Genomic DNA, 72,089 nt, shown 5'->3' with positions numbered 1-72,089 from the left:
GGAGTAGGACAACATGTATAAAAAGTATCATGTGATCAAAATACTCATTTGCCTAATAATTCTGCACACAGTGTATTTGCACAGTCAGTGTTTGCAACGTTTTGGAAGTAGCGTGTTTGTTTGCATACAGAATGCTGCGTTCTACAGTACAAGCACAGTGGATGGATTTATAGAAATCTCTTGCCCACGATGCTTCTTTTCTCTGCTCCGTAAACTTACATGTGGCGCGGCTTTCCAAGCTGCAGCATGTCAATTTATTTTCCTGTGGCCAGAATGAGAGAAAAAAGCAAAAGTAGGTAGCACACTGAACCCTGATAGTAGGCGCGGACTGCTGCATTCTCCTGCAGAGCACACTCACATTTCCACAGGCGGGCTGACACTGCGTCAGCTGCTGTACATGCAACCTAAGAGCTTACTTTTTAGTCTTCCATATCACTTAGTCTATGTGAAAAAAAATAATGTGAACACTTTCAAATCTAGTACCACTAATATACTAATCGCATACTGATAGATGACAGACTGAACATGAGTCAACAGTGTGATGCAGCAGCAAAAAAGACAAGCACAATTGTGCAATGTATTAACAGAAGCACAGATAATAATAAGTTTTATTTCTATAGCGCCAACATATTCCACAGCGCTTTACAATTCAGAGGGGACATGTACAGACAATATGAGAATACAAAATAACAAAATTAAGATACCAGGAGGAGTGAGGGCCCTGCTCGTAAGCTTACAGTCTATGAGGAAATAGGGGAGGCACAAAAGGTGAATGGGGGAGAAAAGCTTGTCATATATGGTCCAGCCATCGATCACGTGAAGTAATTATCACCCTCTACTCCTCTTTGGTCAGACCTCATCTGCAATTCTGAGCACCATGTCTTAAAAAAAGACCGCAACAAATTGGAGCAAGTTCAGAGAAGAGCAGCCAGAATGGTGACTGGTCTATAAACTGTCCGATGAGGAACGGTTACAGGATTTGGGAATGTTTAGCTTGAAAAAAAGAAAACTGAGAGGAATCTTAATAGCCGTCTGCAAATATCTCAAAGGCTGTCGAACTAGGGTTGACAAGGACAAGGACAAGGAAAGAATAGAAGCAATGGAATGAAACTGATTGGGAAGCGTCACAGATTAGATTTTGGAATAAAAACCTTTTGACAGTGAGTGATCAATGACTGGAACCACAAGAGGTAATGAGTTCCCCTTCAATGGAAGACGTAAAAAGGAGACTGGACAGACACCTGTGTGGGATGATATAGTGAATCTTGCTTTGAGCAGGGAGTTGGACCTGATGACCCTGGAGGTCCCATCCAACTATAACATTCTATGATTCTACTGCAGATAATCTACAGATACAGTAGAATAAATCCCAATTGGCATGATGACATGGTTTTTAGCCAAGTGTGTCCATTTTAAAAACGCCCCTAGGGACCTGGTCCTTTAGCCCACTAGAGTTTAGCATTTTCATAGCGAGCAGGCTAAAACCCAGTGGGCAGAAGGACCTGGTCCATTAGATCACTAAGTCTTGTATTAAAACAGTTATTGGGACCTGGTCCTTTAGCCCACTAGGATTTAGCTTTCGCATAGAGAGCAGGCTAAATCCCAGTGGGCAGAAGGACCCAGTCCTTTTTCCCACTAAGAATTGTATTAAAACACTCATTAGGACCTGATCCTTTAGCCCACTAGGAATTAGCTTTCTCATAGAGAGCAGGCTAAATCCCAGTGGGCAGAAGAACCTGGTCCTTTTTTCCCCACTAAGAGTTGTATTAAAACACTCATTAGGACCTTAGGACCTGGTCCTTTAGCCCACTAGGATTTAGCTTTCTAATAGAGAGCAGGCTAAATCCCAGTGGGCAGAAGGACCTGGTCCCTCTGCCCACTGACAAATAGCTGGCTCTGGATAGAGAAAGCTAAATCCCAGTGGAAGGATCCATTAGATCACTAAGTCTTGTATTAAAACAGTTCTTGGGACCTGGTCCTTTAGCCCACTAGGATTTAGCTTTCTCATAGAGAGCAGGCTAAATCCCAGTGGGCAGAAGGACCTGGTCCTTTTGTCCCCACTAAGAATTGTATTAAAACACTCATTAGGACCTGGTCCTTTAGCCCACTAGGAATTAGCTTTCTCAAAGAGAGCAGGCTAAATCCCAGTGGCCAGAAGGACCTGGTCCTTTTTCCCACTAAGAATTGTATTATAACACTTATTGGGACCTGGTCCTTTAGCCCACTAGGATTTAGATTTCTCATAGAAAACAGGCTAAATCCCAGTGGCCAGAAGGACCTGGTCCTTTTTCCCACTAAGAATTGTATTAAAACACTCATTGGAACCTGGTCCTTTAGCCCACTAGGATTTAGCTTTCTCATACAGAGCAGGCTAAATCCCAGTGGCCAGAAGGACCTGGTCCTTTTTCCCACTAAGAATTGTATTAAAACACTCATTGGAACCTGGTCCTTTAGCCCACTAGGATTTAGCTTTCTCATACAGAGCAGGCTAAATCTCAGTGGCCAGAAGGACCCAGTCCTTTTCCCCACTAAGAATTGTATTAAAACACTCATTAGGACCTGGTCCTTTAGCCCACTAGGATTTAGATTTCTCATAGAAAACAGGCTAAATCCCAGTGGCCAGAAGGACCTGGTCCTTTTTCCCACTAAGAATTGTATTAAAACACTCATTGGAACCTGGTCCTTTAGCCCACTAGGATTTAGCTTTCTCATAGAGAGCAGGCTAAATCCCAGTGGGCAGAAGGACCTGGTCCTTTTGTCCCCACTAAGAATTGTATTAAAACACTCATTAGGACCTGGTCCTTTAGCCCACTAGGAATTAGCTTTCTCAAAGAGAGCAGGCTAAATCCCAGTGGCCAGAAGGACCTGGTCCTTTTTCCCACTAAGAATTGTATTATAACACTTATTGGGACCTGGTCCTTTAGCCCACTAGGATTTAGATTTCTCATAGAAAACAGGCTAAATCCCAGTGGCCAGAAGGACCTGGTCCTTTTTCCCACTAAGAATTGTATTAAAACACTCATTGGAACCTGGTCCTTTAGCCCACTAGGATTTAGCTTTCTCATACAGAGCAGGCTAAATCCCAGTGGCCAGAAGGACCTGGTCCTTTTTCCCACTAAGAATTGTATTAAAACACTCATTGGAACCTGGTCCTTTAGCCCACTAGGATTTAGCTTTCTCATACAGAGCAGGCTAAATCTCAGTGGCCAGAAGGACCCAGTCCTTTTCCCCACTAAGAATTGTATTAAAACACTCATTAGGACCTGGTCCTTTAGCCCACTAGGATTTAGATTTCTCATAGAAAACAGGCTAAATCCCAGTGGCCAGAAGGACCTGGTCCTTTTTCCCACTAAGAATTGTATTAAAACACTCATTGGAACCTGGTCCTTTAGCCCACTAGGATTTAGCTTTCTCATACAGAGCAGGCTAAATCCCAGTGGCCAGAAGGACCCAGTCCTTTTCCCCACTAAGAATTGTATTAAAACACTCATTGGAACCTGGTCCTTTAGCCCACTAGGATTTAGCTTTTTCATACAGAGCAGGCTAAATCCCAGTGGCCAGAAGGACAAAGTCCTTTTCCCCACTAAGAATTGTATTAAAACACTCATTAGGACCTGGTCCTTTAGCCCACTAGGACTTAGATTTCTCATAGAAAACAGGCTAAATCCCAGTGGCCAGAAGGACCTGGTCCTTTTTCCCACTAAGAATTGTATTAAAACACTTATTGGGACCTGGTCCTTTAGCCCACTAGGAATTAGCTTTCTCAAATAGAGCAGGCTAAATCCCAGTGGCCAGAAGGACCTGGTCCTTTTTCCCACTAAGAATTGTATTATAACACTTATTGGGACCTGGTTCTTTAGCCCACTAGGATTTAGATTTCTCATAGAAAACAGGCTAAATCCCAGTGGCCAGAAGGACCTGGTCCTTTTTCCCACTAAGAATTGTATTAAAACACTTATTGGGACCTGGTCCTTTAGCCCACTAGGATTTAGCTTTCTTATGTAGAACAGGCTAAATACCAGTGGCCAGAAGGACCTGGTCCTTTTTCCCACTAAGAATTGTATTAAAACACTCATTAGGACCTGGTCCTTTAGCCCACTAGGATTTAGCTTTCTTATGTAGAACAGGCTAAATACCAGTGGGCAGAAGGACCTGGTCCTTTTTCCCACTAAGAATTGTATTAAAACACTCATTAGGACCTGGTCCTTTAGCCCACTAGGATTTAGATTTCTCATAGAAAACAGGCTAAATCCCAGTGGCCAGAAGGACCTGGTCCTTTTTCCCACTAAGAATTGTATTAAAACACTCATTGGAACCTGGTCCTTTAGCCCACTAGGATTTAGCTTTCTCATACAGAGCAGGCTAAATCCCAGTGGCCAGAAGGACCCAGTCCTTTTCCCCACTAAGAATTGTATTAAAACACTCATTGGAACCTGGTCCTTTAGCCCACTAGGACTTAGATTTCTCATAGAAAACAGGCTAAATCCCAGTGGCCAGAAGGACCTGGTCCTTTTTCCCACTAAGAATTGTATTAAAACACTTATTGGGACCTGGTCCTTTAGCCCACTAGGATTTAGCTTTCTTATGTAGAACAGGCTAAATCCCAGTGGCTAGGAGGACCTGGTCCCTCTGCCCACTGGGAAATAGCCGGCTCTGGATAGAGAAAGCTAAATCCCAGTGGAAGGAGGGACCTGGTCCTTTAGCCCACTGGGATTTAGCTTTCTCTCTATAGAGTCGGCTATTTCCCAGTGGGCAGAGGGACCAGGTCCTTCTAGCCACTGGGATTTAGCCACGACCCTGCAGGTGGAGGTAGGTGCAGGGTATTATATATCTAGTGTGCGGCTCTGCAGGTGGAGGTAGGTGCAGGGTATTATATATCTAGTGTGCGGCTCTGCAGGTGGAGGTAGGTGCAGGGTATTATATATCTAGTGTGCGGCTCTGCAGGTGGAGGTAGGTGCAGGTTATTATATATCTAGTGTGCGGCTCTGCAGGTGGAGGTAGGTGCAGGGTATTATATATCTAGTGCGCGGCTCTGCAGGGGGAGGTAGGTGCAGGGTATTATATATCTAGTGTGCGGCTCTGCAGGCGGAGGTAGGTGCAGGGTATTGTATATCTAGTGTGCGGCTCTGCAGGTGGAGGTAGGTGCAGGGTATTATATATCTAGTGTGCGGCTCTGCAGGTGGAGGTAGGTGCAGGGTATTATATATCTAGTGTGCGGCTCTGCAGGTGGAGGTAGGTGCAGGGTATTATATATCTAGTGTGCGGCTCTGCAGGTGGAGGTAGGTGCAGGGTATTATATATCTAGTGTGCGGCTCTGCAGGAGGAGGTAGGTGCAGGGTATTATATATCTAGTGTGCGGCTCTGCAGGTGGAGGTAGGTGCAGGGTATTATATATCTAGTGTGCGGCTCTGCAGGTGGAGGTAGGTGCAGGGTATTATATCTAGTGTGCGGCTCTGCAGGAGGAGGTAGGTGCAGGGTATTATATATCTAGTGTGCGGCTCTGCAGGTGGAGGTAGGTGCAGGGTATTATATATCTAGTGTGCGGCTCTGCAGGTGGAGGTAGGTGCAGGGTATTATATATCTAGTGTGCGGCTCTGCAGGTGGAGGTAGGTGCAGGGTATTATATATCTAGTGTGCGGCTCTGCAGGTGGAGGTAGGTGCAGGGTATTATATATCTAGTGTGCGGCTCTGCAGGTGGAGGTAGGTGCAGGGTATTATATATCTAGTGTGCGGCTCTGCAGGTGGAGGTAGGTGCAGGGTATTATATATCTAGTGTGCGGCTCTGCAGGTGGAGGTAGGTGCAGGGTATTATATATCTAGTGTGCGGCTCTGCAGGTGGAGGTAGGTGCAGGGTATTATATATCTAGTGTGCGGCTCTGCAGGTGGAGGTAGGTGCAGGGTGTCTATTATTTTGAGGTAATCATCATTATCATTAACCCCTTCATGTCTCGGCTATTTTCAACTTTAACCAGTTCAGGACCAGTTTCCCGCTATTCCTGACTCTTTTTCATTCTGTTTTTGGTTTGTACATTCAGTTTAACCCCTTAGGCTAACTTCACACTTCCGTTGTTTTGCATCAGTCACAATCCGTCGCCTTGAGGAATTACGGTATCCTGCAAAATATTTTGCAGGAATCCTGTTTTTCCCCATAGACTTCTATTAGTGACGGATTCCGACTGATGATGCTGCGTTGCATCCGCTGCGTCGCGGTCAGTCGTTTTTTAACTGACTGCCGGGTGGGAGCAACGCAGCCTGTAACGTTTTTTGAGCAGCGCAATCCGTAGGAATTTGCTGCACATGCTCTCTCTGGCTCCTTGCCCTGTAACCAGGATAAACATCAGGTAACCAAGCAATGCGCTTTGGTTAGTTACCCGATATTTACAGTGGTTACAAGTGCAGGGAGCCCGCGCTAAGCTGGTAACCAAGATAAATATCGGGTAACCAAGCAAAAAGTGCTTTGATTTTAGTTACCCGATATTTACCCTGGATACAGTGTGCAAGGAGGCCGACACTTCACCACTCGGCTCCGCCCCCTCCCGCACTCCGCATGTGTACACTCACACACACTCACACACTCACTTGTCCCCAGCCCTGCAGTCCCCGCGGCACTGACGTCCTCCGCTCCATGGCCCCGCTCGGCTCCGCCCCTTCATACTCCGCCCCCTCCCGTACTCCGCATGTAGACACACACACACATTCACTCACCTGTCCCCAGCCATGCAGACCGCAGCACTGACGTCCTCAGCTCTGCCCCCGAACTCCGCCCCCCGAACTCCGCCCCCCCACACACAACGGAGTCCGACAATGAAATTCTTTTCTTTGTCATTCGTTGTACAACGCATCAGTCACATGCGTCAAGCAACGCATGTGACTGATGCAAAACAACGGAAATGTGAACTTAGCCTTAGGGATGAAGCCAGTTTTGTACTTCATGACTTGGCCAGTTTTTGCAATTCTGACCACTGTCACTTTGACACCAAAAACTGGACCTTACGATTTGTTCCCCACTTTCTCCTGAGCGCGGTGATCCCTCACATGTGGTCAGAAACCTCTGTTTGGACAAATGGGAGGGCTCAGAATGGAAGCAGCACCACTTGAATATTGGGAAAGTTGAAATAATGCAGATACCATGTCACATGTGCAAGGCTCCTAAGGTACCTACAGTATACAGCAGAAATCCCCCACCAGTGACCCCATTTTGGACACTACATCACTCACAGATTTTATTCAGGGATATAGTGAGCAGGTAGTTCACAAAAATGTTGCTTTAGTGCCAAATTTCTCACTTTTAGGCTGTGCCCATGATCCGGTGAGGATGCAGTGTCAGCCTTCTGCGCAGATACCAGTGTTGTCCACACGAGAATGCAGCTGCCCGTGCCCACAATCCAGGTTCAGGCCGCTGCGGACTTTATTCCCCCTGCGAAGAACACTCTCATCTCCACTGCATAAACTGACATCCTGCGTCTCAGGAAGCCGCGCCGCTGGTCAGTTTATGCTGCAGAGAAAAGAAGCACAGTGGGGATGAGATTTCTAAACATCCCGCTATTGCGCTTGTACTGCACAACATCGCAGTCAAAACACTCTGCGTCCAAACCGCTGCAAATCCTGATCATGGGCACACAGCCTAGAAAGCTAGGATAGATGGATGGATAGATGGCTAGATAAATAGACGTCAAACACATATAAATGTCCCACCCCCCTGCATAGTCTAAGCTGGCACCCTTTAGTAACTTTCATGGGGCACTAAAGGGTGTTAAACCTTGTATATAGCCCTAAAAAATAAATAAAAAAAAAAAAAAACAACAAAACTAGAGTAAAGCAGACGGCTGCAGACCACAGATGGCAGCTTCACCTTAGCTGGTAATCTAAAATGGAGGTCTCTCCATGCTGGTTTTTTTTTAATTATTTATAAATAATTAAGAAAAAAAGTGGGGTCCCCCCCAAAATAGATTTCCAGCACAGGTAAAGTGAACAGCTGTGGCATGGTATTCTCAGGGTGGGAGGAACCATGGTTATTTGGCCCTTCTCAGCCTAAAAATAGCAGGCCACAGCCACCCATAAGTGGCGCATCCATTAAATGCACTAATCCTCGCGATTCACCCCGGCTCTTCCCGTTGCCCGGGTGCGGTGGCAAACTGGGTAGTTGATGGGGTTGGGGTTAATGATGTCACGGCGTCTATCAGATACCTGCCATCACTAACCTATTCAGTAAGAAAAAATAAAAAAGGCAAAAAAAAAACATTTGAAAAAACACTCCCTAACACATTTCCTCTTTCACCAATATGTTAAAAAGAAAAAAAATCTGATCCACCGTAATTCATTTTAGAGGAGGTCCAATGACGACTCTGGACCTTCCACAATATGGGGGGCATGCTCAGAAAACGTATCCCCCATTTTCTGGAGGTGCAGACCCTCCATGTAAGGATTGTGGATACAGTGATACTGCACTCACACTACATGGGTCCACAGCACGACAGTGTAAGCTACAGTAAGCTCAGTGTCACTACTAGGAGGGAGCCAGCTAAGAGCCGCTCTGCGAATGCGGACAGGATCTTTTGAGAAGGAAGAGGGGGGATCATGTGGGATCATCGCTGCAGGATGTAACAGAAGACCGGGGATTGACAGGGGGTGACCTGGCAGGACATGGGGAGCACTTTGATGTCACATCTGACATGTCAGATGCGACAGAAGTTAGAGGAGGAGGATGAGCGCAGCGTGCCTGCCGGCCATTTTAGATGATCGGGTGGGGCGTGGGACTGGGGGGGGGGCACTTTGGCCACATCGGGGGACCGGGGTAGGAGATGTATCTCCCATCTGACACGATTGATTATGCCAGGTGGGAGATAAATTATTTTTTTCGGCCCAAATTGTGATCTCCAGGGTCTGAGCTACCCTCGGTGTCTGAAACCCCAGAGATTTTCCAATGCTGGGGGTCGGTATACACTTTATTTCTTGCCGCTGTTTAAAACGGCAGATCAGAATAAGTACCTTTTTCTGCCACCATTTTATTCTGTAAGGCTGTCATAAAGGGGTTAAAGATCTGTGAAAATCTTTTTCCTTGTTCGGACATTCAAGTAAATTTTGCATCTTTTCTCGTGATTTCCTCGGCTTCATTTTCATGTTCCTGTCGTCGTCTTTATTGTTTTTGCTTTCATGATGAGGCTGAAGTCGGTTTCTTACTTGGAAATCTTTTTTTTTTTTTTAATGTTTTTTAGGAACAAAAATAAAAAATGACAACAATATAATCCCCTGCAGTGCGGAGCCCGGATGTGAATACACTGAAAGCAGCAAAAAAATGATAAAACTGGCACAAAAATAGGCATCAAAGTGGCTCCGAAGGGCGTTGTGGAAAGGGTTAAATGGCCTTTTGATCACTGATCTATATAGGTAAAGCCATAATAATGTGAGAATAGACTGAAATCAGAGAACAATGGCGGCTTTCCCTTTGTGATTACTAATTAATGCCAGAAACCCATTTACATCAGCCGGAAGAGAACTTTACAGAACACCAGTTACTTATTCACATCTGGGTGAATTGGCTATTTGCTCACTTTGCTGCCAGTTCTGATGCCCAGAACCCATTTGGGCCGGGCTTGGCCCTGGATTTGATGCGAGACATCACTATATAATGGTGGTGTCAGATTAGTGACCCAAGGTCATTTAACCCTTTCCAAAACGCCCTTTGCTGCCCATTTTTGTGCCAGTTTTCTAATTTTTGTAGCTGCTTTTAAGTGTATTCACATCCGGGCTCCTCGCTGTATTGTATTATATTATGATTATTTTTTACGTTTCTTGTTAAACCTGTAAAAAGAAAAATAGAAAAAAAATCCAAATAATAAACCATCTTCAGCCCCGAATAGGAAACTGGACCAATAAGAAACCAACTTCAATATCGAGTTTTTATTGCTGATGTCGAGCGATACTGGGGGGAAAATAAGGGAAATGTCTGTTATCACCACATATATACCCTGCCCCCCGCAGTGACTGACAGACGCTCAGCATTAGAACCTGCTGTCAGTTAGGCTGCTTTCACACATCCGTTTTTTGCCATCAGGCACACTCCAGTTTGTGCCTGATGCAACAGATCCGTCGCAGATTGTGTTAAAACTGATGCGATGGATCCAGTAAAATACTGATCCGTTTTTGTTTTTTTTTCTTTTTCATGTCAAAGGGGGAGAGAGAGAGACTTCATCATCACCACACACCCCGGCACTACCGCTCCCTTCATCACCACACACCCTGGCACTACCGCTCCCTTCATCACCGCACACCCCGGCACTACGACCCCATCATCACCACACACCCCAGCACTACTGCCCCCATCATCACCACACACCCCGGCACTACCGCTCCCTTCATCACCACACACCCTGGCACTACCACCCCTATCATCACCACACACCCCGGCACTACGACCCCATCATCACCACACACCCCAGCACTACCGCTCCCATCATCACCACACACCCTGGCACTACCGCTCCCTTCATCACCGCACACCCCGGCACTACGACCCCATCATCACCACACACCCCAGCACTACTGCCCCCATCATCACCACACACCCCGGCACTACCGCTCCCTTCATCACCACACACCCTGGCACTACCACCCCTATCATCACCACACACCCCGGCACTACGACCCCATCATCACCACACACCCCAGCACTACCGCTCCCATCATCACCACACACCCCGACACTACCGCCCCCATCATCACTGCACACCCCGGCACTACCACCCCCATCATCACTGCACACCCCGGCACTACCACCCCCATCATCACTGCACACCCCGGCACTACCGCCCCCATCATCACCGCACAGCCCGGCACTACCGCCCCCATCATCACCACACACCCCGACACTACCGCCCCCATCATCACCACACACCCCGGCACTACCGCTCCCATCATCACCGCACACTCCTGCACTACCGCCCCCATCATCACCGCACACCCCGGCACTACCGCCCCCATCATCACCGCACACCCCGGCTCCACCGCTCCCATCATCACCGCACACCCCGGCACTATCGCTCCCATCATCACCGCACACCCCGACACTACCGCCCCCATCATCACCGCACACCCCGACACTACCGCTCCCTTCATCACCGCACACACGCAGGCATTACAGCTCCCGTCATCATCGCACACACGCAGGCACTACCGCACCTATCATCACCACACACACGCAGGCACTTTGCCCCCATCATCACCACACACACGCAGGCACTACCGTCCCCATCATCACCGCACACCCCGGCACCACGACTCCCATCATCACCGCACACCCCGGCACTAGCGCTCCCATCATCACCGCACACCCCGACACTACCGCCCCCATCATCACCACACACCCCGGCACTATCGCTCCCTTCATCACCGCACACCCGGCACTACCGCCTCCATCATCACCGCACACACGCAGGCATTACAGCTCCCATCATCATCGCACACACGCAGGCACTACCGCACCTATCATCACCACACACACGCAGGCACTTTGCCCCCATCATCACCACACACACGCAGGCACTACCGTCCCCATCATCACCGCACACCCCGGCACCACGACTCCCATCATCACCGCACACCCCGGCACTAGCGCTCCCATCATCACCGCACACCCCGACACTACCGCCCCAATCATCACCACACACCCCGGCACTATCGCTCCCTTCATCACCGCACACCCGGCACTACCGCCCCCATCATCACCGCACACACGCAGGCATTACAGCTCCCATCATCATCGCACACACGCAGGCACTACCGCACCTATCATCACCACACACACGCAGGCACTTTGCCCCCATCATCACCACACACACGCAGGCACTACCGTCCCCATCATCACCGCACACACATCGGCACTACTGCCCCCATCATCACCGCACACACGCAGGCATTACAGCTCCCATCATCATCGCACACACGCAGGCACTACCGCCCCATTCATCATCACACACATGCAGGCACTACCATACCCATCATCACCGCACACACACAGGCACTACTGCACTTATCATCACCGCACACACGCAGGCACTACCGTACCCATCATCACCACACACACGCAGGCACTACCATCCCCATCATCACCACACACATGCAGGCACTACCGCACCCATCATCACCGCACTCACCGGCACTACCTGAGTGATGCCACCGCTGACAGCACGACTCACTTCAGTTGCTACGTGGAGCTGACAGAGAGCGGTCACGGTCTGTGGCCACTCTCTGTCAGCTTCCAATGTAGCAGTGCTGAAAACGTCGTGGGACCTCTGTGGATTACGTTGGACCTGGAGGGGTATTTGGGGATTTTAATAAAGTGGTGAAAGAGGGTGTTTTTTTGTCTTTTATTTCAAATAAAGGATTTTTTCAGGGGTATGTGTTTATTTACGTTCGCTTACAGGTTAATAATTGGGGGTGTCTCATAGATGCCTGCCATGTTTAACCTAGGACTTAGTGGCAGCTATGGGCTGCCATTAACTCCTTATTACCCCGATTGTCACCGCACCAGGGCATTTCGGGATGAGCCGGGTAGAGTCCCGGGACACTCGCATCTAATGGATGCGGCAATTCTGGGCGGCTGCTTACTGATATTTTTAGGCTGGGGGGCTCCCCATAACGTGGGGCTCCCCATCCTGAGAATACCAGCCTTCAGCCGTGTGGCTTTATCTTGGCTAGTATCAAAATTGGGGGGTGGGGACCACACGCTGTTTTTTTAAAAATTATTTACTTATTTATTGTACTGCACTACATAGACCCGCCCACCGGCGGCTGTGATTGGTTGCAGTGAGACAGCTGTCACTCAGCGTGGGGGCGCATCTGAATGCAACCAATCATAGGTGCCAGTGGGCGGAGAAAGTAGGGAATACGAGATGAAATAATGAGCGGCCGGCATTTTCAAAAGTATGAGAAGGCGCCAGAGCAATGTGACAGCTGTGCAGCGCCGTGCCCGGTATCGGTGAGTATGAAAGAGAGGTTGAGAGGGAGAGACCGACAGAGAGGGATAGAGACCGACAGAGAGAGGCCAGAAATGAATTCACATCTCATCTGAGCATGCTCAGATTAAAAAAATGGATCCATCACTGGAATGCGTTTTTTTCCGGACGACGCCGGCGATGATCCGGCGCCCATAGGCTTCTATAACAACATGCCGGATGGTGCCGGATCCATCGTGGTCCGTTTTTTTTTGCCGGAGACAAAAAACGCTGCATGCTGCGTCCTTTCCGGCAGCCGGACCAAGAAATTTCGCTGGATTTGGTGGACGCCGCATGCAACACAAGGCCATCCGACACAATCCGGCGCTAATACAAGTCATTGGGGAATAAAACGGATCCGGCGCCGGATCCGTTTTAATCGTTTTTCAACGGATTGTGTCTGACAGCAAAAATTGGATGTGTGAAAGCAGCCTTAATCCTGCTGTACACGAGACGACCGATCGTGCGATGCATCGTCGGGGGTCACGGTTTTCGTGACGCACATCCGGCATCGTACACTGTCGTCTCGTGTGACACCTCCTAGTGACGCAGTATCGCTCACATATCGTGAGTCGTGTACTCGTCGCTAGGTTTCATAAAATTGTTTAATTAAAATGGCGCCGGTTGTTCATCGTTTCCGTGGCATCACACGTTACTCCGTGTGACACCACGGGAATGATGAACACCGCTTACCTGCGTCCCGCGGCACCCGCCAGCTATGTGGAAGGAGGGAGGTGGGCGGGATGTTTTCATCCCGCTCATCTCCGCCCCTCCGCTTCTATTGGCCGGCTGCCGCGTGACGTCGCGGTGACGCTGAACGTCTCTCCCACTTCAGGAAGTGGACTTTCGTCGCTCACAGCAAGGTCGTCCGGAAGGTAAGTACGTGTGACGGGGGTTAAACGAGTTTGTGCGACACGGGCAGCGATTTGCCCGTGACGCACAAACGACGGGGGCGGGTACGATCGATTGTGAAATCGCACGATCGGTCGTCTCGTGTAAAGCAGGCTTTAGTGCTGAGAGCGCGTATACAACCACTGATCACTGTATATTGAGCAATAACTAAAACCTCATCGGGGCCATCCCTATGACTGAAAGCTGGACACTGTCATATTATATGTTTATAAGCAAAACAAGAATGCCGCGGAGACACCATCACATGTTTCTCAACGCTGGCCGGAAACTAGCCAGGTCTTTCACTGGGAAGGAACAACCACGGGAAGGGCAGTCTCCAGTCAAGGAAACCGCCTATACCAAAACATGGTATCCATCCACAGACAGCTGTTTCGGGGTATTTGCCCCTCATCAGTGTGGAGTAAAAAACTGGCTAGTGGGAGCATTGCCTAGTAGAAGACTACATACCGTGTTTCCCCGATAGTAAGACACCCCCGATAGTAAGACATAGTGGGGGTTTTGAGGGGGTCGGCTAATGTAAGACATACCCCGAAAGTAAGACGTAGTAAAAATTTATTTATTTTTTTTTTTCATCTTTACAGTACAGTTACAGCGGCCGAGCGCTCAGCTGAGCGCCCTGACATGCCGGCGGCAGAGCGCTCAGCTGACAGCTGTCACATGCCGGCGGTCGGGCGCTCAGCTGAGTTCCCTGACTTGCCGGCGGCAAAGCGCTCAGCTGAGCGCCCTGACTTGCTGGCGGCAAAGCGCTCAGCTGAGCGCCCTGACATGCCGGCGGCAGAGCGCTCAGCTGAGAGCTGTCACATGCCGGCGGCAGAGCGCTCAGCTGAGAGCTGTCATATGCCGGCGGTCAGGCGCTCAGCTGAGCGCCCTGACATGCCGGCGGCTTAGCGATCAGCTGAGAGCTGACACATGCAGGCGGTCTGGCGCTCAGCTGAGCGCCCTGACTTGCCGGCGGCAGAGCGCTCAGCTGAGAGCTGTCACATGCCGGCGGCAGAGCGCTCAGCTGAGAGCTGTCATATGCCGGCGGTCAGGCGCTCAGCTGAGCGCCCTGACATGCCGGCGGCTTAGCGATCAGCTGAGAGCTGACACATGCAGGCGGTCTGGCGCTCAGCTGAGCGCCCTGACTTGCCGGCGGCCGAGCGCTCAGCTGAGCGTCCTGACATGCCGGCGGCCGAGCGCTCAGCTGAGCGCCCTGACATGCTGGCGGCAGAGCGCTCAGCTGAGAGCTGTCACATGCCGGCGGTCGGGCGCTCAGCTGAGCGCCCTGACATGCCGGCGGCTTAGCGATCAGCTGAGAGCTGACACATGCCGGCGGTCTGGCGCTCAGCTGAGTGCCCTGACATGCCGGCGGCTGAGCGCTCAGCTGAGTGCCCTGACATGCCGGCGGCTTAGCGCTCAGCTGAGCGCCCTGACATGCCGGAGAAATGTTGAAATGTTGCAGTAATGTTGTCCGTGGTCCATCAGGACCATGGACAACATACAAAAACACGCAGCCTCAGTGCCCTCATGTGCAGCCGCTGGTGGTTAAGTTTCCTTAACTTGCGGTACACTTAGGGCGCAATCGCGGCAAGTCCCCATACGGTACATTGCATGGAGACTTGCTGCGATTGCTGTGGGATTTTTTCTAATATAAGACATACCCCGAAAGTAAGACATAGTGGGACTTTTGGGGGTAAAAAAGAATGTAAGACACTGTCTTACTTTCGGGGAAACACGGTAGGTAGGGATGGTTGACCTTGGGGAGATCAACATCCAACACCGCTGAGACACCATCACGTCTTTCTCAACGCAGTGACACTAGAACAAGGCCCCCTGGGAAAATAAGCAAAACAAGAATGCCGCGGAGACACCATCACATATTTCTCAACGCTGGCAGGAAACTAGCCAGGTCTTTCACCGGGAAGGAACAACCACGAGAAGGGCAGTCTCCAGTCAAGGAAACACCTATACCAAAACATGGTATCCATCCACAGACAGCTGTTTCGGGGTATTTGCCCCTCTTCAGTGTGGAGTAGGAAACTGGCTAGTGGGGGCAATGCCTAGTAGAAGACTACATAGGTAAGGCATTGCTCCCACTAGCCAGTTTCCTACTCCACACTGATGAGAGGCAAATACCTCGAAACAGCTGTCTGTGGATGGATACCATGTTTTGGTATAGGTGGTTTCCTTGACTGGAGACTGCCCTTCCCGTGGTTGTTCCTTCCCAGTTATAGACCTGGCTAGTTTCCTGCCAACCTTGAGAAACATGTGATGGTGTCTCTGCGTCATTCTTGTTTTGCATATTTTCCCAGGGGGCCTTGTTCTAGTGTCACTGCGTTGAGAAACACGTGATGGTGTCTCCGCGGTGTTGGATGTTGATCTCCCCGAGGTCAAGCATCCTTACCTATATATTATATGTTTAGAACCACATGTAAATATTTCTTAGCTATTTTGTAACACATTATTTTGTATATATGGCGGATTTTTACCTGGTCGGGGCTGTCAGATTGGGCTAAATCAGATCATTTAGATATATTGGATGGTATCCAAACTGGATGGTAAGACTGCAGTCCGAATGCAATTGACGCAGAGTCAATAATGAGCCTGGGTAAAAATGCAAATACCATAAGTTTATGGAACAAATCACTCTCATATTTATACACAGGTAGGTGTGTAGACGTGTATGTGTGGACGTGTTAGCCAAAGTCCATTATGATCTAATAAGTATGATCTAATATTACGCGTGACATCTGCAGGTTCTGATCAATATGCTGAATGTAGCAATAATTGTGCTTAGCAGCTTGTTTATTAGTAATAAAATCATAGTTGTGCCCGGTACAAGCTGGTACTTGTGTAAAAGTCACGGGAGAGTCTGCAGGTCATCGTGACAAATCAAACTGTATTAAGCATTATTCTATAGTGGTTTCTGGAAAAGGGGTCTTACTGCCCTATCAGGGCTAATAACGGAGGTTTGGATTCACAGTGGTATTTTCCTATATTTCACATATTCAAGGAAGAGGGGGGCAGGGGGGGTCAGGTCCGTATTTAAGTATTTTTAATTTACTTCTTAGCAGTGACCACATGGCCTCTGTGTATGGGGAGGAAGCACAGTCAGCTCTTTCCACCTTGAAAATAAGATCTACCCGGAAAATAAGACCTAGTAGTATTTTTTTAGGGCTTTTTTGACTATACTGTTATTAAAATATAAGCCGTACTCTAAAAATAAGCTTTGGTTGCGTTTCCATAGGGAAGTGTCCAAGCATCTAAAAAAGTTAAAGAATACAGCAGGACTCTTCGTCAAAGAAAGCAGACACCCCCAAAAGAAAGCAGACCCACCCCCCAAAAGAATAATCGAACTTACCAGACCCCAAACAATTACAGTTGGCAAGTACCGATGGTGGATGGGCTCTCACACAGAGATCAATGTCTCTGTCAGGTCCCTCACATTCCAGCTGCATTGCACCGCAGAGCTGTGTATACAGTGACAGAGAAGGCAGAGGCAGTAATAAACCGTCTCTGCCTTATGTAGAGATGGACGGATTTCCTCTCCATTGCTACATGTTTGTGTATAGATGCACTGTTATGTAATGACATTGTAGAACATCACTGCAGAGTAGAAGTCAGATGGCCCGGATGTTTAACCCCTTCACCCCTGGACAATTTTTCAGGGGGTTTTGTTTTTTTTCGCTCCCCTTCTTCTGAGAGCTGTAACTTTTTTATTTTTCAGTCAATTTTGCCATGTGGGGCTTGTTTTTTGTGGAACAAGTTGTACTTTTCAATGAAACCATGAGTTTTATCATATAGTGCACTGGAAAACAGCAAAAAAATTCCAAATGCAGAAAAATTGCAAACAAAGCGTGATTGCACGATTTGTTTTTCAGATATTTTATTCTCTGTGTTTACTATATAGAAAAACTGATGTGTTGCTGTAATGTCTGAGGTCGGTACAAGTTCGTAGACATCAAACATGAATAGGTTTACTTTTATCTAAGGGGCTAATAAAAGAGAAGTTTTTCCAACAAAGTGGTGCACATTTTGCGCATCCCGTAGCGTTCTCATGATCTATGGCTCAGTGACGGCTTACTTTTTCTGTCTCAAGCTGAAGATTTTAATGGTACCGTTTTTGCGCACATACTACGCATTTTGCTCAAAATTTACGGCGACCAAAAAACATAATTTTGGCATTTTTTTGCCGCTATATAGTTTATCAATCAGATAAATTGGTTTCATATTTTGATAGATCAGGCCTTTCTGAACGCGGCGATACCAAATATGTGTGTATATTTTTATTTTTTTTAACTCTTTCATTGTCAATGGGGTGAAAGGAGCGTGATTTGAACTTTTTTTTTTTAAATTTTGAAAACTTTTTTTTTTACTTATTTTTATTTTACTAGTTCCCCTAGGGGGCTATAAGGATCAGCAGTCTGATCACTTATTCATGTCTTCCAATCAGAGCAGCATCGGTCAGATCGGGAAAAATACTCATCTCCTGTAACCTGCAGTACTTGGCTGCTTGTTACAGGACCTAAGTCATGTGAGCTACAGGAGTCATCATATGACCCTGTACTACCATCACAACCATCGGATCCACGTGATCAGGACACGTGACTTCCGGTGGAGGCCTATGAGTAAAGTTTTATGGTGATTGCGATTATACTGGGGCTCTCACAATTTGACAGTGCCATTTAAGAGGTTAACAGCCCCAGGCAGATCGCGGATCTGCTCGTATTTGCTAGGCACACATCTCAGCTGTACAAATCAGCTGAGGTGTGCACCTATCTCCGCCAGCTGCCGGCAGCAGCGGGAGGGAATTAACACTATGACAGCTAGGACATAATTTTACTGCCCTCGGTCGTGAAGGGGTTAAAATCTACGAGCTCCAAAACCAGTTTAGAATATCTAAACTTTGTTATTTACCTAATTTTTCTAGTTTAGGAGTGAAATATAATGTGGGCACATTTTGTAATTGGGATAATATTCATTATTTTGCTGCCTTCATACAAGAAATGGGTGGTAAATTGTGCGTCAGCGAGTGCACAGATCCGTACGCCATGTGTGGCCCCTCTTCTTCCGTTAGCGACAAGAATACATCGAATCCTAATTCCATTGCCCTGTTCTTAACCGAAAAACTGGGAAATGTTTTGTTTTTGCTCTTTCGTACCTCCCTACTCTTATTTCGGGAGCAATTACTCTTTTATTTTTCCGTTCACATTGCCGTATAAAGGATTGTGGGATTTTTTATAAAGATAATGTGCTATTTTTATCGGTCGGTTTTACTACTTACATAGGACATTTCATGTTTAATTTTTTTTCCTACTCAAATGATATCTTGCCTCCCTTATCTCCATTAATTTTACATATCGGTTCATCTCCTTCCCATTCAGGTCCCTACAATATCGGATCCTCTCAGTGGAGATCTTCTATAGAAGAGAAGTCTCCTGATTGCCCCGTGAAGGATGGATATGGACAGGGACAAGATGGCGGAGAGGATATTACACCTCACCCTAGAGATCCTCTTCCGGCTTACTGGAGAGGTGAGAGATTCTGATGACGTCACATTACATCATTCTTATCTATGGGAATAACAGATGGACAGAACTGGAGAGGTGAGGACTCTGGAAATGTCTGGAGTGAGATTTATTACTGTGTCTCTCCATAACCAGGATTACACAGTAGTGAAGAAGACCTCTAGTGAACACTGTCAGGCCCCTGTGTCTGAGGGATGGGGAAGACCCCTGAGCCCAATCACGGGGCCTCCACCTCACCCCCCGATACATGAGGACATCAATGACCAGAAGATCCTAGAACTCACCTACAAGATGATTGAGCTGCTGACTGGAGAGGTGACACTGCTGGGAATGCTGGGACATTATACAGTAATGCTATGAAGGGATCGGGGGGTGATGGTATCATTGTATGTGTCAGGTTCCTATAAGGTGTCAGGAGGTCACCGTCTATTTCTCCATGGAGGAGTGGGAGTATTTAGAAGGACACAAAGATCTATACAAGGACGTCATGATGGAGGTTCCCCAGCCCCTCACATCACCAGGTAATAGACAGGACTAAATACACACGGCCTATAATTATCTGTATGTAAGGAATGAATTCAGTCCCTGTATGTGTCTCCTCCAGGTCTATCCAGTAAGAGGACAACACCAGAGAGATGTCCCCGTCCTCTTCTCCCACAGGACTGTAAACAAGAAGATCCCGATGTTCCTCAGGATGTGTTTCCTCCAGCTCTATCCAGTAAGAGATATCTACTCATGTACTTTCTGCACTAATTTTGTGTTTACATTTTTAGACTTTCTGCTCTGTTTTTTTTTCAGCTGTATTTTCTTTGCTTCTGCTTCTTCTGCTGTTTGTTTCTAATGTCTTCTCTATGTTGTTATGAAGGCAACTCAAAGACCTGCAGAGGGTTCATGAATACCCTGTTTCCCTGAAAAGATGACCTACACCGAAAATAAGACCTAGCATGATTTTATGGGATTTTTGGAGAATGCTTGAAATATAAGCCCTACTCCAAAAATAAGCCCTAGTTACAGTCAGGGCCAACGTTGGGAGGTGTCAAACTGCGCAATTTCACTGGAACCCCACTCTCTTAGTGACCCCATCAGTTGTATTCTAAGGTTGTTTAAGGACCTTTGATGATTTCAAAGTCATGTGACATGATCTAACCAAAGGTCTCTTAATTGCAGGAGTCTAAAAGAACTGAACAAAAGACAGGCTGGCATGCAGGACTGGCATTAGAGGAAAGGGAGGGCAAACTGGACAATTTCATAGGGCCCCCATTCTCCTAAGGGCCCCAGTGTTTATATGTCGATTTTAGGACTGCTTAAGGACGTTTTTGACAACATGTCATGTGACCAAAGATCTCTTAATTACAGAAGTCTAAAGCTGAAAAGGCGACAGGCTGGTGTCTATGTGTGTTCACGCCAGTTTTAACCAGCTTTGCCAAAATAGGCAGAGCATGACCAGAAGAAGGGTGTGATGCCATGGCTTCTTTAATTCGTAACAAACTGTGGCATTCGCTATGCCAGAAATCTTACTCTAGTCCCTAACATCATTTTTCAGTGTCCATCTCTGGTCTTGATGAACTGGAGCCCTAATGGTTATCTGCACAGCTCGCAAGACCCTGCTACCTGCTTTTACGTCGAACCACAGGCTTGGGGAGGCTAGCAAGAGTTATTCTCCAGACATACTGGTGGTTGTTGTGTATTATTGCTGTGAGCTGTTGTGGTGTTAACCCTTTTTGTCTTTTTGTTGCTGCCTTCCTGCTCTTGCTTTTCTCCTTAGTCCCTCACTGTTTATTTCTGTGAGTTTGCAATGTGTCCCATCTGTCTTAATCTATGTTTCCATCATATTCCTGCCCCTTCCTTCCCCAGGGCTATAACGTATTTGATCTGTTCAGGGGAGTAGTAAGGCATGGGACTCCGCCATCTCCAACTTCAGTGGTAATCCAGAGGTTAGGAATAGCTTAAGGTCTCCTAGCATGAGGGACAGTATAGGAGCCACCTGTCCCTGATAATCCTGCAGTCACATTGTGATAATCCATAACATTATTTACTGCAGCACATTCCAGAGAACTGGTGCTAGGAATGGGAGATCCGAATTAACGAAGATGTAGCTCTTAGATGTTGAAATTGGAAAACAGATTCAGAATACATTTTTTCCTCATTTTAATTTCTGATGTTATGGTTTAAAAAAATAAATGTACTTTCGAGATAATATCATTCAAAATAATAACATTGTGTTTATTTTTAGCAGATGACTGTATTGGGGGTTCAGATGGAAATCTAATATCTTCAGAATTTATAACAGATGATGACAGTATCAGACATGATACATATGAAGAGCATGATGCTGTCCCAGATATACCACCAGTCCTTCCTCGGAAAGCTTTATCACATGATCTTTTCAAACAAGTCCAAAATTCCGATTTATCACAGAATTGTAAGCAAAATAAAAGTTACAGAAGTGATATGGTACATGAAACCGCTCCTACAAGGGAGAAACCGTTTTCATGCCCAGAATGTGAGAAATGTTTTGCTCGAAAATCAAACCTTATTTATCATCAAAAATATCACACAGGGGAGAAGCCATTTTCTTGTTCAGAGTGTGAGAAATCTTTTGTTCAGAAATCAGAACTTGTTAGACATCAGAAAAATCACACAGGGGAGAAGCCATTTTCATGTTCAGAGTGTGGGAAATGTTTTATTCAGAAATCAGAACTTGTTAGGCATCAGAAAAATCACACAGGGGCGAAGCCATTTTCATGTTCAGAATGTGGGAAATGTTTTAACCATAAATCAGAACTTGTTAGGCATCAAAGAATTCACACAGGGGAGAAGCCATTTTTATGTTCAGAATGTGGGAAATATTTTTACCAGAAATCAGAACTTGTTAGGCATCAAAGATCTCACACAGGGGAGAAGCCATTTTCATGTTCAGAATGTGGGAAATGTTTTATTCTAAAATCAAATCTTGTTACGCATCAAAGATCTCACACAGGGGAAAAGCCATTTTCATGCCTGGAATGTGGTAAATGTTTTACTAGGAAATCATCTCTTTTTGACCATGAAAAGGTTCACACAGGAGATAAACCATTTTTATGTTCTGAATGTGGGAAATGTTTTTCTCAGAAATCAGATCTTGTTAAACATGTGAAGAGGCTGCACAGGAAAGAAACCTTTTTCATGTTGTGAATAATTTAAATGTTTAACTGGTAAATCAATTCTTGTCGACTATGAGAAAACCCACACAGTAGAGGAGCCATTTTTGTATTCAGAATTTTGCATATATTTTTATCAATAATCAGGTCCTGTTGTGAGATGAGTCACATAGGAGAAATCATCATGATGTACCGTGATTCAATGGGTTTTATCCAAAAATCAATTGCTCCACTAAGAATTGGTTAGGGAAAGCACCATTTTCTTTCTTTTTAAACTTACTGTATTATTATGACCATAAGCCGCACCTAGGTTTTAGTGGAGGAAAATAGGGAAAAATATTGTAGGAAAAAATGTAGTCATTACGCACTTATGGGGGAAAATGTGCTGCTAACACTGTTATGGGGGCAATATCCCCCAATTCTGTATTAGTGTCCCCCATCCTGGGCCCCTTTCAGTTATATATGTCGATCATTCTGGTGTATATGTCATTCTTCCTGGTAAATATGTTCCCTATATTTGTCCTATCCTGTTGTATATGGCTCGCATCCTGGTATATATGGCCCTCATCCTGGGCTCATCCTGGTATATATGATCCCTATCCTGGTATATATGGCAATCATCATGGTATACATGGCCTTCATCCTGGGCTCATCCTGGTGTATATGATCCCCATCCTGGGCCCATTCTGGAATATATCTTTTATCCTCGTATATATGTTCCTCATCTTGGTATTTACAGGTTAAAATGGGCCCCCTTACTTCTTGGGATGCAGGTTGCACCAATGATGTGTCTGCTTCTGCCGTCATCCTGGTATATATATCCCTCATCACGCTGCAGACATAAAAAAAATGATTATACTCATCATCCCTCTGCTCCCCCAGTGTGCGGTCTCGTCTTTGACGGCAAGTGAATTCAGTGTGGAAGCGGCGCATCGCATGACGTCACTGCCATGCACCTGCAGTTACACGCGTACATCAGCTCCCGAAATATTCACTGCTCCCCATACCTGGGATTATGGACTTGGGGAGTAGTGAATATTCATTCTCTAATAGCAGACACGCATGATCACTCAGCTGCAGCATTAAGTTGGCGGCTGGGTGATCATGTGTGCATGCTATTAAAGAGGATGAATATTCACTGCTCCCCACACACAATTCTACCCCCCCCGTCGATGCCGGCTTCAGTGCCGGGAGGTAGACGCGATTATGGGAGTGAGGAGCAGTGAATATTGAAGAGTGAGTATTGAAGTAAATCACATTGTATATAATTGCATTTCAAAACTTGTTGTTTTGTTAATAAATACTTATAAATTATATATTCTTCATGCCTGGCTTTCTGTTGTTTAGATGTGATGATTTTGCCTCAGAACCTCTGGAGTTGAGGCAGAGCTGTAGACATTTGACACAAAAATAGTGAGGGGAGAATTGAATCACACTGTATCTTAGTGTCACGCTAGGTACGGGGAAGTACCAAGCGCACGGAGGAAGGGAATGGAAGGGAAACCCTGTGTCTAGGAAGATGATGACCCCTGACTAAACCTACTGCTGGTCCCTGAGGTCCCTCATTACCCGAAATAGGTTTTGCACCTATGTGCCAAGCCGGATACCTGACCCTAGGTATCCCTAATGCTGGGCCCTAAATAGGGAACAGATGGGATGCGCTCTTTATCAATCCCACTAAACAACTATAGAGAGACACAGGGGGGACACGAGGAAATGCATGATCTACTTATCATTAATGTCTCAGGAAGGAGTTCAGCAGAGCTTTCAGCAACAACACCACAGAGGAGAACAAGCCATCTGCTTGCAACCTCGGTTGGAAAGAACTGAAAATATCACCAGCACAATCCAAAGGAAGGAATGGGAATTTAAACACAAAGGGAATACTGATAATTAACAGGTGGGTGGAAGTCGAGCTCCTGCTGGGTCCAAAAGGGAGAGAGATAAATCCAGCAGGAATGCATTCTGTACGGACGCTGTGAGCATTGATGGCAAGAAACCACATGACTGTCTGTCACCCGTGACACCTAGCTATGTGGAAGATATTAAGACATTCCGGTCCCAATTCATCACACTTTTATACCAAGAAAGGTCACACAAACTTTGAAAAGTCTCACATACTTGGCTTAACTCAGAGTCGGTGAAGAGCAAGTAACATGTATGATACCTATGCTGGGGTTTTCGGAATTAATGGGGTTCTGTCACTAAGTGTTTAACTCATAATTAAACGGCAGAATAATATAAAGACAGGGACTCTGATTCCAATGATGTGTCACTTACTGGGCTGCTTGCTGTAGTTTTGATAAAACACTGTATTACCGCTAGGGAATTATCACTAGAGAACTAGTAAACCTGCTGCCATGAAAACAGAGAAGATCCGGCACTCGTGTTCAATATATATAAAACTTGACTTTTATTTATATTCCATTAAAAATCCAATGTCAATCACATCCAGGATATAAAATCCCCATGAATGATGAGATGTGGTGATGGTACGCGTTTCGAGCTGACACGCTCTTAATCTCAATCCAAGTAAACCTGCTGCCATGTATTCTCGTTCTCCATAAGCTCTGTATGACCCCACCCCACCCCTGATTGGCAGCTTTCTGTCTATGCTTATTGTACACAGCTGCCAATCAGTGGTGTGGGAGGGTTATACACGAGCATTTCAAGAACTGGTAGATCTTAAGCAGATAAAACTGATTTTTATCAAAACTTCAGCAAGCAGCCAAGTGACACATCGCTGGAATCAGGGTCTCTGCTTATACAGGTCGATTGGACACACGTTACAAGTAGCTTTGTTCCTCTTAATCTATAAATCACATCCTGAAGCCATACACTATTAATTTTATATATTTAATCTGAAAAGTAAGCAGTGTTTACCTCAGAAGTGAGGAACCTCAGGCCTGCGGGAAGCATGCGGCCCGCCATGACCTTTTCTGAGGCCCCTGGGCAGATTGCGGGGGACAGCAGTGTTCAAGCCGCCACTGCTGTCTAGCAGGCCACCGGCCCTTTAAATCTCCACATGCTCTGCTTCTGCATACCAGTGGGTTCTCCCGCTGTCCAGTGCCAGCTTGCTCAGGATTTATTTTGTGGGCAGGTTTAGCGCTCTGCGCTTCCATCCCACAGCAGCTTCATAGCTTCCAGCGGCGTGTGCCCGCCCTCTGGTGGCGTGCCTCCTCTCCGGTGCTGTGAGTCTGGCGCTGCTGTGTGTCCAGCGTCTGCCCTCTGGTGCTGTGTGCCCCGTCCAGTGCTTTGTGTCCCGCCCCCCCAAGTTCTGTGTACCATCCTCCCCTCAGAGTTGCGTGCAACCCTCAATGCTGTGTATCCTCCCCAGGTTTGTGTCCCCCCAGTGATGTCAGGGCTCCTCAAGAGCTGTGTGCAGCCCCCCAGTGATGTCTGTGCTCCCCCCAGTAATGTCTGTGCTCTCCCCAGTGATGTCTGTGCTCCCCAGTGATGTTTGTGCTCCCCCCAGTGATGTCTGTGCTCCCCAGTGATGTCTGTGCTCCCCAGTGATTTCTGTGCCTTCCCCCCCAGTGATGTCTGTGCCCTGCAGTGATGTCTGTGCCATTCCCAGTGATTTCAAATATATAGGTGTACGGCACTCCTGGGGTTATGATTGGTGCTCAGATAGGGTCCAACTCCGTATTCATATAGAAAGAAGAATCCGGCACTCAATATTGTAGCGGAAAAAAGATGATCCCTTTAATTGGTATAATGTCAATATCATCGACGTTTCGGTCTATATGACCTTCCTCATGTATACACTGTCAAAACGTGCTGGACACAAAGAAGACAGATAATCAGCTGTGAAATGCTGTGTACATCAGGTGAGGGATCTGAGATGAGAAAGAGGCACAATAGTGAATACATTATGTTAAAAAGTATAAGCCAACCATGAATAATCAGGAGTCACTGGAGGGAAAACACCTGACCAGGTGGAGAAAGTGAATACTGCACGCCTGCGGATAGCGGTGTCGCTGTGGTGAATGGCGTGACTGAGCTGTGATTGGGCGGGCTTTTTAAACCTCCAAGTGAGCGGTGATAGGTGCCGCGGGACCGGAAGTGATGCGGATCCTAATGGCGGCGCGCATATACATCTCGCTGAAATATTTTTTTTTAAAAAAAAAAAAAGATAGGTGCAAAATATATATATATAAAATTTTCAATATTATATAAACAAATACATAGGTATACTAATGGATAAAATGTATTATCTTTAGTTAAAAGCTAGAAACTCAATGTCATTGTTTAATCCATAAGGTTTAAGAGTATTTAATTCAAATATCCATTGGCTTTCTGCTCTCGACATTTTTTAATAACCCGCCTCTCCAGTCTTCCATTATTTTTTGGATCCCCCAAACTTGTGAACCAGAGAAGGATCCTCCATGTGTTTTCATATAATGTATAGAGAGGGGGTGTTTAGTACACTTTTTCTTCACATTTCTAATATGTTTTTATTTACAAATACAATTCGATATATATATATATATATATATATAAATAGGGTCAAAAATGATCTCAAAGAATATTGAAAACCCCAGAATTATAAAATTATCCTTTATTATAACAAAGCTAAAATTGACTCACAGACACAATAAACACATTCAATGTCTCACCTGGGTTCAGCAGTTAGGGGGTAAGTGAACAAATAGCAGCGCACAATTTATAAAGATATTCACATTATAGATATTAGAGGGTTTGTGTACAATTCATACTAATATTCGATTTTTGCCCTCCAAACCCCTGCTAAGCTCACTGCCAATCAATGGTATAGGAGCTGACTATAGAGACAAAAAGATTTTTTGTCTCCATGTCCAGTTCCAACCTTTACCCAGTTATAGACCTATAATATATAACCACAGATATCCAGATATCACCCCTAGTAAACCCTATTGATGTTTTCATTGACTGCTATTCAATATCCATATCACAGTCTTAATTAAAAAAAAAAAAAAAACACAGAGGAAAAACAGGGATGATCTTCAAAATTGGGTGCACCCTGGAATACCTTCAGGTTATTCCCAACAGAACCAAAACCCAACATATAGTGCAAACCCATCCATTGAACTGTTGATTTAAATATCGTGCACACCATGAAATGCCAAAAGAGGTCACTCCCTACAGGACAGAGACTTAATATCGGCCTAAGACCGTCATCTGAACTGTTAACTTAGAAAAATTTCCATAGTAAAACAAACACACACATATATGCCACAGATGGTATAAAATAAAAAGTCCAATAACCACAACTTGTTCCTTGATAGGATTCTTGATAGATGAATAATTTATCACACATCCACTGGAAATTATTCTGAAGGGAAATATTTTATAAATATCCTTCTTCACAGAGGTAGTTGATTTCAGAAGCGTGATATGTCGCAGGTTCCTTCTGGTAATGGTTAGACACTCTGTGCTCGATAGCTCCACACTCTTGGGATACAATTTACACCTTACACCTCGACGCGTTTCCCCCCTTGTATGATAAAACTAAAGGGTTCATCAGGAGGTTTTATTGATCCATGAGTTTAATATCAATATTCAATATGGATCTAGAAAAGAAGAGAGAAATATATACAATCTCTCAGTATAGATGAAACATACTTCTTAATATATACATAAGAAGACTAATCCATTAAGGTCTTTAGCTATATAAAGCTATAAAATAGTCCCACTATTTTAGTGTTTAGGGAAAAAGATAGAAATTCCTGAAAATCAGGATCGTCCCCAAACCATTAGATACTGTGATTATCCCACTTCACATATATAAATGATCACTTCACCATTATAGGTCTACTCCATATAAAATAAAATGGAGAGCCCAAAGATACATATATATATATATACCACTGTCGCCCCAAAACTACATAGGATAAACCCAGTCAGCTGATTCCAAATACACAAACAAGTCCAACCAAAGTCACTTACCCCAAACACCTCAGATAAAGTGACCCCTGAACTATCGATGTAGTGGTCCTATCCGGCACTCTACACTTTATATATATATATATATATATATATATATGTATATATATATATATATATATGTATCTTTGGGCTCTCCATTTTATTTTATATGGAGTAGACCTATAATGGTGAAGTGATCATTTATATATGAGAAGTGGGATAATCACAGTATCTAATGGTTTGGGGACGATCCTGATTTTCAGGAATTTCTATCTTTTTCCCTAAACACTAAAATAGTGGGACTATTTTATAGCTTTATATAGCTAAAGACCTTAATGGATTAGTCTTCTTATGTATATATTAGGAAGTATGTTTCATCTATACTGAGAGACTGTATATATTTCTCTCTCCCTTTTCTAGATCCATATTGAATATTGATATTAAACTCATGGATCAATAAAACCTCCTGATGAACCCTTTGGTTTTATCATACAAGGGGGGGAAACGCGTCGAGGTGTAAGGAGTAAATTGTATCCTAAAGAGTGTGGAGCTATCGAGCACAGAGTGTCTAACCATTACCAGAAGGAACCTGCGACATATCACGCTTCTGAAATCAACTACCTCTGTGAAGAAGGATATTTATAAAATATTTCCCTTCAGAATAATTTCCAGTGGATGTGTGATAAATTATTCATCTATCAAGAATCCTATCAAGGAACAAGTTGTGGTTATTGGACTGTTTATTTTATACCATCTGTGGCATATATGTGTGTGTTTCTTTTACTATGGAAATTTTTCTAAGTTAACAGTTCAGATGACGGTCTTAGGCCGATATTAAGTCTCTGTCCTGTAGGGAGTGACCTCTTTTGGCATTTCATGGTGTGCACTATATTTAAATCAACAGTTCAATGGATGGGTTTGCACTATATGTTGGGTTTTGGTTCTGTTGGGAATAACCTGAAGGTATTCCAGGGTGCACCCAATTTTGAAGATCATCCCTGTTTTTCCTCTGTTTTTTTTTTTTTGATTAAGACTGTGATATGGATATTGAACAGCAGTCAATGAAAACATCAATAGGGGTTACTAGGGGTGATATCTGGATATCTGTGGTTATATATTATAGGTCTATAACTGGCTAAAGGTTGGAACTGGACATAGAGACGAAAAATCTTTTTGTCTCTATAGTCAGCTCCTATACCATTGATTGGCAGTGAGCTTAGCAGGGGTTTGGAGGGCAAAAATTGAATATTAGTATGAATTGTACACAAACCCTCTAATATCTATAATGTGAATATCTTTATAAATTGTGCGCTGCTATTTGTTCACTTACCCCCTAACTGCTGAACCCAGTTGAGACACTGAATGTGTTTATTGTGTCTGTGAGTCAATTTTAGCTTTGTTATAATAAAGGATAATTTTATAATTCTGGGGTTTTCAATATTCTTTGAGATAATTTTTGACCCCATATATATATATATATATATCTATCGAATTGTATTTGTAAATAAACACATATTAGAAATGTGAAGAAAAAGTGTACTAAACACCCCCTCTCTATACATTATATGAAAACACATGGAGGATCCTTCTCTGGTTCACAAGTTTGGGGGATCCAAAAAATAATGGAAGACTGGAGAGGCGGGTTATTAAAAAATGTCGAGAGCAGAAAGCCAATGGATGTTTGAATGAAATACTCTTAAACCTTATGGATTAAACAATGACATTGAGTTGTTTGCTTTTAACTAAAGTTAATACATTTTATCCATTAGTATACCTATGTATTTGTTTATATAATATTGAAAATTTTATATATATATATTTTGCACCTATCTTTTTTTTTTAAAAAAAAAATTTCAGCGAGATGTATATGCGCGTTGCCATTAGGATCCGCATCACTTCCGGTCCCGCGGCACCTATCACCACTCACTTGGAGGTTTAAAAAGCCCGCCCTTTCATAGCTCAGTTACGCCATTCACCACAGGGACACCGCTATCCGCAGGCGTGCAGTATTCACTTTCTCCACCTGGTCAGGTGTTTTCCCTCCAGTGACTCCTGCAATAATCATGGTTGGCTTATACTTTTTAACATAATGTATTCACTATTGTGCCTCTTTCTCATCTCAGATCCCTCACCTGCTGTGCACAGCATTTCACAGCTGATTATCTGTTTTCTTTGTGTCCAGCACATTTGACAGTGTATACATGAGGAAGGTCATATAGACCGAAACGTCGATGATATTGACATTATACCAATTAAAGGGATCATCTTTTTTCCGCTACAATATTGAGTGCCGGATTCTTCTTTCTATATGAATACGGAGTTGGACCCTATCTGAGCACCAATCATAACCCCAGGAGTGCCGTACACCTATATATTTGAAATCCCTGGGAATGGCACAGACATCACTGCAGGGTACAGACATTGCTGGGGAGGGCACAGACATCACTGGGGGGGAAGGCACAAAAATCACTGGGGGGGAAGGCACAGAAATCACTGGGGGGAGCACAAACATCACTGGGGAGCACAGAGATCACTGGGGAGAGCACAGACATTACTGGGGGGAGCACAGACATCACTGGGGGGCTGCACACAGCTCTTGAGGAGCCCTGACATCACTGGGGGGACACAAACCTGGGGAGGATACACAGCATTGAGGGTTGCACGCAACTCTAAGGGGAGGATGGTACACGGAACTGGGGGGGCGGGACACAAAGCACTGGACGGGGCACACAGCAGCAGAGGGCAGGCGCTGGACACACAGCAGCGCCAGACTCACAGCACCGGAGAGGAGGCACGCCACCAGAGGGCGGGCACACGCCGCTGGAAGCTATGAAGCTGCTGTGAGATGGAAGCGCAGAGCGCTAAACCTGCCCACAAAATAAGTCCTGAGCAAGCTGGCACTGGACAGCGGGAGAACCCACTGGTATGCAGAAGCAGAGCATGTGGGGATTTAAAGGGCCGGTGGCCTGCTAGACAGCAGTGGCGGCTTGAACACTGCTGTCCCCCGCAATCTGCCCAGGGGCCGCAGAAAAGGTCATGGCAGGCCTCATGCTTCCCGCAGGCCTGAGGTTCCCCACTTCTGAGGTAAACACTGCTTACTTTTCAGATTAAATATATAAAATTAATAGTGTATGGCTTCAGGATGGGATTTATAGATTAGGAGGAACAAAGCTACTTGTAACGTGTGTCCAATCGACCTGTATAAGCAGAGACCCTTATTCCAGCGATGTGTCACTTACTTGGCTGCTTGCTGAAGTTTTGATAAAAATCAGTTTTATCTGCTTAAGATCTACCAGTTCTTGAAATGCTCGTGTATAACCTCACCCACACCACTGATTGGCAGCTGTGTACAATACGCATAGACAGAAAGCTGCCAATCAGGGGTGGGGTAGGGTTATACAGAGCTTATGGAGAACGAGAATACATGGCAGCAGGTTTACTTGGATTGAGATTAAGAGCGTGTCAGCTCGAAACGCGTACCATCACCACATGTCATCATTCATGGGGATTTTATATCCTGGATGTGATTGATATTGGATTTTTAATGGAATATAAATAAAAGTCAAGTTTTATATATATTGAACACGAGTGCTGGATCTTCTCTGTTTTCATGGCAGCAGGTTTACTAGTTCTCTAGTGATAATTCCCTAGCGGTAATACAGTGTTTTATCAAAACTACAGCAAGCAGCCCAGTAAGTGACACATCATTGGAATCAGAGTCCCTGTCTTTATATTATTCTGCCGTTTAATTATGAGTTAAACACTTGGTGACAGAACCCCATTAATTTCGAAAACCCCAGCAGAGGTATCATAAATGTTACTTGCTCTTCACCGACTCTGAGTTAACCCCTTAACGACCGCGGGCCGTAAAATTACGTCCTAAATGACATAATCTTACTGCCCGCGGTCCTCCGGCGGCAGCATGCCGCGATCGGCACACATCTCAGCTGATTTTCACAGCTGAGATGTGTGCCTGCTAGGCACGAGCAGAATCGTTATCTGCTCGTGCCGATTAACCCCTTATAATGGCGCTGTCAATACATGACAGCGCCATTATAAGCGCAATCGCGGTAAAGTTTTACTTACCGCCGAAACCGGAAGTCACGTGACGCGATCACGTGACTCCCGATAGTTGTCATGGTAGTATAGGGTCATGTGATGACTCCTGTACTACACATGAATTGGTTTCACTTTCGCTGTGCCCGGGGCACAGCAAAAGAGAAAGACAGCGTATCTGCTGTTTACAGCCTTCCAGCTGTGATCAGCAGATACTGCAGAGCGATCGGAATGCTGATCGCAATAGCCCCCTAGGGGGACTAGTAAAATAAAAAAAAAAAGTAAAAAAATAAGTTTTAAAAAATTAAAAAAAAACAAAAAAACCTAAAAGTTCAAATCACCCCCCATTCGCCCCATTGAAAATTAAAGGGTTAAAAAAATAAAAAATATACACACATTTGGTATCGCCGCGTTCAGAAACGCCCGATCTATCAAAATATAAAATCAATTAATCTGATCAGTAAACGGCGTAGCGGCAAAAAAATTCCAAACGCCAAAACGACGTTTTTTTGTCGCCACAACTTTTGCGCAAAATGCAATAAGAGGCGATCAAAACGTAGCATCTGCGCAAAAATGGTACCATTAAAAACGTCAGCTCGAGACGCAAAAAATAAGCCGTCATTGAGCCTAAGATCCCGAAAAATGAGAACGCTACGGGTCACGGAATATGGCGTAAAACGTGCGCCACTTTTTTCGGACAAACTTCCGATTTTTTTTTAACCCCTTATATAAAAGTAAACCTATACATGTTTGGTGTCTACGAACTCGCACTGACCTGAGGCATCACACCCATACATCAGTTTTACCATATAGTGAACACAGTGAATAAAATATCTCAAAAACCATAGTGCTATCGCACTTTTTTTGCAATTTTTCAGCATTTGGAATTTTTTTGCCATTTTCTAGTACACAATATGGTAAAACTGATGGTTTCATTTAAAAGTACAGCTCGTTCCGCAAAAAATGAGCCCTCACATGACCATATTGACTGAAAAATAAAAAAGTTACGTCTCTCAGAAAAAGAATGGCGAAAAAAAAAAACGGAAAGCGAAAAATCGGCCGGTCGTGAAAGGGTTAAGCCAAGTATGTGAGACTTTTCAAAGTTTGTGTGACCTTTCTTGCTATAAAAGTGTGATGAATTGGGACCGGAATGTCTTAATAACTTCCACATAGCTAGTTGTCACGGGTGACAGACAGTCATGTGGTTTCTTGCCATCAATGCTCACAGCGTCCGTACAGAATGCATTCCTGCTGGATTTATCTCTCTCTCTTTTGGACTCAGCAGGAGCTCGACTTCCACCTACCTGATGATTATCAGTATTCCCTTTGTGGTTAAATTCCCATTCCTTCCTTTGGATTGTGCTGGCGATATTTTCAGTTCCTTCAAACCGAGGTTGCAAGCAGGTGGCTTGTTCTCCTCTGTGGTGTTGTTGCTGAAAGCTCTGCTGAACTCCTTCCTGAGACATTAATGATAAGTAGATCATGCATTTCCTCGTGTCCCGTCCCCCCTGTGTCTTCTATAGTTGTTTAGTGGGGTTGACAAAGAGCTCATCCCATCTGTTCCCTCTTTAGGGCCCAGCATTAGGATACCTAGGGTCAGGTATCCGGCTTGGCACATAGGTGCTGAACCTATTTCGGGTGATGAGGAACCCCAGGGACCAGCAGTAGGTTCAGTCAGGGGTCACCTTCTTCCTAGACACAGGGTTTCCCTTCCATTCCCTTCCGCCGTGCGCTTGGTACTTCCCCGTACCTAGCGTGACACTAAGATACAGTGTGATTAAATTCTCCCCTCACTATTTTTGTGTGAAATGTCTACAGCTCTGCCTCAACTCCAGAGGTTCTGAGGCAAAATCATCACATCTAAACAACAGAAAGCCAGGCATGAAGAATATATATTTACAAGCATTTATTAACAAAACAACAAGCTTTGAAATGCAATTATATACAATGTGATAAACTTCAATACTCACTCTTCAATATTCACTGCTCCTCACTCCCATAATCCCGTCTACCTCTGAGCACTGAAGCAGGCATCGAGGGGTGGGTAGAATTAGCAGGCACATGATGACCCAGGCGCCAACTTAATGCTGCAGCTGAGTGATTACGTGTGTCTGCTATTAGAGAATGAATATTCACTGATCCTCAAGTCCATAATTCCGGGTGTGGGGAGCAGTGAATATTCCGGTAGCTGATGTCTGTGTGTAACTGCAGGTGCATGGCAGTGACGTCAAGCAACGCACCGCTTACACACTGAATTCACTTGCCGTCACCAAAGACAACACCGCACACTGGGGGAGCAGAGGGATGGTGAGTATAATCATTTTTTTTTGTCTGCAGTGTGATGAGGGACATATATGCCAGGATGACGGCAGGTGGAGATAGATCATTCGTGCAACCTGCAGCCCAAGAGGTAAGGGGCCCATTTTCACCTGTACATAACTAGATGGGAATCATATATACAGTGCCTACAAGTAGTATTCAACCCCCTGCAGATTTAGCAGGTTTGATAAGATGCAACTAAGTTAGAGCCTGCAAACTTCAAACAAGAGCAGAATTTATTAACAGATGCATAAATCTTACAAACCAACAAGTTATGTTGCTCAGTTAAATTTTAATAAATTTTCAACATAAAAGTGTGGGTCAATTATTATTCAACCCCTAGGTTTAATATTTTGTGGAATAACCCTTGTTTGCAATTACAGCTAATAATCGTCTTTTATAAGACCTGATCAGGCCGGCACAGGTCTCTGGAGTTATCTTGGCCCACTCCTCCATGCAGATCTTCTCCAAGTTATCTAGGTTCTTTGGGTGTCTTATGTGGACTTTAATCTTGAGCTCCTTCCACAAGTTTTCAATTGGGTTAAGGTCAGGAGACTGACTAGGCCACTGCAACACCTTGATTTTTTCCCTCTTGAACCAGGCCTTGGTTTTCTTGGCTGTGTGCTTTGGGTCATTGTCTTGTTGGAAGATGAAATGATGACCCATCTTAAGTTCCTTGATGGAGGAGCGGAGGTTCTTGGCCAAAATCTCCAGGTAGGCCGTGCTAGCCATCTTCCCATGGATGCGGATCAGATGGCCAGGCCCCTTGGCTGAGAAACAGCCCCACAGCATGATGCTTCCACCACCATGCTTGACTGTAGGGATGGTATTCTTGGGGTCGTATGCAGTGCCATCCAGTCTCCAAACGTCACGTGTGTGGTTGGCACCAAAGATCTCGATCTTGGTCTCATCAGACCAGAGAACCTTGAACCAGTCTGTCTCAGAGTCCTCCAAGTGATCATGAGCAAACTGTAGACGAGCCTTGACATGACGCTTTGAAAGTAAAGGTACCTTACGGGCTCGTCTGGAACGGAGACCTTTGCGGTGGAGTACGTTACTTATGGTATTGACTGAAACCAATGTCCCCACTGCCATGAGATCTTCCCGGAGCTCCTTCCTTGTTGTCCTTGGGTTAGCCTTGACTCTTCGGACAAGCCTGGCCTTGGCTCGGGTGGAAACTTTCAAAGGCTGTCCAGGCCGTGGAAGGCTAACAGTAGTTCCATAAGCCTTCCACCACTTCCGGATGATGCTCCCAACAGTGGAGACAGGTAGGCCCAACTCCTTGGAAAGGGTTTTGTACCCCTTGCCAGCCTTGTGACCCTCCACGATCTTGTCTCTGATGGCCTTGGAATGATCCTTTGTCTTTCCCATGTTGACCAAGTATGAGTGCTGTTCACAAGTTTGGGGAGGGTCTTAATTAGTCAGAAAAGGCTGGAAAAAGAGATAATTAATCCAAACATGTGAAGCTCATTGTTCTTTGTGCCTGAAATACTTCTTAATACTTTAGGGGAACCAAACAGAATTCTTGTGGTTTGAGGGGTTGAATAATAAATGACCCTCTGAATAAACTTTTCACAATTTAAAAAAAAAAAAAAAAAAGAAATAACATTCTTTTTTGCTGCAGTGCATTTCACACTTCCAGGCTGATCTACAGTCCAAATGTCACAATGCCAAGTTAATTCCGAATGTATAAACCTGCTAAATCTGCAGGGGGTTGAATACTACTTGTAGGCACTGTAAATGACATATTCCAGAATGGGCCCAGGATGGGGACCATATGCACCAGCATGAGCCCAGGATTAGGGCCTTATTTACCAGGATGAGAGCTATACATACCAGGATGAGCACCATATATACCAGGATGGGGATCATATATACCAGGATGAGCCCAGAATGAAGGCTATATATACCATGATGATTGCCATATATACCAGGATGAGAGCTATACATACCAGGATGTGAGGCATATATACCAGGATAGGGATCTTATATACCAGGATGAGCCCAGGATAAGCGCCAGATATACCAGGATGCGAGCCATATACACCAGGAGAAGACAAAGATAGGGAACATATTTACCAGGAAGAACCACATATACACCAGAATGATCGACACATGGAACTGAAAGTGGCCCAGGATGGGGGACATTAGTATAGAATTGGGGGATATTGCCCCCATAATAGTTAGCAGCAGATTCCCCGCCATAAGTGCATCATGACTATATTTTTTGCTACATACTTTTCCCTATTTTCCTCCTCTAAAACCTAGGTGTGTCTTATGGTCATAATAATACAGTAAGTTTAAAAAGAAAGAAAATGGTGCTTTCCCTGACCAATTCTTACTTGAGCAATTGATTTTAGGATAAAACCCTTTGAATTATGGTACATCATGATGGCTTCTCCCATTATACTCATCTGACAACAGAACCTGACTAATGATAAAAACATTTGCACAATTCTGAATGCAAGAATGGCTCCTCTACTGTGTGGGTTTTCTCATGGTCAATAAGAATTGATTTACCAGTTAAACATTTCAATTATTCACAACATGATAAAGGTTCCTTCCCTGTGCGGCTTCTTCAGATGTTTAATGAGATCTGATTTCTGAGAATAACATTTTCCACATTCAGAACATAAAAATGGTTTATCCCCTGTGTGAGCCTTTCCATGGCTAACAAGAGTTGATTTCCTAGTAAAACATTTACCACATTCCAGGCATGAAAATGGCTTCTCCCCTGTGTGAGATATTTCATGCGTAACAAGATCTGATTTCCAAACAAAACATTTCCCACACTCTGAACATGAAAATGGCTTCTCCCCTGTGTGAATTTTCTGATGTCTAACAAGTTCTGATTTGAGAATAAAACATTTCCCACATTCTGAACATGAATATGGCTTCTCCCCTGTGTGAGTTTTCTGATGTCTAACAAGTTTTGATTTATGAATAAAACATTTCCCACACTCTGAACATGAAAATGGTTTCTCCCCTGTGTGAGTTTTCTGATGTCCAAGAAGGTCTGATTTGTAAATAAAACATTTCCCACACTCTGAACATGAAAATGGCTTCTCCCCTTTGTGATATTTTTGATGATAAATAAGGTTTGATTTTCGAGCAAAACCTTTCTTACATTCTGGACATGAAAACAGATTTTCATGTGTGTGAACCTTTTGATGGGCAACTAGATTTGATTTCCCAGTAAAACATTTCCCACATTCTGAACATGAAAATGGCTTCTCACCTGTGTGAGTTTTTTGATGGGCAACAAGATTTGATTTCCTGGTAAAACATTTCACACATTTTGAACATGAAAATGGTTTCTCCCCTGTGTGAATTTTCTGATGTCTAGTAAGGTGTGATTTGTGAATAAAACAGTTCCCACACTGAGAACATGAAAATGGTTTCTCTCTTGTAGGAGCCATTTCATGTTCCACATCTCTTCTGTAACTTTTATTTTGCTTACAATTCTGTGATAAATCGGAATTTTGGACTTGTTTGAAAAGATCAGATGATAGAGCTTTCCAAGGAAGGGCTGGAGGTATATTTGGGACAACAGCATGCTCTTCATATGTATCATGTGTGATACATTCATCATCTGTTATAAATTCTGAAGATATTGGAGGTCCATGTAAACTCCCAATACAGTCATCTGCGAAAATAAACACAATGTTATTAGTTTATAATGATATTATCTTGAAAGTACACTTATTTTTTTAAACCATAACATCAGAAATTAAATTAGCAAAACATGTATTCTGAATCTGTTTTCCAATTTCGACATCTAAGAGTTACATCTTCGTTAATTTGGATCTCCCATTCTTATCACCAGTTCTCTGGAATGTGCTACAGTAATCTGATTGATTGTCACAATGTGACTGCAGGATAATGAGGGACAGGGGGCTCCTATACTGTCTTTCATACTAGGGCACCCTAAGCTATTCCTACCCTCTGGATTACCCCTGAAGTTGGAGATGGCGGAGTCCCATGCCTTACTACTCTCCTGACCAGATCTAATCTGTTATACCCCTGGGGAAGGAAGGGGCAGGCATGTGATGGAAACACAGATTAAGGCTATGTCCGCACTTTGCGTCATCCAAAACGCATGTCAAAACGCACCCTCTGGCAATAATTGATTTTGCCCAAAGTTGCTTTTGACCACAAAATTGCGCTAAAAACGCATGCGTATTTACCGCGTTTTTGATGCGTTTATAGCGCTTTTTAGATGCTTTTCAATTGCGTTTTGATAGATGCGTTTTGAACATAAAGACACTGCTTAATAAAGTTGAAACAGTCAAACTTAATGAAAAAAAGGAAAAAAAAGAAACAAATCTATATTTTTAAGGAAAAAAAGGAAATAGATATATTTCATATAATTATTGCGGTAATATTAAATTTATCGCAAAAATAGCCAAAAAATAATAATTTTCTTTAATTAAATTGTCGGACTGTGTGTGTGTGTAAAGGGACTTATGATTTCATTATTTAAATGTTCAAAAAGCATGCGTTTTTAAAGTTCAAAACGCATGATTTCTGCACTTGAAAAGCAGGTAAAACGCTGGAATTTTGATGTTTCTTGGTTTTTGCCATTTCTCATTGACTTCAATGTTAGCAAAACGCACCCAAAATGGCAAAAACAATTGACATGCTGCTTCTTTGAACGCATGGTTTTTGCCACAAAATAAACGCTGCGTTTTTAAACACAAAGTGCAGACAGGAAATCCACATTTTCCATAGACTTTGCTGGAAAATCAAAACGCATGCCTTTTGGCATGAAAACGCTGCAGTTCAAACGGACCTAAAAAGCACCTAAAACGCAGGTGGAAACGCAAAGTGCGGACACAGCCTAAGACAGACGGGACACATTGCAAACTCACAGAAATAAACAGTGAGAGACGCAAGAGAAGGAAGGCAGCAACAAAAAGACAACAAGGGTTAACACCAGAACAGCTCACAGCAATACCACACAACAACCACCCGTAAGTCTGGATCACAACACCTCACCAGACTAGTATAGGTAACCTATACCTGGCATTAATAGAAAAGTCCAGCCAGCATATACAGAAGGGGAGCAAATGAGACTGGCTCTCCTAGAGCATGTGATCAAAGACATTAACAAGCAGCCCAGCAGACAATAACTCTTGTTACCCAGCCCAAGCCTGTAGTTCATACATAAATATAACACTGCACTCTCAATGGGCAAGAATGAATAAAGATATAACTCTTTTTCTCAATGCTAATAGATTTTTAATACAGAAGGCAAGATAGCAACAAATGAAAGACATGCGACACTTGCGACAATTAACGTTTCGGTCCTCCAGGACCTTGATCACATTAATCGCATTAATAAAAAAAAATGGCAATACGGTGAGGTTTTTCCTGTTCCCTCCACAGTGGAGTTCAGGGTAGGAATATCCCGTCCTTCCTGGGCAGTTAGGGAAAATGAATCGCCTGTATAGAAATGCAGGAAGATCCTTGAAGTAATTAATGCATCTGGAGCACATATTCATTTTATGAGCCCACTCATAAGATATATGCATTAATTACTTCAAGGATCTTCCTGCATTTTTCAGGGATTTTTGATCCTCTTACACTAGCACCTCCCCCATTCTTATAATTCTAAGTGTGTGCACACTATTGTCTTATTTTCAAGCCTGTGGTTCGACGCCAAAGTAGGTAGCAGGGTCTTGCGGTCTGTGCAGATAAACATTAGGGCTCCAAATCATCAAGACCGGCCATAGACACTGAAAAATGATGTCAGGGACTGGAGTGAGATTTCTGTAATATGGAATGCCACAGTTTGTTACAAATTAGAGAAGCGGTGGCATCATAATAATAATTATAATAATTTTGTTATTAGAGAAGCGGTGGCATCACACCCTTCTTCTGGCCGTGCTCTGCCCATTTTGGCAAAGCTGGTTAAAATTGGCGTTAACACACACAGACACCAGCCTGTCGACTTTTCAGCTTTAGACTTCTGTAATTAAAGGGAACCTGTCACCAGTTTTTTGATTATTAAACCAAAAGTGTCACCTTCTGCAGCTCCTGGGCTGCTTTCTATGAAGGTGCACCTTGTTGCTGTCCCCACTTGCAGACCACAAAAAGAAATTTATAAAATCTCACTGTTTTGTATGCTAATGATCTGTGTTGGCCAGATGGGTAGGCTCTATTTGGCTCCTGTCCCTCCTTTTGGCCTTGCTTGCCGTCCTCCTGTCATGATTGACACGCCGCCGTCATCATACACGCCGCTGGCCAAGTCTCGCGCTGGCACAGATACATCACCGGCACGTGAGGGAAACTGTTTTTTGCTCGGCCCGCGATATGGGCAGAGCGAACTGAGCCTGCGCGAGACTTGGCCAGCAGCGTGCATGATGACTGCGGCGTGTCAATAATGACAGGAGGCCGGCGAGCAAGGCCAAAAGTAGGGACAGGAGCCGAAATAGAGCCCTCCCATCTGGCCAACACAGCTCATTAGCATACAAAACGGTTATATTTTATAAAGTTCTTTTTGTGGTCTGCAAGTGGGGACAGCAACAAGGTGCACCTTCATAGAATGCAGCCCAGGAGCTGCAGAAGGTGACACTTTTGGTTTAACAGTCAAAAAACTGGTGCGTTTCCCTTTAAGAGATCTTTGATCACATGACATGATGTCAACAGGGTCCTTAAGCAGTCCTATAATCATCATATAAACACCGGGCCCTAGGAGAATGGGGGCCTGTGAATTTGTCCAGTTTGCTCTTGTGACGCCCACCCGTAGCGGTCGCCTCCGGGACATCACTCCACCTCCAGGGACGCCACAGGGTCTTCACTTGGTTATCTCTGGCAACAGGTATGTCAGTTTTATATGTATAGGAGTCGTGCCACCACTCACGGTTTGCGGTCAGGGTTATGGGTGATCGCCACTGCAGGTTTAACGAGCGTCTGGGGCTGATGGAGTCTGCAGTCGGGTGGCGTTGCCTCCCGTGAGTGAGGCTGGCCCTGGGGCTCGGGTGTATAGAACAACAGGTCTCAGAATAACTCAGTCTCAGTCCAAGGAGTCTTTCAACTTATTTACTCACTTTTGATGTTTTGTGAGGTACCTGACCGAGATTAGACCAGGTGGAACCAGGTATTCTTTAGGCCGGTCTAAGGGTAACCGTTACCTCGCCTTCCTAGCACTTCTTGTTTCGGATAACCCCTGACTTAAAGTACCGTGGGATTCATCAAGGGAAGTCGCTACTGCCTTTTCTCCCCATTTTGGCCCGTTTGCCGGCAGTGTGGACCAAGGAAGATGGCTCCAGGCTCGATCCTCCTTATAGGCCCCCTCGTTGCTGCTGAGGCTCGGACTCTAGTTGGTGCAGGACTTGTTGTTCCCCTCACCAGCAGGTTTAGCAAATCAGTAAATGGACGTCTACTCTAGGGACCTGTTCCCCGCGCGTGCCTAGCCACCAGTAGTCCCCGTACTCGACTGCCTCTCTTCAGGTGTCTTTCAGACTGATTTGCTGATGACCGTTCTACCCTGCTAACGGCTACTTCACGTGCAAGGTTTTACTAGTGGCAGCGCACGTCCCATTTGCGACTGCCGCACTTTCCTCTCAGACAGGCTCTCTCCTTTCTTCTTTCCTGACAGCCGCTGCAACCTAGCTTCCAGCTCCTCCCCCTACACCCCTTGCTGAGATGTGGAGGCAAGCCCCCTCTTGGGTCTGCCCAAGGGTCCCCTCTCAAGTTGTGGGAGACCTGGTTGCTATGTGTCTGTGCGTACACACCCTATTCCAGCCTTCAGGATTACCTGGAAGCACTGCCCCAGCATGGGTGCAGTACTCAGTGGCGCCTGACCAGGTCAGGGGCACCACACTCTCCCTTTACCCTAATGCCAGTCCTGCATGCCAGCCTGTGTCCTGTTCAGTTCTTTTAGACTTCTGCAATTAAGAGACCTTTGGTTACATCATGTCAAGACTCTGAAGTCATCTAAGGTCCTTAAACAATCTACCTCAGAATACAACTTATGGGAACCCTAAGGCTATGTGCGCTTGTGTGCATATTACATGCAGTTACGCTGCGATCTGCACCGCAGCGTAACTGCATGCGTCCTGCGTCCCCTGCACAATCTATGGAGATTGTGCAGGAGCCGTGCGCACGTGGCATATTAGAACGCAGCGATTGGGCTGCTGCCTGAATCGCTGCGTTCTAAGAAGTGACATGTCACTTCTTCCGTGCGCTTTGCATGCTGTCTATAGGGAGAGGTACCATGCAAAGCGCACGAATTCTGCAGGCACCATGCGCTTCAGAACGCACCTTTTCAGCTGCGCTCTGAAGCGCACCTTTTCTTTGCGGTGCAGAGCGCACACGTGTGCACATAGCCTAAGAGAGTGCGACTCCTGAGAAATTGCGGTTAGACTCCTCCCAACGCTGGCCCTGACTGTAACTAGGGTTTATTTATGGAGTAGGGCTTATATTTCAACCATTCTCCAAAAATGCCATAAAATCATGCTAGAGATTATTTATGGTGTAGGTCGTCTTTTCGGGGGAACTGGGTATTCATGAACCCTCTGAAGGTTTTTGAGTTGCCTTCATAACGACATAGAGAAGACACTAGAAACAAACAGCAGAAGAAGCAGAAGCAAAGAAAATACAGCTGGAAAAACCAGAGCAGAAAGCCTAAAAATGTAATCACAAAATTAGTGCAGAAAGTACATGAGTAGATATCTCTTACTGGATAGAGCTGGAGGAAACACATCCTGAGGAACATCGGGGTCTTCTTGGTTACAGTCCTGTGGGAGAAGAGGACGGGGACATCTCTCTGGTGTTGTCCTCTTACTGGATAGACCTGGAGGAGACACATACAGGGACTGAATTCATTCCTTACATACAGATAATTATAGGCCGTGTGTATTTAGTCCTGTCTATTACCTGGTGATGTGAGGGGCTGGGGAACCTCCATCATGACGTCCTTGTACAGATCTTTGTGTCCTTCTAAATACTCCCACTCCTCCATGGAGAAATAGACGGTAACGTCCTGACACCTTATAGGAACCTGACACATACAATGATACCGTCACCCCCGATCCCTTCATAGCGTTACTGTATAATGTCCCAGCATTCCCAGCAGTGTCACCTCTCCAGTCAGCAGCTCAATCATCTTGTAGGTGAGTTCTAGGATCATCTGGTCATTGATGTCCTCATGTATCGGGGGGTGAGGTGGAGGCCCCGTGATTGGGCTCAGGGGTCTTCCCCATCCCTCAGACACAGGGGCCTGACAGCGCTCACTAGAGGTCTTCTTCACTACTGTGTAATCCTGGTTATGGAGAGACACAGTAATAAATCTCACTCCAGACATTTCCAGAGTCCTCACCTCTCCAGTTCTGTCCATCTGTTATTACCATAGATAAGAATGATGTAATGTGACGTCATCAGAATCTCTCACCTCTCCAGTAAGCCGGAAGAGGATCTCTAGGGTGAGGTGTAATGTCCTCTCCGCCATCTTGTCCCTGTCCATATCCATCCTTCACGGGGCAATCAGGAGAATTCTCTTCTATAGAAGATGTCCAGTGAGAGGATCCGATATTATAAGGACCTGAATGGGGAGAAGATGACGATGTAACATCATAGAGAATCCGCTGTAATAATACAATTACTGGAGAGAATAAGGGGAAACATATAGAGAACATTCTGGGGGAACATTATACTGTATGAGGGCAGAAAGGGGCCGAGGACCGAGGGCAGAAAGGGGCCGAGGACCGAGGGCAGAAAGGGGCCGAGGACCGAGGGCAGAAAGGGGCCGAGGACCGAGGGCAGAAAGGGGCCGAGGACTGAGGGCAGAAAGGGGCCGAGGACTGAGAGCAGAAAGGGGCCGAGGACTGAGGGCAGAAAGGGGCCGAGGACTGAGGGCAGAAAGGGGCCGAGGGCAGAAAGGGACCGAGGGCAGAAAGGGGCCGAGGACTGAGGGTAGAAAGGGGCCAAGGACAGAGGGCAGAAAGGGGCCGAGGACTGAGGGCACAAAGGGGGAGGGGACTGATGGCAGGAAGGGGCTGAGGACTGAGGGCAGAAAGGAGCCGAGGACTGATGGCAGAAAGGGGCCGAGGACTAAGGGCAGAAAGGGGCCGAGGACTGAGAGCAGAAAGGGGCCGAGGACTGAGGGCAGAAAGGGGCCGAGGACTAAGGGCAGAAAGGGGCCGAGGACTGAGAGCAGAAAGGGGCCGAGGACTGAGGGCAGAAAGGGGCCGAGGACTGAGGGCAGAAAGGGGCCGAGGGCAGAAAGGGACCGAGGGCAGAAAGGGGCCGAGGACTGAGGGCAGAAAGGGGCCAAGGACAGAGGGCAGAAAGGGGCCGAGGACTGAGGGCACAAAGGGGCCGAGGACTGAGGGCAGAAAGGGGCCGAGGACTAAGGGCAGAAAGGGGCCGAGGACTAAGGGCAGAAAGGGGCCGAGGACTGAGGGCAGAAAGGGGCTGAGGACTGAGGGCAGACGGGTTTCCTCACTTCCGGCCTCTCATAGTTGGGGCGTTTGTATCTATCAGAAGAAAAGGAACAAAAACCTCACGATTCATAGAAATCAGCAAGAGAAAAACACCAAGAAAGTTTCAGAGCTGAAGGGGTTAATGCCGCCTGCGCCAGTAATGGGGAATCTCCACACACCTCCACCTGCAGAGCCGCACACTAGATATATGGCTGCTCTGTGCTTACAGGACCTGTGATGATGTCACATGGAGGGGAGGAGTCAGGGGTCACATGATCAGCTCCTCAGTGTAGTCCTATATTGGTGTGCACACACTGGACAGGCGCGGTGTCAGTGGACAGTTATAGTAAGCCACTGTTGTGTATGTATGTGACCCTTGTTGCGTATGTGTGTGACCCCTGTTGCGTATGTATGTGACCACTGTGGCGTATGTATGTGACCCCTTCAAACTCATTTCAAACTTTGCTAAATTTAATTCTTTATTGATAAGTTCAGGTGAGGAGAAGATTTGTTGAGCGACTTTAGAAGAAAAACGTTTGGACCTGATCGGTCTCGATCACAAGTCGCTGAAAATGTGTGTACGACGTATATGGAGCAGAGCCGCATGTGTACGATGTGTACGGAACAGTGCTATGTGTCAACGTAGTGGAGCTATGTATGTAGCAAAGCCCTGTGTGCACAACATGTATGTAGCTGATACCCTCTTTTACCACTTTACTAATCCCCAAAACACCCGTGCAGGTTCAACATAATCCACACGAGGTCCCACGAAGCTTCAAGCTCTGCTTCATGTAGTCACAGCACGCGATCATGGTACATGACTGTCCGCTATGAGGTTCAGGCAGAGACTGAGCTGCGATCAGTGGTGAAGTCACTCAGGTTAGCCACGGCCACAGCTGGAGGTTCCCACGGTTCTCCACTTGTGACTGCAGGTAACTTGACCTCAGATGACTTTAGTGACCTCACCTGAGTTCATTCATCGCTCATCACACGACTCACTCAGTCTGTGCCTGACCATCACAGTGTACGTAGCAAATACTGTGGATATAAGAGCAGAATAGGGTCTTCCCAGGTAAGGTAACAGATAAGCCAAGGTAACTTCATTCACCTATTACGGTTGTGCCAACTCCTAAACTCACATAAACATTGGTGACAGCCGCAGCCCTGGAAAGCGAATTCAGTGCAGCGTCCCACGCTGGACCAGGTCCGGGCCTTCTTTCCATAATGGATGCAATCTCCCTCAGCTTTTCACTCACAACAGTCTTCGGGACACTCTGCTTTTTGGGCAGCTTTCCTCTCGCTCAGACTTTCGTGGCTCTCTCCTCCGGCAGCTTTCCTCTCAGAGTTTTGTTTCCTCTTTTGCCTAGAAAGTCCCGCTGCCGGGATCCACCTTTGGAGCTGCGGATTTTCCTTCTTGCCACACCCCACCTTGGGTTGACCGACAGTCATTAATGCTCCCGGGGGTGGGCCACACTTTTGCGCCATTGTGCTGTGACTCCGCCCACGCTGGGCCCGCCGCTCTTCCAAAGCGACCAGCGCCATTTTAGTATTTCTCATGCACACATCCCAAAGGGTTTTCTTTCTATTTTTCTTCACTCTCACCGAGCGGGTCACGTTAAAGCAAGGAAGTTGATCCTGCCGACTACACCAAGATGTGAGACGCACAGGGCAGGCCGTAGTAGTTGTGCTTGCAGGGGTCAGCCAGCCACAGCACAGCCGCTCGCTAACCCCATGCCTCCCCGCTGCCGCATCACGTACAGGATCACTCCCAACTTGTCCACGCCACACTTCAGTCATTTTCAAAGGACATAAACAAGACGCCATATCATTTGAATTAATCAACTTGTCTTTACTTCCTTTCTTCGTTTCAATTACAATTCCACTTCTTTCCTTCACAACATTTGTTAACGTCTGGGCTACACGGTCACCGTATTCAGACCCATGGGGGTTCCCTCCAGACTCCATCTCGTAAATCAATTTAGTGGCCGACCGTCTTCCTTGCACCTGGGTTCTGTAAGATGCCGCTAGGCCCCTCAGTTCCCCGTTTGATGTCACTTTGGCGTTGACCGGATCATATAGTCTCTTAAGCCTTCCGATCCCTCCCACAGGAATGCTTGCGCTAGGAATAGCTCATAGCGTTTTTAACTCCTTAGGTCAATAACAAGCGTGTCCTTCTGCTTGAGGGCACCACTAACTTCGGTCTCACTAGGGACTTCGTAGGGAAATACGCTTCCAGGAAGACGGCCACCACCCCAATCACCGGACTATACCCCAAGCACAGGGGACGTAACTAGACCGTTCTCCAACTTGTCGGCCTCCCACGTATCTGTAATCCAGGGATGACTCTTAAGCGAGCTTTACACAGAGCGACATCACTAGCGATGTCGCTGATGAAAGCACCCGCCCCCGTCGGTTGTGCATCATGGGCAAATCGCTGCAAGTGGCGCACAACATCGCTTACACCCGTCACACATACTTACCTGCTTAGCGACGTCGCTGTGGCCAGCAAACCGCCTGCTTTCTAAGGGGGCGGATTGTTCAGCGTCACAGCGGCCGCCCAATAGAAGCAGAGGGGCGGAGATGAGCGGACCGAACATCCTGCCCACCTCCTTCCTTTCTTATTGCGGGCGGCCGCAGGTATGGTGTTGTTCCTTGTTCCTGCGGTGTCTCACATAGCGATGTGTGCTGCCTCAGGAACGACGAACAACCTGCGTCCTGCAACAGCAATGATAATCAGGATAGGAACGATTGGTCAACGATCAATGATTTGGTAAGTAATTTTGATCGTTAACGGTCATTTCTGCGTTTCACATGCAACGACGTCGCTAACGAGGCCGGATGTGCGTCATGAATTCCATGATCCCAACGACATCTCGTTAGCGATGTCGCTGTGTGTAAAGCCCGCTTTTGAGTCAGAAATCAGTCTCAATGTTGGCCTTATCTTTTCTACTTCTTCTTTGGGACTCACCTACCCTTTTCCCTCTAACCGCCCTATTTATAGTATCCTGTTCTCCTCCTCTATTAACCCTCTATCCGCCAACCCAGGTGCCAAGCATACTGTATGATCCTTGGGCCAGACTGCCACCTGGTGGCGACCCACACACAGTACTATGCATTGAAATACAATATACTAAACCCCTCAGTGTGTCGCAGTTGTGCAGGGGTGACCTATTCCCGACTCCCTACAGGTGAATGAATTCAGGTGAGGTCGCTGACGTCACCTGAGGTCAAGTTACCTGCGATCACAAGTGGAGGACCATGGAAACCTCCAGCTGTGGCCACAGCTAACCTGAGTGACGTCACCACTGATCGCTGCTTAGTGTCTGCCTGAACCTCATAGCGGGCAGTCATGATCACGCACTGTAACTTTACATGTAGCAGAGCTTGAATCGTTGTGGGACCTTGTGTGGATCATCTTGGAGATGCATGGGTGTTTTGGGGATTAATAAAGTGGTAAAAGAGGGTATCTGCTACATACATGTGCACCCACAGCTTCACTAAATACACGTCATGCACAAACGGCTCCGTTACATACACTGCTCTGTGACGTAGACATCGTACACACATAGCACTGCTCCATACACATCGTACACATGCGGCTCTGCTCCATATACGTCATACACACATTTTCAGTGACTTGTGATCAAGACCGATCAGGTCCAAACGTCTTTATTTGAAAGTCGCTCAACAAATCTTCTCCTCACCTGAACTTATCAATAAAGAATTTAATTAGGCAAAGATTGAAATAACAGTGTGAAGGGGTCACATACATACGCAACAGGGGTCACATACATACGCAACAGTGGCTTACTATAACTGTCCACTGACACCGCGCCTCAGACATCCAGTGTGTGCACGCCAATATAGGACTACACTGAGGAGCTGATCATGTGACCCCTGACTCCTCCCCTCCATGTGACATCATCACAGGTCCTGCAAGCACAAAGCAGCCATATATCTAGTGTGCGGCTCTGCAGGTGGAGGTAGGTGCAGGGTATTATATATCTAGTGTGCGGCTCTGCAGGTGGAGGTAGGTGCAGGGTATTATATATCTAGTGTGCGGCTCTGCAGGAGGAGGTAGGTGCAGGGTATTATATATCTAGTGTGCGGCTCTGCAGGTGGAGGTAGGTGCAGGGTATTATATATCTAGTGTGCGGCTCTGCAGGAGGAGGTAGGTGCAGGGTATTATATATCTAGTGTGCGGCTCTGCAGGTGGAGGTAGGTGCAGGGTATTATATATCTAGTGTGCGGCTCTGCAGGTGGAGGTAGGTGCAGGGTATTATATATCTAGTGTGCGGCTCTGCAGGAGGAGGTAGGTGCAGGGTATTATATATCTAGTGTGCGGCTCTGCAGGTGGAGGTAGGTGCAGGGTATTATATATCTAGTGTGCGGCTCTGCAGGGGGAGGTAGGTGCAGGGTATTATATATCTAGTGTGCGGCTCTGCAGGTGGAGGTAGGTGCAGGGTATTATATATCTAGTGTGCGGCTCTGCAGGTGGAGGTAGGTGCAGGGTATTATATATCTAGTGTGCGGCTCTGCAGGTGGAGGTAGGTGCAGGGTATTATATATCTAGTGTGCGGCTCTGCAGGTGGAGGCAGGTGCAGGGTATTATATATCTAGTGTGCGGCTCTGCAGGTGGAGGTAGGTGCAGGGTATTATATATCTAGTGTGCGGCTCTGCAGGTGGAGGTAGGTGCAGGGTATTATATATCTAGTGTGCGGCTCTGCAGGTGGAGGTAGGTGCAGGGTATTATATATCTAGTGTGCGGCTCTGCAGGTGGAGGTAGGTGCAGGGTATTATATATCTAGTGTGCGGCTCTGCAGGTGGAGGTAGGTGCAGGGTATTATATATCTAGTGTGCGGCTCTGCAGGTGGAGGTAGGTGCAGGGTATTATATATCTAGTGTGCGGCTCTGCAGGAGGAGGTAGGTGCAGGGTATTATATATCTAGTGTGCGGCTCTGCAGGTGGAGGTAGGTGCAGGGTATTATATATCTAGTGTGCGGCTCTGCAGGTGGAGGTAGGTGCAGGGTATTATATATCTAGTGTGCGGCTCTGCAGGTGGAGGTAGGTGCAGGGTATTATATATCTAGTGTGCGGCTCTGCAGGTGGAGGTAGGTGCAGGGTATTATATATCTAGTGTGCGGCTCTGCAGGTGGAGGTAGGTGCAGGGTATTATATATCTAGTGTGCGGCTCTGCAGGTGGAGGTAGGTGCAGGGTATTATATATCTAGTGTGCGGCTCTGCAGGTGGAGGTAGGTGCAGGGTATTATATATCTAGTGTGCGGCTCTGCAGGTGGAGGTAGGTGCAGGGTATTATATATCTAGTGTGCGGCTCTGCAGGTGGAGGTAGGTGCAGGGTATTATATATCTAGTGTGCGGCTCTGCAGGTGGAGGTGTGTGGAGATTCCCCATTACTGGGCTCAGGCTCCATACACATTAGATGCTGGGGGAGAACAATCGCTCTATAGAAGAGAATTCTCCTGATTGCCCCGTGAAGGATGGATATGGACAGGGACAAGATGGCGGAGAGGATATTACACCTCACCCTAGAGATCCTCTTCCGGCTTACTGGAGAGGTGAGAGATTCTGATGACGTCACATTACATCATTCTTATCTATGGGAATAACAGATGGACAGAACTGGAGAGGTGAGGACTCTGGAAATGTCTGGAGTGAGATTTATTACTGTGTCTCTCCATAACCAGGATTACACAGTAGTGAAGAAGACCTCTAGTGAGCCCTGTCAGGCCCCTGTGTCTGAGGGATGGGGAAGACCCCTGAGCCCAATCACGGGGCCTCCACCTCACCCCCCGATACATGAGGACATCAATGACCAGAAGATCCTAGAACTCACCTACAAGATGATTGAGCTGCTGACTGGAGAGGTGACACTGCTGGGAATGCTGGGACACTATACAGTAACGCTATGAAGGGATCGGGGTGACGGTATCATTGTATGTGTCAGGTTCCTATAAGGTGTCAGGACGTCACCGTCTATTTCTCCATGGAGGAGTGGGAGTATTTAGAAGGACACAAAGATCTGTACAAGGACGTCATGATGGAGGATCCCCAGCCCCTCACATCACCAGGTAATAGACAGGACTAAATACACACGCCTATAATTATCTGTATGTAAGGAATGAATTCAGTCCCTGTATGTGTCTCCTCCAGCTCTATCCAGTAAGAGGACAACACCAGAGAGATGTCCCCGTCCTCTTCTCCCACAGGACTGTAAACAAGAAGACCCCGATGTTCCTCAGGATCATCAGGTAGATGGAGAGAAGGTGCCATGAAATCCCCCTATGATGTGTAGACGGCTGTGAAGGTCTTGTGCTCGGTCTTGTTTTATCCTCCAGTATTATATGTGTCATACTTGTGTAATGAGAGCGGTGGAGATGGCAGGATTAGACCTGATCATAGATGTGACTTCTCCTTCTGTGACGTTTACAATATTTGTTTCAGGGGGAAGATCTGCCCCATATTAATACTACAGAGACATATGTGAGGGGTGATGAGCGGAGTAAAGAGGAGATTCCTACAGATAACCGCCCAGGTGAGTAGTGACCACTAAATGCAGAGAAGTCACAGATTCTTCTCAGTCACCGGCTGTGGCTGATTTATCGGTGGTGTAGTTCGGCCATATCACAATCAAGTGGTCCCCATTCCACCTCTAAACCAATGCATTGAATCTGTCCCCATTACTTTGGGCATTGGAGGTCCTTCTGTTGGAGTTAGATGATTCGCCCAGATCTGTAAACGAAAAATCTAAACGACAGTGTACGTAGAATGTGCGGACAAGTTAGAAAATCACTTGTAGAATGATATTATGATGGCCCGTAGGAGATATCGGAGGGTGATGATGCTGTTTCCTTCCTAGAATCCTGGCATCATATAAGATGAATCTACCTTCTCTGTATTTTGTGCTGCTGAATGTGATAATTTGGCCCCTACAACACCAGGTCCAGTATTTTTGTTCAAACTTTGCTTTTATGATGGCCAACATTAAATGTCCAGTGAGATCCAAGTGTGAATTTCTCTACAATAGTTTCCCTTTATTTTGACTTCAATTTTCTTTAAAACCGTCTAACTTCAACAGAATTGCAATAAACTGCAAAAAAAAGACCATTCCCCGTCTGCCGTGATCTATCCCTCAGCTGTGCGTGGCTGATGGCTCTAATCTACAGATAAGAGCCACCGAGCCGCATCCTCTAATCACCCAGAGAGATGTGTCACCGCTCGTTACTAATTATTTTACTGATGAAGACGGATGAGTTTGATCATTTCAGTAGATTTGTTATTGTCCATACTCAGTTATTCACTACAGTAGTTAGCGCCCAAAACAATCTGATCTCACCACCTCCCGCACCCAGTTTTTCCGTTCCTAACGAGGTGATCACTTTGATCACTTTGGAGCCTTTTTTTATTCCACTGATTCTGAGATATTTTTTCTGTGACACATTGTACTTTATGTTTCTGGCAATTTTAGGTTGTAATTTTCAAACTTTAAAGTTTTAAGATAGAAACCACACAAAATAGTTAAATAACATTTACCTTATTCCTACTTTAGGGCGACAGCATTTTTCAAACATTCCCTTTCATTTTTCCAACATCCTTTTATTTTTTAGATGCTAGGAGGCTTAAAAGTTTAGAAACAAGTGTTTATATGTTCAAATAAATCAACAAAACTTATTTTCCAGGTCGTTTCTCATGACAGCACCATAGGAGGTTGCTCCTCATATCCTCTATAGGGACAGGAAACACACGAGAGGTTAAAGGCCTCTCCCACCCTCACCCTCTCAGTATTTTTCCTGTCCCTATACAGGACAGACGCAGGAGGTAGTGCAGCAGCGGGAGGCACCTACCTGGGGGCAGACTCGGGAGGATTGGAGGGGTTCACCTTTCTCCTTCCTCCTGTAAAGTGGTCCGAAGCCTACACCTCTTCCAGGGAAGTCCTAACCCTGCCCCAGTAGAGCGGGACAATGCTCCTGGCGCCAGCCGCTTCCTTCGCATAAGGGCTGTTGGTGTCTTGCTATGATGGCCGCGACTGTGCTTATGCTTATGCTCGGGTGCTGTCATAATAGACTCCTGGAAATACAATTACCAGCAGGTGTAATTCCTGTTTTTTGGATAACAATTCACTTTTAAAATTACTTTCAGGGATCTAGATTTTAGAAAATTGCTCTCTTCATAGTATCAAACACCACATTCAGGAATTAACACAAAGTGGAATGCAAAAAAGCAATGTAGATGTTTCAATATAATTTTGGTTTGATCATAATTTTTTCATTTTCACAAAGGGTAACAGGAAACTATAGAACTTACTAATTATTTTCCAATTTCTCATGAATCTGACAATAGCCAATATTCGGCTGTACAGTACTGTCTGGGCACATGGCCGAGATCAGAAAGGAAAGAGTCGATTTAGTTTTTGGAACACAGATTTTGCAGTCAAAAACTAGTTTACAGGTAGAAAGTTACGAGGGGGAGTGTTTGTGGTCACCTGCCAGCTCAAGACATGGCAACCATGAACAGACTTGGACTATATAATAATATACTAATTTTTATTTCTATAGCGCCAACATATTCCACAGCGCTTTACTGTCTTTTCGGCTTTTCAGATCCTAGTGACTACTTTGAACATCACCCTTCAACCACTATTCATGGATCTGGACTTACACAGGGACCCCTAGTCTGGGGCCACAGAGTTAGCTGCTGCTCGGGTGCGAGATGGCAAGAAGAATAGTCAGGTAGTCGGGTCAGAACCAGGAGGCAGAGAAAATAGAAAATCAGAAGATGTAAGAGTAGTCAGCAAACAGGTCGAGAAGAGAACAGGAAACAGAGGATGTGAGCAGAGAGGCCTGAACCAGAGGAGAACAAGGCTGTATCTGGCAGCTTCCATCAATATACTTCCAGCTCTAGTAGGGTGTAGTGCTTTCCAGTTGACAGAAGCAGAGAGCTGATTACCTCAGCTGGACTGCACACACTGCCAGACTGGATTGTACTACACATCCCAGCCACCCTAATCTTAGGGACTAGACAGAACCTGCACCACCTGTAGCATCAGGTTCTGACATCTCCATCACCAGCTCCACCGGCAGAATGAATAAGGCCGTGCCTGGTGACAGAAGCTGATGTCGCTAGAGCAGATCCCAGAGGAGATCTGGCACACCATTTGCACAAGCCCAGAACAGCAGAAAACCAGAGAAGAAAGTGTCGTAAAGTGACTCCATTTTGGAAATTATAGCCCTCAGTGAATTTCTCCATAGTTGTAGTGACTAAAGTTGATCGAACCCACCAAAAACCGGGACCGGCGGATCACAGCCAGATTTTAAAGAGTCCGATCCGCTCCAGAATCCAGTGCCCATAAAAGTCAATGGGGACCAGAATTCGGAGATTAAAAATGTTTGTGGAGGGGATAGGTAGGTAGGAGCGAGCGTGGCATACTCAGAGTCGCTGTCATGGCGGCAAACTCCTTCCGGGTCATGTTTTTCTCTTCCGGAGCCAACAATTCAATATTCACTACTTTACCCACCCATCGGCGCGTGTAATTGGTTTCTGTTAGACATGCCCCCACCCTGAGTGGCAGCGTGTCAACTAACCGCAACCAATCACAGGCGCCAGGACAGCCAGTGGGCGGGGAAAGCAGTGTATCTCTCGCAAGTGTGACTCCGGCTTTTTTTTTTTAAATAAATAATTAAAAAAAAAAAAACAAGACGTGCGGTCCCCCTTAATTTTCATCCGCAGCCATATTAATGCCGGCTGGAGGCTGGTATGCTCAGCCCGCAGCCGCCTGGTATTGCCGCATATATTAGATGTGACAATCCCGGTACGTTACTGGCCCTTTCTAATGGTGTGATGCGGTGCCAATCGGGGTAATAGGAGGTTAACAGCAGCGCACAGCTGCTAGTAAGCCCTAGGTTGTGATGGCACGGGCGCCTATGAGATACCAGCATCACAAACCTGTAAATGAATGTAAATAAACAAGACACAGAGAAAAATCCTTTATTTGGCATAAAGTACAAAACGCACAACTTTATTAAGCCCAAACACCCTGCAGCTCCTGCGTAATCCACACAAGGTTCCACGACGACACATCCAGCTCTGTTACATCTCACAGCTAGCAGCCATAGAGAAGACTGCCAGCTCTGAGTGTAGCCTATTACTGAGCCGCAATGAGCGATGACTGCAGCAGAGACTGTTACAGGCTGTAGGGGCACGTCAACCTGAAACCAATCACAGATGAGAGGACGTCCGGTGGGCGGGGAAAACACGTAAAGATGTGTGTATGCAATGCACAGTACAGGAAGTGAATGCGCGACCCGGAAGCAGTGTGCCGCCATTAAACCGAGTCTCGATAAGTATGAAACTCTCACTTATTTCTTCTTTTATTTTTACTTTAATTGCCGAATCTGGATCGTGCACCCAGAATTCCGGGCCCGGGTCCGGCACTCAGAGTGTTGAAACCGCGCGGATCCGGACTTTTACAGTCCGGATCCTCTCAGCCCTAGTAGTGACTATTTTGACTGACAGGCACTTTCCAGGAATTAGCACGCAGTGGATGTTGGAGAGTGAAAATTGCAGATACAGTATATCACAAAAGTTAGTACACCTCTCATTATATTTTCATGGGACAACACTGAAGATCTGACACTTTCATGTAATGTACAGTGTCAGTGTACAGCTTGTGTAACAATGTAAATTGCCATTACTGTCAAAAGTGCTGGCAACAAACATGAGTACCCCTAAGTGAAATGGCCACATTGTGCTCAAATTGTGCTGGACTTCCGGCCGCTGAGAACGAGGCTTGGAATAGAGCGCATGTATTGCCTGTCAGGAAATGAGGAGGAGTTCCCTCCTCCGCTCCCCAACGTCCGGATGCTGTGGGCGTGTTTCTGAATGGAACGCACACCGAGCAATGCAGGAAATGAAGTGACTAAATGATGAGGTAATCACCATTATAGTGGATACTGTGGGCGTATTTCCTAATGGAACGCACACCGTGCAATCCAGGAAGTGAAGGGAGCTAATGGCGAGGCGATTGCAATTTTCAATGGAATTGATACCAGGTGAGCTAAAACGGGCATGATTGGACTAGATGTAATGTTAACATTTATAAAAGACCCCATTTGAGAGACGTCGGGCTCTCTAATACTATGAGCAGATGATAGCTGGGTATAAGAACCTCATCTACAGTAAGCATTATGTCCCCTGAAGAGTCGTTTAAGACGAAACGCGTCGGGACGCTGGTAGGGTCAATGTAGGGGTCCAGCATTACAGATCTAGCTGTGGACCGTCCTTGTTAGGACGGGAGCTTGGGGTACCAGACAGCTCTTTTATTTTCTCCAGGAGGTCTTAGGGACAGCTAAATTTGGAGAAAGGCCCTGGACCCAATTTTCTGGTGGAAGACTCTGTATACCCTGACCTAATAGGGCGCGGTGAGATCTGTCCTAGTCCTTGTATTGTATTATATACTGTCCCGTGTGTTTGACCGCTGTCAGCACCCTGTGGAAAATGTATATATTTACTTAGGTCTATTCTGTTGCTTTTGCTGTGTTCTTTTTACCTAGGACCACTATCCAGTACTTGATAGCAAATGTAATAGTATTGTTTTCTGTGGTTTTTTTTCTTGTGTTTTTTTTGTATGACTATTTGTGGCTGCTGCAGAGGCCCCCATCTATGGGCCAGTATAGTGCCAGAGGTAATCTATAGGGCATTATTGCTATATGCTGGCCCAACTAAATAGTTTGGGAACCCTGACCGCTTATTGAGTTTACGTAAATCCAAGAGAAGAAAGAATTTTCTTCCTTTTAAAATTTCTAGATTAATAAAGATTTAAATTTTATGATGCTATTTGATTAATATTTATCTGATTTGGTAGTGCTGTTGCAACAAGCATATTTTATGAAAAAAATAACAGGTTTTATTCTTAATAGATGACTGTACCATGAGACCAGTGGGACAACTGACATCTTCAATTTATAAGTCAGATGACCTTGAGATCACACAGGATTCAACTAAAGTGAATGCCATTATTCCAGATATCCCATCTTCCTTTCACAGCAAAGATCTATCTTCTGAACCTATGAAACGGGTCCTATCTTCTGAATCTTTACAGACTACTAAAATAAATAAAAGTCACAAAAAAGGCAGTAGGAAACTAACTGCTCTTAAAGGAAAGAAGCCAATTTCACAATTAAATAATGGAAATAGTTTTCCCCTTGAAACATCATTTGTTAAACATCAAACAATTCACACAGAGGAGAAGATATTTTCTTGTTCCAAATGTAAGAAATATTTTACTCAGAAATCAAACCTTCTAAAACATCAGAGAACTCACACACGGGAGAATCCATATTCATGTTCCGAATGTGGGAAATGTTTTAACCAGAAATCAGATCTTGTTAGACATCAAAGAACTCATACAGGGGAGAAGCCATTTTCATGTTCAGAATGTGGGAAATGTTTTACCCGGAAATCAAATCTTGTTATACATCAAAGAACTCATACAGGGGAGAAACAATTTTCATGTTCACAATGTGGGAAATTTTTTATCTATGAATCAAATCTTGTTACACATCAAAGAACTCATATGGGGAAGAAGTCATTTTCATGTTCAGAATGTGGGAAATATTTTAACACCAAATCAAGTCTTATTACACATCACAGAACTCACACAGGTGAGAAGCCTTTTTCATGTTCAGAATGTGGGAAAAGTTTTAGCCAGAAAATAACTCTTGTTAACCATGAGATAATTCATACTAGGGAGAAGTCATATTCATGTTCAGAATGTGGAAAATGTTTTAACCGGAAAACAAATCTTCTTACACATCAAAGTTCTCATACAGGGGAAAAGTCATTTTCATGTTCAGAATGTGGAAAAAGTTTTACCTGGAAAAAAAATCTTGTTACACCTCAAAGTACTCATACAGGGGAGAAGTCATTTTCATGTTCAGAATGTGGGAAATGTTTTAACCAAAAATCACATCTTGTTACACACCAGAGAACTCACACAGGGGAGAAGCCTTTTTTATGTTTAGAATGTGGGAAATGTTTTGCACATGAATCACACTTTGTTACACACCAGAGAACTCACACAGGGGAGAAGCCATATTCATGTTCAGAATGTGGGAAATGTTTTAACCGAAAATCACTTCTTGTTACACACCAGAGAACTCACACAGGGGAGAAGCCTTTTTCATGTTTAGAATGTGGGAAATGTTTTGCAGATGAATCACAATTTGTTACACACCAGAGAACTCACACAGGGGAGAAGCCATATTCATGTTCAGAATGTGGGAAATGTTTTATCCATAAATCGCAACTTGGTAAACACCACAGAATTCACACAGGGGAGAAATCCTTGCCATGTTCAGAATGAGGGAAATATTTTACAAACTAATGACTTCTTTTTAAATATCACAAAACTCACAAGGGCCATTATCATACCTAGAAGGTGAGAAATGTTTTACTTGAAAATTATAATTTATTGACCACTAAGAAAAATTCACATGGGGAGAAACCATATATTTGGCAAGCAGGACAAGAAAACACAAAAGAGACAGTCAAAGTAAAGGCAAGTAAGTACATGAAAAGGAAAGCATGTTAGAAGTTACATTAGAGTCAAAATATATTCAGTTACTAATAGATGTCTGTTTTCTAAAAATCCAATAAAAAGCAATATTCCATGTGCACTGAACATTTCACATTGTTATATATTTATATAATCACTATATGGAGAAGCAGGGCTGCCATCAGGGTATTACTACTGTGACTCCTGTAGTGGGCCCAGTCAGCAGAAGCCAGGAGAGGAGCCCCGATGACAGCCCGGGCCCCTCCCGTTTCATTCATCTGCTCACCGGGCCCCAAGGGCAGGGGCCACCATTAGGGCAATGAGGAGGGCCCGAGCCGCTAATAGAGAGCTGCCACCTCTCTTCATGCTCTGCAGAGCAGGACAGGAAACGTACCGGACCACAATGGAGGCTGCAGGAGCTGAGAAGGTGAAGGAACTTCCATGTCAGCTGACTAATCATGTGCCTGATCTCATGACAGGGAAAGTGACTGGAACTTCTGCAGCCTCCGTGCAGATCCCAGTGTCTCCTCTCCTGGTCTGCACCATCTGGAAATGCAAGATGAGGTAATGTGTGTGTGTGTGTGTGTGTGTGTGTGTGTGTGTGTGTGTGTGTGTGTGTGTGTGTGTGTGTGTGTGTACAGGCTGTGTGTAACATGGTGCTGCAGCCTGTGTGTGTGTGTGTACAGGCTGTGTGTAACATGGGGGTGCTGCAGCCTGTGTGTGTGTGTGTGTGTACAGGCTGTGTGTAACATGGTGCTGCAGCCTGTGTGTGTGTGTACAGGGTGTGTGTAACATGGTGGTGCTGCAGCCTGTGTTTGTGTGTGTATATGTGTAAAGGCAGTGTGTAATATTAGGGTGCTGCAGCGTGTGTGTGTGTGTGTGTGTGTACAGGCTGTGTGTAACATGGTGCTGCAGCCTGTGTGTGTGTGTGTACAGGGTGTGTGTAACATGGGGGTGCTGCAGCCTGTGTATGTGGGTGTACAGGCTGTGTGTAACATGGGGGTGCTGCAGCCTGTGTGTGTGTGTGTGTGTATACAGGCTGTGTGTAACATGGGGGTGCTGCAGCCTGTGTGTGTGTGTACAGGCTGTGTGTAACATGGGGATGCTGCAACCTGTGTGTGTATATGTGTACAGGCAGTGTGTAATATTAGGGTGCTGCAGTGCGTGTGTGTGTGTGTACAGGCTGTGTGTAACATGGGGGTGCTGCAGCCTATGTGTGTATATGTGTACAGGCTGTGTGTAACATGGGGGTGCTGCAGCCTATGTGTGTATATGTGTACAGGCTGTGTGTAACATGGGGGTGCTGCAGCCTATGTGTGTATATGTGTACAAAAAAGAGAGAAAGACCTTGCATCACCTTGCACAGGTGCTCAGGAGAAAAGCGTCAATACAGAAAGGAATAACTCCGGCACACTGTATGTTTCCCAAAGAGAAAAAGATGGACACAAGAAAGTTGATTTCAAATCCTTTTCTTTTCTTCAATGTGAAGAAATGCTGTACAAAACAAAAGGTCCGCCAGGAACAACGTTTCGGCCAAGAGGCCTTCCTCAGGTCGGACAGACTGGATGTAGTGTTATATACAATAAAACAAAACAAAAGGAAATCCATCAATATGAATATACGGATAATGTTGACATAATACCATAATACAGTACGAAATGCATAAGTGAATCCTGAGGAGGGAACAGCAGAGAATCAAAGGATCACAACATCAAGAATATCAAGAGGGAGTAAATCTAGACATGTAAAAAGGAAATATACCGCGTATTATGGGTGTATATGGGATAAATACGTGATGAAGGTGGTACGCGGTGTAACTAATAGGTGAGGTGTCAGAGGCAGGAGAGCTCACCTAGAATGGACAGGAATCACTGGAGATCAGCAAGCAGAATGTATATATGTGCTTAACACCTGCTGTGCAAAGGGATAGAAAAATAAGCCTGTGGGGTATCGCAGGATACAGTCTTAGAAAAGTAGATGCCGTATGAACGTACCACAAAGAGTATGCGTAATCACGAACAGCGTATAAGCTGTGACATGAAGGAACTGCACTTGTAGGGAAGTGGTAGTGTCATCACATGGTACTATAGGGAAAATGTTACAGTAGATGACATGAAAATGAAGTACATAACGATATGTCTTGAATACTGTGTGGAAGATACCTATTAGTCAGGGAAGGTTCAAATGATATCCGCACATATGGTCTGAACACGAGTCCCTGTGTGTTATAGTAGGAGACCGCACACGGAAAGGTAGGTTGTCTAGAGGCTGTAGAAATGAGACCTATATAAAGAGATATAAATATAGAAAGTCATGTATACAAGAGTTATACATAGGAGGAAGATTCCAGGGACATAGACTGTAATGGGGATTATTTACCTCCAGTGACGTAAAAGATCTAGCACGATACGATATGGCACTGTATATAGTATACGGGTCGTGGTTCATAGAGAGGCCGGGGGATCCTCCATATATGAAAGGGGAAATACATATCAAGTCATGGGTATAACTCAGGGTGTAGTAGGGTCTGGGATATGAAATCCAAGGGAGATTTACCTGAGAGGTGATTTACCAGAACTCAGCCAGAAGGGGGCGCTGTAAGGTCCAGGAATAAATGGAAAGTCTAAGGGTGAGAAAATGGTGAGAGAAGGGATGAAAAGTGGGCTATATAAGAGATAAAGGGACAGTTGTATCAACATCAGGTAATTGAAAATACCAGAAGCGTCTAGGGATTAGCTTAGTAAAAGGTCCAGGGAATCTGGCTGTCAAAATCCAGGAAACTGGCAGGCTAAAAGTGAAAGGGATAAATGAGCATGCAGAGCATACAGTGACTCCTGATCACCCAGCCGAGTTACCTACCCTGTGCCTCTGGTGCAGTGTGTGCAGACCGCGTGTCCTGTGTGGTGCTGACAATGTGAGGAGTGGGCTTTTAAAAGGGAGAGATATCCAGACGTCACTTCCAATTAGCATTAAACGCCCACTCCTCACATTGTCAGCACCACACAGGACACGCGGTCTGCACACACTGCACCAGAGGCACAGGGTTGGTAACTCAGCTGGGTGATCAGGAGTCACTGTATGCTCTGCATGCTCATTTATCCCTTTCACTTTTAGCCTGCCAGTTTCCTGGATTTTGACAGCCAGATTCCCTGGACCTTTTACTAAGCTAATCCCTAGACGCTTCTGGTAATTTCAATTAACTGATATTGATACAACTGTCCCTTTATCTCTTATGTCGCGGGCGGGGAGGGCGCTGCGCTCACCACGCTCAGGTCCGGCGCTGCTGCTGCTGCTCGGTGGCTCGAGCGGTGGGCCGGATCCGGGGACTCGAGCGGCGCTTCTCGCCCGTGAGTGAAAGGGGGTAATGTGGTTTGGGGGATTTGGTCCATGATGCAACCCACGGTTTGTGGTGAGGTTGGGGCACCACCGCTGCTATTGACGGGGATCCCGGGAGCGATGGCAGGGAGCACCTGGGATGTTTCTCTCCTCTCCGTGGGTAGGGGGGTTGGTGGTCCCGGGGCCCGGTGAGGTGACGGGGAGGCAGGGTTGGGCAAGGTGCAGGGTCGCTTGGACTGCGCAGCACAGTGCTGGACAGCACGGTAGTACTCACTCAGCCACAAATGGATGCAAAGTCTCTGGTAAAACAAACAGCTGGATGGACGGGTCCCGCAGCCGGCTGCTGTGGTTTCTCCCGGACGGGTGGTGATGGCTGCCTTTCCCTGCACCTTTTGTGTTTCTTCGGTCCCGATGGCTTCCCACCGGTAACCCGCTCCCCAGCGTGTATATTGGCCGGAGGAGCCCTTTTGCCCGTAGGCTCTGGCCCTGGGAACTCTAGCTGTGGCGGTAGCTGTATTTCCCTTGTGCTGGTTGGACGGTTGCCCTCAATCGGGTCTTGGCTGTTTGGAAACCCCTGGGGTTCCGGTCACTAACGGATTTGACCTGTTTAACGGCGACTCCAAGCCTGGTCGGGGTCCGCAGGCCCTGCCGGTTTGTGCTGGCTTCACTTCGCTCCCCGGTTCGGTACTGGCGGGCCACCGCCCGTCCCCGGTCCTACGGTTCCGCGTTGATCTGCCTCTCTTGCAGACGGCCACCACCGTCTGCCAACCTTGCTCTCGGTGCCCGGGCCACGTACCCGGACACAGTCAGTTTTCTCCAATTCTTCTAACTTCACTCACTGAACTCTAAACTCCACTGACTTCCCATCACTCCCTGCCATCGCTCCCGGGATCCCCGTCAATAGCAGCGGTGGTGCCCCAACCTCACCACAAACCGTGGGTTGCATCATGGACCAAATCCCCCAAACCACATTACCCCCTTTCACTCACGGGCGAGAAGCGCCGCTCGAGTCCCCGGATCCGGCCCACTTTTTTACATTGAATAAAAGAAAAGGATTTGAAATCAACTTTCTTGTGTCCATCTTTTTCTCTTTGGGAAACATACAGTGTGCCGAAGTTATTCCTTTCTGTATATGTGTACAGGCTGTGTGTAACATGGGGGTGCTGCAGCGTGTGTGTGTGTGTGTGTGTGTGTGTGTGTACAGGCAGTGTGTAATATGAGGGTGCTGCAGCCTGTGTGTGTATATGTGTACAGGCTGTGTGTAATATGGGGGTGCTGCAGCCTATGTGTGTATATGTGTACAGGCTGTGTGTTATATGGGGGTGCTGCAGCCTATGTGTGTATATATGTGTACAGGCTGTGTGTAACATTGGGGTGCTGCAGCCTGCGTGTGTATATGTGTAGAGGCTGTGTGTAATATGGGGGTGCTGCAGATATGTGTGTATATGTGTACAGGCTGTGTGTAATATGAGGGTGCTGCAGCCTGTGTGTATATGTGTACAGGCTGTGTGTAATATGGGGTGCTGGGGTGTGTGTGTGTGTGTGTACAGGCAGTGTGTAATATGAGGGTGCTGCAGCCTGTGTGTGTATATGTGTACAGGCTGTGTGTAATATGGGGGTGCTGCAGCCTATGTGTGTATATATGTGTACAGGTTGTGTGTAATATGGGGGTGCTGCAGCCTGTATGTATATGTGTACAGGCTGTGTGTAATATGGGGGTGCTGCAGAGTGTGTGTGTATATACATGTGTACAGGCTGTGTAATACGGGGGGTTGCTGCGGGCTGTGTGTGTAAATGTGTACAGGCTGTGTGTGATATGGGGGTGGCGCAGGCTGTGTGTGATATGGGGGTGGCGCAGGCTATGTGTGATATGGGGGTGCTTCACGCTGTGTGTGATATGGGGGTGGCGCAGGCTGTGTGTGATATGGGGGTGGCGCAGGCTATGTGTGATATGGGGGTGCCTCTTGCTGTGTGTGATATGGGGGTGCCGCAGGCTGTGTGTGATATGGGGGTGCGTGTGTGTGTGTGTGTGTGTACAGGCTGTGTGAGATAGGAGGGGCAGGGCGTGTGTGATATGTATGTGCATAATATATTTGTTAGTTTTTCAAAGAGTGGCGGCAGGACTGTGGAAGGTTTGAGGGGTGGAGGCGGGGCTGGGGTAGAGCCTGGGCGGAGTCTCAAGGGGGCCCAAAAATTTTGCCAGTATGGGGCCCTGAAATTTCTAGTGGCGGCCCTGTGGAGAAGAGTATTACAACCCTCCCCCAAAACACCCAACATTCCTCCTCCCTCTTCTTCCTAACTCCCAATCACAGCGATCTATCATTCATTACAGTAAAGGCCCTGTCACACACAGAGATATATCTGTGGCAGATCTGTGGCAGATCTGTGGCAGATCTGTGGCAGATCTGTGGCAGATCTGTGGCAGATCTGTGGTTGCAGTGAAATTGTGGACAATCAGTGCCAGGTTTGTGGCTGTGTACAAATGGAACAATATGTCCATGATTTCACTGCAACCACAGATCTGCCAAAGATTTATCTATGTGTGACGGGGCCTTTACTTTCAGCGCACAATCTCTATGTCTGAACAATGTCTGTAACTTCTCTATACTATAATAATAAACATGTTCATATTACTGACTCGCCCACCCCAGGGCTATGGGACACCCGGTGCCGGACCGGACTAGTCCGGGGGTAATCAGTGGTGGCGGGGCCCGACTCCGTGGCCCTGGTGGGTGTCAGTTAAATATGGCTGATGACTTGGGGTTTGTGTTCGTGACGCCACCTGTGGTATGCGGCTATTAAGCCGCCGCTGCTGTGTGAGGCCTCCGGGGTGATGATATGGCAGCAATGGTGGTACTGCTCACCACAGGTGGAGCGGTGCCCCGGGGACACTGTTGGTGCTTATTCGTGTCTATGCAGAGAAATAACTGAGGCAACACCAGGGGTGCAGTTTCAAGGTCTTTACTCACAGTTCTTGTCAAGGCCTGCAGGAGCCTTTGGACTGCTGGGACCACCGTCAGGGACCTCCGCCGATCCCGGGTAGATCTGGGGATTGATGCCAGTGCACCCCTCTAATTGTGTCCTTTCTCAGCTGACTTCACTGGCCACCAGCTCTGAAGCTATCTGTGGCCCTGGAATCCCTTCGTTCTCTGCTTGGTGTCACCTGGACCCTCCGAGTCCCAGGGTCTTCACCAGGAAGCGTCACTTTCTTCTTTCTTTAGCTCCTGCCTGACTAGAGCTCTTCTTCTACTCTCTGTCTCTCTCTTTCTTCTGTTGCTTTCTTTCTCTGTTGCGGACACTCTGAGCTCACAGAGCTCCTTTCTCTTTCACAGCTACATGCTGGCTCCTCACTCTCTCACTCTCTGAGGTAAACTGAAACTCTGACCTTCCTCTCTGCTCTACACTCGGCTGGCTCTTCCCACCCCCTGGTTGCTAATCTACCACCCTATGGGAGCAGGGATGGGTCTTACGACCCCTCCCAGCACGCAGCATGGGAGGGTTACTGCCACTATCCCTTGTCCCAGTGTGTGCCTAGCAATGGGTGTAGTGCAGTTTTACCTGTGAACTGGCATGTACCCTTTCCTTACCCAGGATGGGACATCACACCTCTGACTGGGGTGCAATGTCTCTGTGGCGACGGAAGCCTCAGGTGCGCCACATTACAAATTACTATTTCCATCTACCATCCATTCCTTTGTGGGAACATCAAACATCTGGTGGGATCAAGTTTTTTACAATCACTATTGTGGCGCCCTGGACAAGCCAGGGGCCACAGGTAATTACACCACCACACCCTACACCCCGATTAGGCACATCTCAGCCAGACACAAAACCCTTGTTGCCTTCCCCAGGGGCTGATGTCCACACCAGGGGGTGGAGCCAGGCGGTTGGTCTCTGCCCACCAAGGAGTTCACAGTCCTGGAGGAGGGAAAAGGAGCAGATTAGCTTGGGCAGTGAAAGTGGAAGGAGGAAGAGCGAGGAGTAGTGAAGTGGCAAGAGAGTAGACTGAAGTGAGTCCGGGTGTGTGGCCCGGACGGAGCAGCAAGGTTGGCAGACGGTGGTGACCGTCTGCAGGAGTGGCCTATCGGAGTTTGCCGTAAGGACCGTGGACGGGCGGTGGCCCGGCGGTACCGTACCGGTACACAAGGAGAAGCCAGCACCATTGGCAGGGGCTTTTCGGACCCCGGTAAGGCTAGGAGTCGCCGTGAATTTGCCGAATCCGTTAGTGAAGGGGACCTCCTGGGTTTCCAAACAGTCAAGTCCCGACAGAAGGCAACCGTCCAACCGTGAAGGGGAGACACCGCCACCGCCAAGGGCAACCGTTTCCCAGGGCCAGCGCCTGCGGGCAAAAAGGGGCTCCTCCAGCCTACATCCAAGTCGGGGAGCGGGTTACCGGTGGGAACCCATCGGAATCAACATAGAACATAGGTGCAGGGAGAGACGGTCATCACTAACCTACGGGGAAGAAGCAACCGCAGCCGTCTGGGGGACCCGTCCATCCAGCCGAGTGTTTTACCGAGAACTGTGTCATCGTCTCAGGCTGAGTGAGTACCCCCGTGCCGTACGGCACAGCGCTGCCCCCGCGACCCTGCACCTCGCCAGGCCCCGTAGCCCGCCTGCACCAACCATCCCTACCCCCATCACCGGGCCCCGGGACAAACAACCCCCTATCCACGGAGGGGAGAAATAACAACCAAGCTGCTCCCTGTCACCGCTCCCGGGATCCCCGTCTAGAGTAGCGGTGGTGTCACCAAAATCACCACAACCGTGGGTGGCGTCACGGACAATAATCAAATCCCCCACAATCAAATTCCCCTTTTCACTCACGGGCGAGGAGCGCCGCTCGAGTCCCCGGGATCCGGCCTACCGCTCGAGCCACCACTGAGCAGCAGCAGCAGTGAGCCGGACCCGAGCAGTGGGAAAGCGCAGCGTCCCCTCCTCCGCCCACGACACTATCAGTTTAGTGTTTTTTTCATCATCATTGGGAACTGACTCCCTTCTCTATTCCCCAATTCACATACAGTCATATGAAAAAGTTTGGGCACCCCTATTAATGTTAACCTTTTTTCTTTATAGCAATTTGGGTTTTTGCAACAGCTATTTCAGTTTCATATATCTAATAAATGTTGGACTCAGTAATATTTCTGGATTGAAATGAGGTTTCCTGTACTAACAGAAATGTGCAATCTCCATTTAAACAAAATTTGACCGGTGCATAAGTATGGGCACCCTTATCAATTGCTTGTTTTGAACACTCCTAACTACTTTTTACTGACTTACTGAACGCACTAAATTGGTTTTGTAACCTCATTGAGCTTTGAACTTCATAGGCTCAGTGAGTGCCTCGTCCACTTAACCAGCCGCCTTTAGAAAGACAGCGTGGCTCAGGGCTCATCCTAACTGAACGCCGGCCTCCTTAACCGTGGGCGTATCACTACTCAGACAACACAGGGTGAGGGAACCACAATAATTAGACTTTATTGGATCCCCAAACAATTAACGGCACATAACACATAACCAGCAAAATACAAATGTAACAGGCAACAGAGTCTCACCCTTCCACTGGCTCACCAGGGATTTAGAATGTCCTTGCCTCAGAGCTTCCAGGGCCACTTACTCCAAGCCAGCAGCACCCCGCTTTCGTCGGGCACCCACCGAGAAAGGAATAGCACCGGATTTAGGAAGCTGGCTGAGGTCTGCAAAGTCTGTAGCCAGGAGACCAAATTGTCCCAACCTGTGTTTCTTCCTTAAGTAGTCCTTGGTATGATGATACAATCCTGGCAGCCGGAGTCGAAATCCCTAGGCTGTGGATATGGTCTCCAACCGGAACCGGAGTCCCTAGATTGAAGCCATAAGATATCCTGATCCTCTAGTCAGCTCCTAAGAGCTTATACTGGATCCATCAGCATCCATCAACAACCTTCATCAACCTGGTGGCTTAAAGAAATCCCTTTTATTGCCACAGCCTTCCACTTGGATACACTGCGTCCTCATCGATTGGTTGGACAAGATCGCCTCTCCCATTGGATGAATCTCAAGCTGCATGGACAATGTTCATCCAAATGATGTCTACAGAAAGACTGAGGGTATACATGTAGTCTGGAATGCATAGACTAGATAATGGCTACTAAGGTAATCACATTAGCAATACACAACTAAAATACAATGATTACTGGAAGAGTCTGGAGAAACAATACATCTGGCTTTCAGTGGCCAACACAATTACATGAGTCAACAAGAATCTTGTAAAAACAATGAGAGACTTATCCCCCGTCTATAAACAATCTATCATCCTGTCTGGCTGAATTTTAAGAAACTTTAACCCATGAGAGTCCATGTCGTCACATTCCTCCCCCTTCTTAATATTATCCAGACATGATAGGCTTCCGATCATCCTTCTCCTCTTGACGGCACTGTCCTTTTTAATGGTGAGGTCAGAAACAGAGGCTCGCATCTATACACCTCCCCCTGATTACCTCCCCCAAGTTGAACAGCCATATTGTGGACAAGCACTAAGGTGGGGTCCATGAGTTGGGCTTGCATACATTTCTTATTATCAATCTTCCCCCAGTCAATAGCCACAGTGTGGTTAGGCTTACTCACGGTTCTTGGCTCAGAAGTGGATGCTGGAGACTGGGAATGTGAATTATCCTTGGAAAAGATGTTAGAAAGATCCACATCAGGGTCCTGCTTGGCTTGGAAATGGGTGATGGCTGCTTCAAACTGACTGGATAGTCCTTGTCCTAGGTCATTCTCCAAAATGACTGGTGTGAGCAGGTAATCCCCAAGCCCCACTTTCACTTCCCTCTGAGTGGTATCCGAAACAACAGGCTTGGTGGGGCCATCTATGAACCCCACTTCAACTTCCTCCTGGCTAGTCCCTGAAACAACAGGTGTGGGGAGGCTGTCCATAAACTCCATATGGACCTCTTCCTGGTCAGACCCCAAAGTAACTGGTGTGGGGACGGTGTCCATAAGCTACACATCAGCCTTGCTCTGGTCAGTCTCCACAATGACCGGTATGGGGAGGCTGTTCACAATCCCCACATCGATCACTTCCTGGTTGGTCCCCAAAATACCAGGTGTGGGGAGGCTATCCACAAGCTCTACCTCGACCTCTCCCTGGTCGGTCCTTAGGTCCAACTGCACACATGCCAGAGGGACGTCTGAGCGCTGGCCCTCAGCCAGGGAGATGGATAATTGGGAATCTGGTAAATGGTCTTCTGGGGAAACAATAACTGGGCTTACCAGAGTGATGAAAGATCCAATGTCTCGAAGTCCCTGAGCTTGTATATCACCGACCTTGACCGTCTGGATGTGGGGATGGAGGTTGGCTGGTGTACGGTGTCCGGCCTGCCGTAGGGTGTGGACTGGATAAACCACTTCCTAAGCTATTGGGGTTTCTTGGGAGTAGCATTCCTCAGGTCTCGTTGGTTCATCTCGGCATATGTTGACTGGTTGGAGTGGCAGACGGGCTCCAAGCATGCGGCCTCTTTGTTTTGGTGCAGCTTCTGCTGGGTAGCGGGACCATCCTTCTCGAGCGGCTGGTGCTAGCAGTACGGCAGCTGGAATCCCATAAACATATTCCAGAATCCAAGCCCTCTCTTCTCTTGAGGATCTAGGCCCCAATGCATTCAAAAACGCTGTGGCTTGGGCCATTTTGGACAAAGTTGATTACCGATTGTCACTAGATCCATGATGTGGCACATAGTTTAAATCCTCTGGGTCAATATCGGCGGGATCCTCAACGTCCTCTGCATCATTCTGGGCATCCCAACGGACTAATTTCTGGATCAAGTCCGACCGAGTCTCAGCATTCCAGTAGATAATCTTTCGCCTCTGGCACAGATCCTGTAGCATCCATTTACTGCTGCGGTCGTAACTCCTGTCTGGTCCTTGTCCCATGGCTGAGCTGGTGGGGTTGGACATGGCAGCGTCCGAAACCTGAATGCCTCCCCTATGGCCTGTTGGGTATGCTTATGTGACCCCCTGGTTGTTGAGCCCTGGACGGTGTCCACGAACACCAGTCCACTGCAGCTCCCCTGGGTAAACCAGGCTGAGTAGTATCCCACTGCTGCCACCAATTGTGGAGACACGGGGCTCAGTGAGTGCTCTCGTCCACTGAACCAGCCGCCTTTAGAAAGACAGCGTGGCTCAGGGCTCATCCCAACTGAACGCCGGCCTCCTTAACCGTGGGTGTAACACTACTCAGACAACACAGGATGAGGGAACCACAATAATTAGACTTTATTGGATCCCCAAACAATTAACGGCACATAACACATAACCAGCAAAATACAAATGTAACAGGCAACAGAGTCTCACCCTTCCACTGGCTCACCAGGGATTTAGAATGTCCTTGCCTCAGAGCTTCCAGGGCCACTTACTCCAATCCAGCAGAACCCCGCTTTCGGCGGGCACCCACCGAGAAAGGAATAGCACTGGATTTAGGAAGCTGGCTGAGGTCTGCTGAGTCTGTAGCCAGGTGACCAAATTGTCCCAACCTGGGTTTCTTCCTTAAGTAGTCCTTGGTATGATGATACAATCCTGGCAGCCGGAGTCGAAATCCCTAGGCTGTGGATATGGTCTCCAACCGGAACCGGAGTCCCTAGATTGAAGCCATAAGATATCCTGATCCTCTAGTCAGCTCCTAAGAGCTTAGACTGGATCCATCAGCATCCATCAACAACCTTCATCAACCTGGTGGCTTAAAGAAATCCCTTTTATAGCCACAGCCTTCCACTTGGATACACTGCGTCCTCATCGATTGGTTGGACAAGATCGCCTCTCCCATTGGATGAATCTCAAGCTGCATGGACAACGTTCATCCAAATGATGTCTACAGAAAGACTGAGGGTATACATGTAGTCTGGAATGCATAGACTAGATAATGGCTACTAAGGTAATCACATTAGCAATACACAACTACAATACAATGATTACTGGAAGCGTCTGGAAAAACAATACGTCTGACTTTTAGTGGCCAACACAATTACATGAGTCAACAAGAGTCTTGTAAAAACAATGAGGGACTTATCCCCCGTCTATAAACAATCTATCATCCTGTCTGGCTGAATTTTAAGAAACTTTAACCCATGAGAGTCCATGTCGTCACAGAGGTTCCATCATGCTTTTGGGCTGTGTGGCCCATGCTGGCACTGGGAATCTTGTTAAAGTTGAGGGTCGCATGGATTCAACTCAGTATCAGCAGATTCTTGACAATAATGTGCAAGAATCAGTGACGAAGTTGAAGTTACGCAGGGGATGGATATTTCAGCAAGACAATGATCCAAAACACCGCTCCAAATCTACTCAGGCATTCATGCAGAGGAACAATTACAATGTTCTGGAATGGCCATCCCAGTCCCCAGACCTGAATATCATTGAACATCTGTGGGATGATTTGAAGCGTGCTGTCCATGCTCGGCGACCATCAAACTTAACTGAACTGGAATTGTTTTGTAAACAGGAATGGTCAAATATACCTTCATCCAGGATCCAGGAACTCATTAAAAGCTACAGGAAGCAACTGGAGGCTTTTATTTTTGCAAAAGGAGGATCTACAATATATTAATGTCACTTTTATGTTGAGGTGCCAATACTTTTGCATCGGTCAAATTTTGTTTAAATACGGATTGCACATTTTCTGTTAGTACAATAAACTTCATTTCAATCCAGAAATATTACTCAGTCCATCGGTTATTAGGAATATGAAACTGAAATAGCTGTTGCAAAAACCCAAATTGTTGTAAAGAAAAAAGGTTAACATTAATAGGGGTGTCCAAAGTTTTTCATATGACTGTAAATCCCAGTGGCTACAAGGACCTGGTCCCTCTGCCCCCTGGGAAACAGCCGACTTTGTATAGAGAAAGCTAAATCCCAGTGGCTACAAGGACCTGGTCCCTCTGTGTGTCGCCCAGGGA

The 72,089-nt window shown here is 46.3% G+C and overlaps 2 protein-coding genes across 2 annotated transcripts; one reads left to right on the top strand and one right to left on the bottom strand.

Moving 5' to 3' along the window:
* The first annotated feature begins 21,636 nt into the window (after positions 1-21,636).
* LOC142265952 (uncharacterized) lies at positions 21,637-58,956 on the top strand. Its single transcript, XM_075332288.1, has 2 exons — positions 21,637-22,541; positions 57,500-58,956. The coding sequence occupies exons 1-2, from the start codon at positions 21,863-21,865 to the stop codon at positions 58,636-58,638; spliced, it is 1,818 nt and encodes a 605-aa protein (XP_075188403.1). The 5' UTR covers positions 21,637-21,862; the 3' UTR covers positions 58,639-58,956.
* Positions 36,462-47,225, bottom strand: LOC142265954 (uncharacterized). Its single transcript, XM_075332289.1, has 5 exons — positions 47,019-47,225; positions 43,922-44,101; positions 43,717-43,840; positions 43,520-43,633; positions 36,462-38,479 (listed from the first exon to the last, which is right to left on the bottom strand). The coding sequence occupies exons 1-5, from the start codon at positions 47,223-47,225 to the stop codon at positions 37,374-37,376; spliced, it is 1,731 nt and encodes a 576-aa protein (XP_075188404.1). The 3' UTR covers positions 36,462-37,373.
* Positions 58,957-72,089: the final 13,133 nt, after the last annotated feature.

The sequence above is a fragment of the Anomaloglossus baeobatrachus genome, unplaced genomic scaffold (genome assembly GCF_048569485.1).
Source record: "Anomaloglossus baeobatrachus isolate aAnoBae1 unplaced genomic scaffold, aAnoBae1.hap1 Scaffold_2786, whole genome shotgun sequence".
Lineage (NCBI taxonomy): Eukaryota > Metazoa > Chordata > Amphibia > Anura > Aromobatidae > Anomaloglossus > Anomaloglossus baeobatrachus.
This window is presented reverse-complemented; position numbering and strand designations above follow the sequence as displayed.

Coding starts and splice junctions, on each gene's coding strand:
- LOC142265952 (XM_075332288.1), top strand. CDS start 21,863: ATGGTACATGAAACCGCTCCTACAAGGGAGAAACCGTTTTCATGCCCA. Junction 22,542..57,499: donor GAAATCAGATCTTGTTAAAC/ATGTGAAGAGGC, acceptor CATTTGTTAAAC/ATCAAACAATTCACACAGAG.
- LOC142265954 (XM_075332289.1), bottom strand. CDS start 47,225: ATGGAGTCTGGAGGGAACCCCCATGGGTCTGAATACGGTGACCGTGTA. Junction 43,841..43,921: donor TTGAGCTGCTGACTGGAGAG/GTGACACTGCTG, acceptor TGTATGTGTCAG/GTTCCTATAAGGTGTCAGGA. Junction 38,480..43,519: donor GTTTCCTCCAGCTCTATCCA/GTAAGAGATATC, acceptor TTATTTTCGCAG/ATGACTGTATTGGGAGTTTA.